Raw genomic sequence first — 70490 nt, 5'->3', positions numbered from 1 at the left:
TCATTTTGCAGCCTCACTTTTCAATAAACAGTTGAAGAAATGTGATATAACCCAATCCATATCTCAACTGTCAGTGCAAACTGTATTTGGATGCGCTTCACTGAACACAGACAATGTGTAGGGGTATTCAGAAACATTAGTGATTCATACCACTGCAAGAACTTTAAGAGAAATACAGCAACCTTTTATTCTCGCCAGGTTACACAGGGCAGCATTTCAACAAAGGCAGTTGAAAATATGTCTAAGCTTCTTCCTGGACTCAGGGTCAACCACATGATCCAGAAGCAGGGTCAAGGTGCTGTTTGATGTCCTTTTCAAGATTGAGTTAGATAAAATAGAATAGGAAGGATACAGAGAGTGTAGGACGTTTTCACAGTAAAGCAGGTGTGAACCTTGATCAAGCGATCCTCATTTATTTAGAATATAAGGCAAAAGACAAATAGTGAATGAGTATGCTTTTCATACACAATGGAAATGTTTTTATATTGACCATATTTATTTATATTACCACTTATATCCTAGCAGTATTTAGGTCACCAGTTGACAGCAGAAATGGCCTGCACGCGTGCATACAGACATATTGATTCTCTGGAGCATTTAATGATATTATGTGTTGCAGATGAGAAAACCATTTGCAATTTTAGATTGACTTACTGTTAAAATGCAGAAACATTCGTCTTTCAGATGGGTGTGTTCATGTTCATGTTACAAACCTAATTCATGTTACGGGAATGTTACCGATCTATATTGTGTTGTGTTATAATGAATGATTTATTTTTGGTTCCTATTACTGTTGCTTTAGTATAAGCTGCATTTTACTGCCAGATTAAGTTAAAGTGCTTTGAACTTAATCTGGCAATAAAATTTTTTAGACTACCTGTTATAAAAACAAGAAAACACCAGTTTTTTTTTAGAAAGCATTCATGAGAATTGTTTAAAACCGAAAACTATTCTTAGTTATCAGACAAATAAGAAAACAAATTTACTTTTTTATGCACAAATTTGAGCTGGCCCACTGAATTTCTGTGAGAAGTCAGAAATTAATCGAGCATAACATTCAACCACTAAAACATTTTTTTATGTTGAGGAATGCCAGTAAAAATGCAAGTAAATAACTGTAATTTGGCACAGCTTGAACATACAGTTGCAGTAACTATTATAGAAACATTAAAAATTTAATTTATTAATTAATTAAAAAGTTATATGGCCAACTTATGGCTGAGTATAACAAAAATGTAATCCCAAATAAAATGTCCACCACTGCAACAAATCACTCAGCACAATGCGACACATCACTGCTGTCTAATGTATAGGTTTTGTGTTTGCTTTCCGTCAGATAGAGATGCAGTTCTATGGGTTAATCTCCTGTCTGGTTGGTGGATGGAACTTAATAAAAACTAGATATCCCTCTCTGAAGGTAAGGGCATTCATCATCACAGGCCTCCAATACTTGCTGAGACATCTTTTTTTTATGTAAGTCTGTCCTTGAAATAGTTGAACGAGGGTGTACACCAAACTAGGACTCAAAAATCTAATCAGAAATCTCATTTCTATCGGTGGGTAAAAAGAGTTTATGGTTAACTTCGTGGCGTGAATCCCCAACTGCATGCCTGCATGCTTTGGCTGCCATAAAGAAATATTGCGTAGAGTAATTTAAATAAGCACGTAGTACAAAAATGCTAATGTTAAAGAGTTAAGCTGACTCTTGGAACAAGGATGGAACTTAATAAGGAATGTGGAAGGAAGGAGTTGATCTTTTTCAAAGTGGAAAAGGTAAACAATTTTTCTAAAGAGACGTCTTGGGATACTGTACTTCAAATATAAAGAGTCCCAGGTATAGATTCATAGATTGAATTTTTTATTTCTTTTTTTTTTTTTTGGCTGATTTGCAAACTATGCAGTATTTTATTGCATGTACTGACTTTATGCAGTACTGTGAGCAAATATTTCCCCCTTCCTGATTTGGTTTTCTTTCTGTCGGATGAAATTCCTCCAAAGCAAAATTAGAGTTATTGCCACTTATCACACACACTTTACTCCTACCAACGGTGTCACAACCAGTTGTGACATTTAGGGGGCAATTTTTTTTCCCTTAATAAATGACTCAGGAAACTCAGGAAAGGGGGCAAATACTTTTTCACAGAACTGTAGAGAGACATCAATCATCATCTGGTTGGTAAAGTCGTCAAGAGAGCTCAAAGTTATTTTTACATAAATATTCAACAAGTCAGTTAAAAATCCAGTCAGACAAGATTAGAAATGAATCATTAATCAGTATTTGTTTAATCCCTGTCTGGTTTGAATAGGACAGTTGTGTTTTTCTACTGAACCTTGAAAGATAACTGTTGTGGTTAGGCGTAGCTTTGGGTCACGTGGTGTCGGTAATAGTAATAGTGGTTGCTATATCACCTGTTCACGTCCCGAGGGAATTTTTGTGAATTAGTGGGTGATGGGGGTGTTACACACTAAGATAACACAGACTAGACAGCGGACGCGTCAACATTATTCCCCTATTCAACTGCTCGGCGACTCAAAGGCTTGACAGTCGCCAATAATAATTTAAAAATCAGTCTGCATTTTATCATCTCCTCATAAGGGCCCAATATTGTCTAGACTAAACACGAAATACTTCTAAATATGTCTTTCTTTTAAACTGCAAAAATAAGTGAAGGGGGGAAATTATATGTTTTCTCTACTTCAGCTGATTCATTTCACCTTGGTAGAAATTTGTCTTGTCCATCTCTGTCCAACTGTGTTTTTATACTGACCTCTTAACCAACAGCGGGTGTAGTCATTTTCTGTTGACCTGCACTTGTAGGTGTGCCGGCAGAGGAAAAACATCACATGTAAGAACTAATATGAGTGTTAGCATTTTTGTTGAAAATGTGAAGAAAAATTACATTGATCTCCTTCTATTTGATCTCCTAGATGATCATTTCTGTAGCCCTTCCTTTCTTCTATTCACACACCTGTAACTCGTGGATGTTTTGTGCCATGCACCGTCATACCCGAAGACTCAGAATATCTATTTTTGCACCTCTTGTTTACAGCATGCTGTGCATCAAAATCTAATTTTCTAAAATTACCTTTTCTCCTGTGCCTTCAGTTAAACAAATTAAGTTGCTGTCCTCAGTGAATGATTTTTTTTCACTTGCATATATATTCACTTGTCAGATACACCTGATCTACTGAACTACTCATTAAGCATCTTATCAGCCAATCACACTGCAGCAATTCAATGTATTTAGGCATGTAGACATTGTCAAGATGACCTGCTGAAGTTCAAACCGAGCATCAGAATGTGGAAGAAAGCAATTTAAGTGACTTTGAACATGGATGTCTGTACCATACAAACTGGTCTGAATATTTCAGAAACTGCTGATTTACTGGGGTTTTCCCAGACGGTTGACTCTGGGCCAAAGCTCAGATGAGTGTGGACAGACTGCTTGGGGCTGATAGGAAGTCATCAGTAACTCAAACAACCACTCGTTATAACCAAAGTATGCAAATGAGCATCAAATGAATGCACAACTCATTCAACCTTGAAGCAGATAAGCTACAACAGCAGAAGAAGAGAAAGAACTGACCCAGCAGCATCAAGTTTGAGGAGATCAATAGTTTCTTCCTCCTCTCTCCACCTTTCTTTCACCCCATCCTTCTTCTTGGGACGTTTTTTTTTTAAAACTCTAATCTAAATACATGTACTGAAATACACAAATAAAATTGCCATAACTTGACCTCATGTTGCCTGCTTCTTTTCTTGTGTGTCTGTGGATGTAAAACAGTAACACACTTTCTGCTCTGTGTCTTTAATTGTAAATAAATGCTATTGTTTTCATTTTAAAATGCAGTGCAAAAAACTTCTGCTCTAAATCTAGAATCATAAATAAATCAGTACACAACTGTTTCACACCTTAAGGTTCACACTCCCTTGCTACCTACCAGAGTCCTCGAAGAGACAAAAGATTCTTCCTGTGGAGCTGTCTGCTTCCCCCAACTTCCTTACTAGACCCCCACCATTTGTCTTACTGTATGAGTGTGAGACATGTTAAAATCCAGTGGCACCAAGGTATCATACAATAAAATAATGTGATTAACCATGACAATGAGTGAACTACCCTTGTCAGATCTTAGCACAATAGCTCACAGGATGAGCATAAAAGGATGTACAGCTGACAAGTCTGCACCGACTGTGTGATGAAAGGGAGAAAATTTCAAAAGCAATGAAATTTGAAAGTGTAATGTAAAAAACGACTTGATGAGAATTTAGATAAGATGCAGTGTTTTCAGGTTTCATGCATTTAATAAGCTGTCTAATCAATTCTACTCATTTTTCCAGAAAATGTAATTTATTTATTTTTTATTTAATGAACACAACAGAAACTCAGAGAGTTCCTTGATCATCAAAGTAGCAAAAGCCCGCTGAGCTAGTTCCTGCAAATGTTGTTGTAGGAAGTTTGCAATGCCAAACAAAAAACTTTAAAGGTCTTCACCCTGGAAATAAGACAAATAAGACAGGACGCAACAGGCAACCAGTGTCCGATAAATACCCTGTTCACAGTGAAGCTTTTAAGTAAAGCTAATCTAAGAATGTGTTAGTAGTATGAATTCTGTGTGTGTCAGTCTACAAAAATAACAAAAGTACTGAGTGGTGTTCCCTGAGGAGACTAAGCTTACTATAGTGAAACTAAAAATGGTGTTAGATGAAACAAATAAGAACCAAAAAATTTCATTTCAGTTCATTTAAAGCTAATTTAATAAGAGAAACGTGTGAGCAGATCAGAGTAATGCCAGAGAAAAAGTCATCAAGTGATTAGATGACATTGTCTTGAAACCACAAAGATCTGTAAAAAAAGAAAATTGCATCCATCCATCAACAAAATCCATCTAGAATTTCAGGGATATTTCAATGTGGACAAAAGTATTGCATTAAAGTATACTAGTTTCCTGGCAGCTGATTGTGTTTTAGTTTTAAAAAAAATTCTTTACATTACAATTCCCTATTTCTTTTTCAGCACCAAAAAAGTCAGATAAGATTTCCAGGTTTTACTGAGAATGATCCAGTAGAAGAGTGAAGGATGGTATTTATCTTTGAAGTGGATCATTTAAACTGAGGGGGGTTGGGGACAATCAGAGAAAGCTGTGCAGGGGATGCAGGCAAGCAGGCAGACGACAGAAGAGTTGTACCAAGGTTGATCTAACCACAAGAGATTCAAAATAGCTAAGTTTTTTTTTTTTAATGAAAAAACTTTAACCACACTTAAATTACGAACCGAATTTCAAATAAAATGTTGTGAAGCTGTGTAAAATACGAATTAAATGAATGGAATAAATTGCAAATCTCATAAAGCCAAATTACAATGAAACATAGAAAACATATCAAATCTTATCCAATCAGAGATTTGAAAGTTTATTTAAGTAAAGCAAAAAGTTAAAAAAAATTTTAAAAAACACACTAGCATCCCCACAACAACAGTGGATGTGGACTTTTGCTGCAATTCCCAGCTCCTCAGCAGGAAACAGAGGCAGCCAAGAAAGCATTAAAAAAAGACACAAGTGGCTGAGCTGGACAGTGAGTTATGACAATGTTGGCTCAAGGAAGGTGGGAAAGGCTTGTTACGGTCAATCACAGAAGTACAGCCCCAGAATTTAGATTTTCTTGGCATGTGGTCTTAGCATGTTTAGAAAATCTGTCAACAATGGCGCGTATGATTGGTTAGTGTCACAGGGGGGCAAACCGCTGACAGAACAATGAGCACTATGTGACCACGGTAGATCAAGGTTGGGAAAAGGCGTAACAGGCATGCAGGATTAATATAACAACTTTTGCACAAAATGAACAAGGAATGTTTGCTTTCACTTACCTGCCTCTATTCCATTTCATCGCTTTTACCTTCCCACATTGTTTAATTCATCACTCTGGTCGACTAGTTTTCTTGCCTATCATCTGAGAGTCAATCGGTCTCTGTTCTCTGTGCTGTTCTGTCACTTTGGATTTTAGTGTCTCATTCCTGTGAACCGCCTCCCAATCTGGTTGCTTAGAGTTTTCTACCCGTTTCATCACCACCCCATGTTTTACTTCCTACTGCTGTCGGGATTCTCTATTCTGCTTCATCAGTGTCTAGTTGCCAAATAATTTATTGTAATAAATTTAGTTCAGTTCTTTTAAACAATCTCTTCTTACTGTGTTTATGTTTTTCTGTGGCATTATTGGATGGTGGAGATTATAAAAGGCAGAGTTACACTATGCTGTGAAGTTTGTGAAGCTCTGCCCTTACTTTAAACACCCAGGGACAGTAGATGGGCAAGAAAGGAACTCTGTAAAAGCAAAAGCACAGATTGCAAACAGACAGCTCTGTCAGTGGTCTTTGAAAGTCTTTGATTCCTAGAGACCAGTCATCTTGATAACCCTTATGTATTTTCTGCATTTTCGAACTTTGTGTTCAAGGTTGTAAAAAAGATTGTTATTAAAGATAAACGTGTACTTCTAGGAAATGCGTGTAAAGCATGAGGTATTTTTCACCATACACAACAAAACAAGACAAATGTAATATTTGTATGCATTGAACACTTGAACCAAGACCCTGATCTCAAGGCTGTTTCTTTACAAATTAAAGAAGGAGCTCAGGTAAGGCATTTTTATATCTGCCAGTCATAGCCACCTATGTGATTGTTATGTAAAACAAATACATGCTTGTAGCTGTAATATTTGTAGCACTGGGTTAGCATAAACCCCAGAAAGCTTACTAACATCTAAAAAATTTACAATCCACTGCTCATCCTTTTGAACAAGCCCTGTTTCTTACTCACACGTAGTAAAACACAGGTTTTTGTGTTGTGCTGAATGTAGAGGAGCACCTGCACTGTATTTTTAGTTTAGTCTTTCTAAGCTCAGCTTGCCACATGTACCCAACGCTTTCCTTTTAGCCTTCACCATTACTCCACCGTGCATGGATGTGTTTTTTTTAATCAGACTATTTATTGGTGCTTGCATCTCTGCTTTTCTATGAATAAAACAAAATCATTACCATCTGGGGATTTAAATTATGCCGGGCTTATATTTTGTCAGCTTTATCTTGTAAACAGCACGACTACATGGATGACTAGTGTGGAAGCAGTTTTTTTCCCCTAACACCACCAGCAATAACACCATTTTTGATTAGCGTCATTATTGTTCGCTTGCTAGTTGTCCAGTATTTTTTAATAAAAATAAATGACATTGTCATCAGTGCATATAATTAGCATGTTGGCATGCTGGAAAAAATAATAACAATCTAAGATGATGATGATGATCATTAGTACCACCGGATTCAAGTACTATTTTACGTCATATACCATAGGCCTCTAAATGTACCATCCAAATTTATTTTCACCAACTGGCCTAACCCCACGAATGTATAAGGTATTTCTAATATTTCATGTTGTGCAGACCACTATAACACAGCTCAGCAAGTGAAAAAAAGAATAAAAACTCATATTCTTCCTTACACTGAGACTTGAAAATTGCCAAGTAGTGCAGATTTCTTGTTAAAATGATGAGCAGGCTCATCAAAACTCAGCAGTGATGGCTGATGAATGCAGCTCTGAAATTACAGGAGCAGTTATGGGGCAGTTTAATTGGATAAAAGCAAAAAGAGTAGATGCGCTTTTTACACAGCGTGGGGTGGAGTCAGCGGGTGACAACAAAATACATTTGGTTTGAAATCCAGACTTAACGCACAATCTGCTGTACCCATATGGAAAAGAAATAGTAAAAACTTATATGTGATTACTCATGAAAGTGGCCACTTTCATGAGTAAATCATATAAGGCTTACATGATTTACTCATGAAAGTGGCCACTTTCTCATTACTTTCATACATTGTTTTCGTAAGTATCCAAAACATACAAGTTTCATTATATAATTTTTCAAGGGATCTTATATCTGTTTTCACTCTTATATGCTTTACATACAAGTTTCACACAAGACAGATACAAACTTTATAAGATTTATATATATCTTTTCCATATGGGTAACTTAATGGGTTTAATTGAAAATCACAAACAATCTTGTACATTGTCATTCAAATCTCTTTTTATATGACTTTACAGTGAAAAGTCAGGCTGTAACAATCATTTTAGTATTGAAGCAAATTGTGGATCTCAAATCATGCTGCAGATTTTTTTTCCTTTTGACTAAAGACAAAATAAAGTCCTCCTGGCAGCAGTTACACTATTTCCAAAAACACTGAATCACATGTAAAGTCATTCAAATCCATATTGAACTGAAAATAGCCCAATAGCATATAAAATGTTAAACCCAAGAAATTATTATTATTTAAATATATACTCATGATATAGATATATTAGGAAAGTTGCGATGGGTGCATGCTTACTACTGTATTACATGGCCTCTTATTTCAAGAATACTCCCATTTGGTAACTGGGGAGAGAAATTGCTGTAATTTTGAAGTAAAAATGTTTTTCCATTCTTGCTTGATATATGACTCATTCACAGTTTGGAGATGCCTTGTTCCTCTTTCACTTTATAAGGCGACTATTATGGTTGACGTGTCTGTTAGTTATGGCAGTTTTGTACCAGACTTCTTCTTCTTTCAGCTGTTCCCACAGCAGATAATCTGCCTCCATCTCACCCTTGGATCCTCTTCTGTCGCACCAGCCCTCAGCATGTCCTCCTTCACAACATCCATGAATTTTCTCTGTGGCCTTCCTTTTTCTCTCCAGCCTGTCAGTTTCATATTCAACATCCTTTGAACACTAAACCCCTTTATCCTCCTTTGCACATGTCCAAATCATCTAAATTTTGTCTCTGTCCTTTCTGGTCACAAAAAAACTAAAAATGAACTTTAGTTTTGCTACCCCCAGCTTTGCCTCCTGTCTTTCTATTAGTGCCACCATACATCAGGTCTCATTATTATCTTGTAAACCTTCCCTTTCACTCTTGCTGTTATATGTCTGTCACAAATCGCCCCTGACAGTCATCTCCATCCACTCCACCCTGCCTTCACTCTCTTCTTTACTACTCTTGTACACTTGGATGGTTAACCACAGGTATTTAAACTCATCCACCTCCTTGCTACCTGGTTGCATCTTCACCTTCACAAACACATTTTGTTTTGCTTCTCCTGGCTTCATTCCCTTTCTCAACAGAGCATGCAGTACCTCCAACTCGCCTGGCTCTCTTTCACCTCCTCCCTAAACTCAGTACTGCTCACAATGCTTTCTGCAAGCATCATAGTCCATAGACACTCATGCCCTTGATGTTCGCAGACAGTATTGTGGTCTGTGAGCTAGATTGCTGTTTTATGTCCAAAAGGTTGTCTTGCTGAAATAAGCCTGACCTTCCATGAAAAGATGTTAGCTAGATAGCAGCACATATTGCTCCCACATCTGTATTTATTTTTGGCTATTAATGGGACATTCTGGGATGTACAAGTGTCATCCGCACTGATGCACCCTAACTTACTGGCTCAGGAAGTGTCTAATGACAGTCCTGCTCCCTCTTTAGCCTGGAGGAAGCATGAATTTTAAATTTTGATCCATTAGAATGTCTTATCACTTCCCCTCAGTCAATCTTGAGTAGAGATTACAATTGTGAATGCAGTGGTAAACTGTGTTTACAGACAACACTCCTCAGAAGTGTGCTTTAGGAGATACTGTTGTTTCCACTCAGCTATGTTTGTCTCCTATGCACTGCTGTCTGAAGAGCTCACTGATAACAGCTATTCAACAATGTTTTTGTCTCTTTTCCTTGCTTCCAGAGATTTTTTGTAACTGTCCATTATTTTTAATGGCTTGTAACGTAAGTAATATATGCTGGTCTTCTTTGCAGTCTTATGGCTGCTATTTTCTCAGGCAGTCTTTGTGAGTGGTGAGACGTATTTACTTTTAAAAGACTCCAGAAGCAACAAATGGTTTGCTCCATCCCCAAACGCCTTTACTATGTTGTGAAGAAAAACACATGCATGTGATGCAAGACCGTGTTAAAGTTTTTTGAAATCTTTTTCTGACATCAAATTTCCAAAGCAATACAGTTTTTCTCAATGAATGTGTTGGCTTTGAACTATTTTCAAGCAAATATGGGGTTTCACTGAATTGCAAATGACTGTACTAGTTTGCTTCATGGAGTTGCCAAAATGGTTTGAAAAATGTCCAGTTAATTTTCTTAATTAGCACCCTGCATGGAGTGTTAACTAAAAAGAGAAAGTTATAGACGGGTTAATTGTTTTAAACTGCGTGTATTTATAGTTTAACAGGACTAAACGATCTAATCTGAGGATAGAGGCATTTAGAGAGCCTATGGTACAACTTCGTCCATTGGCCTGTCACTTTGTCCTCTGACCAGGGCGGGCGCACACACTCACCCGTACGCGCACACGGAGCACTACATAACTGCAGCAGCAGCAACAGCATCGGGGTCTGGTGGATGAACGAGGCGAGGCAGCAACACCCAGATGCGCACCTGTAGGTTAAAAAAGCAGCTTTCCGCTGAGAGCTCCCGCTGATTGATTTCTTTATTTTACTTTCCCCGTGCAGCCAAGTTCGTCTCAAGGTTGAGGACACAGTTCAGGATGGCCGCAGCTTCGACAAATTCGGGGCAGGGCTCCACTAAAATAACTCCTGAAGTGCTGCAGGAGATGCTCCAGTACTACAACCTGAGCCGTCGGGACTTTATCAACGCCTACAACATCCAGCCGCTCGTCTACATCCCCGAGTTACCGTACAGCGCCAAAACCACCTTCGTGATCATGTATGTGGTTATTTTCGTCTTGGCTCTCGCTGGAAATAGTTTGGTCATCTACATAATTGTGAAGAAACGGACGATACAGACGGCGACAGATATTTTTATTTGCTCTCTGGCGGTCAGCGACCTGCTCATCACTTTCTTCTGCATACCGTTTACTTTGCTGCAGAACATCTCCTCTGAATGGTTCGGCGGTGAGTTATGAACTTATATTAAGCCACCAACTTTTTAACAGTACGTCAGGCACGAGGATCGTTTTCTCGATAAGAATAAGATTTAAATATTAAATCGCGAGACTGCTGCTGTGAGGGGATACAATGTGCCATTAGGTTACACCTCGGATTATCCATGACTTTAACTAAGCGCACAAGCTGAATAATAATGACACATGCTGCACCTCAGAAAGATGTCCCTTTCTATAAGCCACAGTACAGCTTCAAAAATGCAATGAATGAAATCTAGTACAGCAGCACATTAAAAAAAGAAATGTGCACATTTCAGGCACCAGAGAGAGTCAGAACAGGGTGGGAAAAACATCCTCGGAGGAATGAACTTTTAAAGAGATTCTTGGAACCCCACCATGAGCTAATGCCTTTAAATGGCAGATAAAGACCTCCTGTCTCTTAAAGGCTAAAAAAAAAAAAAAACCCAGATGGTTATGAGTCAGAAACCTGAAGGGAGTCACAGCGGGAGGCAAGTGAAGCACCGCTGGCTCCAGACTGCCAGTTGATCATATTTAGTCCCCCAAACCATGCACTGAAGTATTTGTGGATAAGTGGCTGTCGATGTGAACATTTAAATAATTAAATTAACACACTTATAATGTTTTATTCTAAAATTACAGACTGTTTTCTTGTTATGTCCACTTCTGTTACAGCATAGATAATGAAAGCTCATGCTCATATCAACATTTATTTAATGCAATGGATACTGAATATAATGAATACTGGATAATGGATATAACTAGAACAATTTGTTGTTGTTGCTTTTTATTTTTAAAAGGGGTGATTCTATTTGCAGAGTCTTTAAAGTGCTGTCTCCTCACAGTGTGATAGGGTGTTATTTCAATGTCTTATAGTATCTTAAGGCTTGTACATAACTGTATTAACTCTCAGTGATATGAAGCATTAAATCTACAACCTCTAAAAACACTATATGAATCATTACCTCTTGGGCTTGATGTTAAAAATCAGCATGTGGTTACTAAGTGGGAGCTGATATATTAAACAGTTTTTAACACTGACCTGCAGAAATATTGTTAAAAGCTGACAAACAACCTATCATAGCAAGAACATAGCCAGGTCTGAGCTTGTCATTTTAATAAATAGTCATCATAATTTGTAAAATGTTTCTTCTGCATGCTGCATTATATTCATTATTATATTTTTATTTTTTTTACTTGCAGGGGTTCTGGTTTGCAAGACTGTTCCATTCATACAGACTACAGCCATAGTGACAGGCATCCTAACAATGACCTGCATTGCTATTGAGAGATACCAGGGTATTGTATTCCCACTGAAAATGAGGAGGCAGTATTCGTCCAGAAGAGCATACAAGATGCTAGGTATTGATTGTTTACCAGAGTGGCATGTTGTACTTATGCATCCTCTGTTATGTGAGAAATATCGCAGCAATGCTGATTCACAGATAGAAATACATGGGGTTTTACATGTGCGTGTTGCCTACACTGCAAAGCTCAGAATTCTGCATGCCAAATTGACAAGACACTTATCAGAGATTCAAATAAAGCAAGTGTTACTCTCGAGCAAACATGCGTGTGAAATCTTTTTAGTTACACTCTTCTCAGATTCAGCCAGATGCTGAAAAATTGATCAAACAGCACTTTGTAGCGCAAATGGATAATGATCCAAAGTACACTGCAAAAGCAACCCAGGAGCTTATGAAGGCAGAAAATGGGATATTCTTCAATTGGCAGGGGGCTCACCTTATCTCAACTCAACAGGACATTGTGTTTAGTTACTTTAGACAAAACTAAAGGCAGAAAGAAGCACAAACAGGCAGCAACTGAAGATGGCTGCAGCAAAGTCCCAGCAGAGCATCTTAAGGAAGGAAATGCAGGATTTGGTGATGTCCATGGGTTCTAGATCTCTGGCAGTCATTGACTGTAAAGAGTTTTCATCCAAGTATTAAAAAAATAATCCTTAGGCTATATATCTAAAAATGGGTACCCTGTGGGACAGGGTATAAAAATATCGGTAATTCAGCAACAGTTAATACAAATCCTTCCTTAAACCTATTGAGTTAAACCTGAAAGTATGTACACCAATCACATCCTGACTGTTTAATTTAAATAGTTTCTAGGGGAAATAAATTCCCACAAGTATTCAGTGGTGAAGGTTAAGTATTGCCTGCCATTATTTTGTTCTTAAGTGGTTATTCTAAATTGGTCACAGGTCTGTAAGTGGGGTTAAGTAACAACCCACCCACCCCCCACCCCACCCCACCCACCCACCCTCTTTAAGAAATACTCCTTTTAAATTTAAACCATGTCTAAAAAAGTCAATACATTATGCCATACAATGTCTGGTGTTATGGGTTGGGCTTTGCATTATTGGAATAAAGAAGAAAGAAAAATGCAGGTATCTCACAGAGATTGCACACGATTGACAGATTATGAATTACGTAAGAGAGGTATTTAATTATAGGGCTACTGCGACTGCTGTTTGTCACTAAAAAGTTGCTCTCCTTGAAATGCCTTAGCAGACAGTATTAAAGTTATAGGTTTTCTATTTGATGGTATTAAATACTTGTTTGTTTCTTGCAGGACTTGTATGGATTGCCTCAGTGATAGTGGGCTCACCAATGCTGTTTGTGCAACAGTTAAAGGTAAGTGCCCTTCAAAAAACACATAAGATTGCCTTTTTTAGCTTGAAGAAGGTTCACATTCCTGGTAATCCCTCTGAACACAACAGATGAAAAGACATGTTGGCTTTATCTTAACTTTCCACCTGAATCAGGCTCTAAATTCACTCACAGCAGAGCCACAAATGTTGTGAATAGATGCTTTTTAATTGAGATTTAATTAAAATTTTAAACTACCCTAATTTTAATCTTGTGTTTGGGGTTTGGTTTTATTAAAGCTGTAAAAGTAATAATTTTTAGTTGGTGGGATGGCATAACATGATTATACCATATGCTATGTCCTCTCAGGGAAGCCTACTACTATCAGATGGCCTCCTTGGCACACCAAACCTGTCAGAAAAAAAATGCATCAGTGTGAATCAAATGTAGTAAAGCATTGGATAAAAACCACCCTGTCAGTCAGACCTACTTCAGCTGTCTTGACCGTTCTTCCATGACTAAAAGCTTTTCTTTTTCCATATCTCAGGTGAAGTACGACTTCTTGTACGATCACTACCATGTGTGTTGTCAGGAGAGCTGGAGCTCGGTGACTCACAGGCAGGCGTACACCACCTTCATCATGGTGGCCCTTTTCCTGCTCCCTTTGGCAGCCATGCTATTCCTCTACACATGCATTGGCATAGAGTTGTGGATCCGCAAGAGGGTGGGTGATGCCTCAGTCCTCAGCACCATGAACCACAGGGAGATCAGTAAGATATCAAGGTGGGTTAGACAAGTCTGATGGAGATATTTAACCGCCATATTTATTTGTAGATGACATTTCGTTTCAGTTTGGCCTTGTTTGCATTCCAATTAACAGAACTGAACTGTCAATAGTTGAGGGTGGAAGGTCAAGAATGGGGGCACTGTTGTTGCATTATTGCCCTTGCTGCATGGTCTAGTCATCTTTACAAAAAGAAATGAACCTGCTCTTCAAAAAAAAATAATAATAATTTAAACTATAAACTTTTATTTTATTTTTTATTTTTTTGGTTAATTCAACAGTTAAGCAAAGAAAGAAGAAGAAAAAGAACACCTGTATTTAAAAAATAAGGAGATTAGGTGACATCTACTTGCATGCCATGTTAGTTGTTCATTTTACGCTATTAATATCAGTGCAAGACTGACAGCAATCCAAAGAAATTACAGTTAGATTCAAGGGAAGGACAGAACATTATCTTTACTGACTGAAACTAACATTAACAGGTGGTTTGCAAGAAGATGCAACACCTGCTCTCCGCTGTACTCCACTCTACTCTCCTGGACATAAACTATTAGTCATTTGAGCAATGTTGTTGCTCTTGTGGAGAGAACATGTGAAAGGCAGAGACTGAAATGGGTATATGTTTATACATTTAGGGCCAGGAGAATCGTTAGGGCACTGCACTTAAGATACTTTTGCCACCAGGTAGCATAGTTTGGACCTGCAATATGTGATACTGGCTGAGTTCATTAAAGATTTATTGTATTGTGAAAAAGAAAGCTTTTATAGGACTCTAAGTAAAACTTTAAAGCTTCCATCAGAATTAAGAGATCAAGCAGCAGCCAAGTACTGCTAATCAAATACACTTGATTAACTGACTATCAGCTATGTTCGAGCACCTTATAAAAGTTGAGGTTTTGGCAGTTTGGTGTTCTAAAGTATTTAGGTGTGTCAACACAGTGCCGATTTCTTTACAGCAAATGAAACCCGAGGTCAGACTGTGCAATGCTCAGGGAAACTAGAAAAGATCAAGGAGCTACATCTCAGTTAGCATGTTAAATGTTAATGTTCATGACAGTAGAATTAGAAAGAGATTGGATAAATATGGCTTGGTAGAAGCGTTGCCAGGAGAAAAACTCATCTTTCTAAAAATAAGTTAGGTTAGTGTTTCCAAGATTTCATCTAAAGAAAGCACAAATTTCTAAATAATGTCCTTTGCACAGAGGAGAAAGCACAGATGTTTGGCTGTAATGCACAACACCACATTTGGCAAAAAGCAAACAGAGCGTATCAGAACAAACACATCATACCAACTTTCAAAAACAGTGATGGAGGGTTGATTTGGACTTTTTTTTACAGCTACAGGATCAGAAAACCTTACAGACATCAAGTCAACCATGAAATCCTCTGTATACCAAAGTATTCTGGAGTCAAATTTGAGGCCATTTATCCGACAGCTAAAGCTTGGCCAAAACTGGGTCATACAACAGTACGATGATCCCGAGCACAGAAGCAAATCTCCAACAGTTTTGCTGAGAATAGAAATTACTCAAGGTGTCACAAATGCACAAAGTTCAGACCTCTACCTTACTGGAATGCTGTGGTGGGACCTTAAGGGAGCTGTGCAGGAACAAATATCCAAAATCCTCAATGAACTCAAACAACGTTGTAAAGAAGAATAGGCTAGAATTTCTCCACAAAGATGTGAGAGTTCAGAAAACAGCTTCTTCGAGGTACTGCTGCTAAAGGTGATTACGTCTTTTGAAGAAATTCACACAAATACAGACTCACTTCCACAGTGACTCACTGTTGCATCTCTCTGGTACATTCCAATGCAAGAAGAGTGCCATGATTAATGTTCCTGGTCACACCTGCTTTTTCCCTGCAATAAGACGTGTTACATTTGTGTAGTTTACATTTTTTTATATAACGATTTTGATTTTTTGATTTTTTTTTTAACCTTCTACAGGAAAAAGAAAAGGGCTGTGAAAATGATGATCACCATTGTTCTGCTATTCACAATTTGCTGGGCACCCTTCCACACAGTCCACATGCTGTTTGAATACTGTAAGCATTGCCTGGTGCATTAAGGGGTCTGTGGTTTCAGGAGTAAATAAAAAAAGATCTTGCTTAAGTGCACATTTCCATTTATTAAAAGCCTCAATCCTCTTTATGTGTAATTATCCTGTCCTCCAGATGACCTGGAGAACAAATACGACGGAGTCACACTCAACATGATCATCGCCACTGTTCAGGCCATCGGGTTCTTCAACAGCTTCAACAATCCCATCGTCTACGCCTTCATGAACGAGAACTTCAAGAAGAGTTGCTTTTCCACCCTCTCCCACTGCGTTCGAAAGCCTACCCAGCAGAGTGGTGCTGTGGCGGCGCCTAGACTGAGTGTGCAGTTCATCAAACCCCAAAGCAGAGAAGCCTTCCTGGAGCCAGACGAAGGCAATAGCCTGGAGCCGCACTCAGCAGAGAAGGGCCCTTCGACGTCATCACACGGAGAGAGGTCCCTGGAAATAATGGGAGAGAAAATCTCCACCATTCAAACGGAGCTCCCTGCAAACAGCTCCTCTCAAGTAAAATGAGAAGGAACTGTCCCGGATCTGAGGTGTTTTAACTGCTTACCTTGGATTGCCACGCTTGCTGTCAATTATTTTCACTTGGGGCCAGCAGCTGCAAGGCCATCAAATGTGATTTCAGGTTTCACTGATGTGGCTGAAAGATGCAAAAGTCCAACAGCTTGATAATTTATCTCTGCAGAGCAAGGAGTTAGGGAATGTATTCCCATGCTGGTCAGGAGCGCAGAAGAAAGATTGTTAATGAATATCACAAAGAGACACTTTAACTATAAACTGAGTATAGGGTGATCAGACCCTACTGAGAAATCATTTCCGCTTTTCTCTAAAATCTGGAGGACATTCAGCAGTTCTTCGTGAAAGCATAATGATGCACGAGTGTTCAATGTCACCCCAAATGATCTGAAATTGTATTACGGCACAGCAGGAACTGTTTGGAAATGAAAATGTAGAGGACGTTGCAGAGCTATGCTTTTAGAAGAGATGCCTAATCTTTCACCGACAGCTAAATTCGCATTAAGTTTGCATTTGCATTCAAGTCAGCAAAAACACCTCGTTTCAGGTTAATTCAGTTGAAAACCTTTAAGATCAGAGATTAACCTCTTTCCATGAGTCACCATCCTTTAGATACAAATTTTTATTATATCACAGAATGTGTGTAAGCCTATTTTGGACTATTTAATCATAAGCTGAGCAGGTGAAATCATAAGAAAGTAAATATAGCCACTGTACAGTTTAATAAGATTAAATCTCACAATACATGAAGGGATGAATACTAATTTTCAAACCTCTTCGCACTGTCGGCTGTCTTAATACACTGCTTTGCAAGGTTGCTGCTGCATACAAAAATAATCTTCGTCTGAGCTCACAACAACGGGTGCGTCAATCAGAACACACAAACATGGCAAACCCAACACATGCACAACACATTATGTCAGCATTTGAAGTTGTACATCCTTATGTCTTAATAACTGGAAGAAATCTGCACAACGTGTTAAATCAGAATCAGAATCAGAATACTTTATTGATCCCTGGGGGAAATTATTTTTTGTTACAGTGCTCCATTTTAAACCAACATTAAGACAAGACAGACAATACGCTAACTAAGAATAGTACAATATATACATATATATACATACATACATACATAAGTCACTTATAAATAAATATTTGGAAAAGAAACATGTGTAGTTGTAGCAGCAAACAGTGTGTTAAGTGGATGCGTTGTACAGGGAGATGGCCACAGGCAGGAATGATTTCCTGTGTCGTTCAGTGGTGTTTTTCGGTAATCTCAGTCTCTCACTGAACGAGCTCCTGTGACTGACCAACATGTCATGGAGTGGGTGGGAGGTGTTATCCAACATTGTCTTTATCTTGGACAGCATCCGCCTCTCCGACACCACCTTGAGGGAGTCCAGCTCCATCCCCACAACATTGCTGGCCCTCAACAGATCTGCCCCTCTTTGTAGAAACCAGAATCATACAGGAACTAAGTCACAGAAACACAGCAGGAAAGGGTTCAATGGGCTTTGCTTTGATGCTTTTACAGAATGAATCACAGTTTACACAACTGTTCTAACTGTGGAACAGTCAGACTGGGCTGTATCCCTAGTTCAGTCTCTCACTGGCCATTGTTTACACCATGATCCATTATAATTGCCCTAATCTAAAAGGTTCTCTCTTCTGTTGTCCACCACGTCTCCCTCTGTGAGCCATTTTAAATCTTCTATCTTATCCAGCCACTACTAAACAGAATTCTGCTTTCAGGAATATAGATGAAAATATGAACAATAGCACTTGAATAAGCTTGCAAAGCGTATTTTAACAAAACATACAGTCATATTTAATTTCCTAAATGGCTGTCCATCTGACAACATCAATGAAAATTGGAATGGAAGTGGGTGGTCATAAATTTAAGGCTTTCTTAATGACTCAAAGTGCTTTGGACTACAAGCCAAATCGACTCCATTTATAAGTGATGCAGACAGAGTAAAACATTTAGAGGGTAAAACATACTCCACATTTATTCACAATGTAATGTGTGAAGGCTGTAGTCGCTGATGTTTTTTGTGCAAAAAGCAATGCAAACGCGAACACAAAGAAAGTGATCAGTGGTTGTTCTGTTGACCGTCTGAAGAGTTTTAGAAATGCATACTGAATGCTGAACAATGAATGTAAACAAAATGAGGTGTTATCATGACAGAAAGTCTGTCTGCCTTTTATTTTATCACCGACTGTGGAAGAATGAGATGTTCAAAAGAGTGAAACAGCCTAAACCTGCTGGATATACTCGAGCGAGTAAGCGAGGTACAAGTTGTGACTGTGGACTTCTTATAAAAACACAAACAGAAGAGTTTGTAAAGTCGGTCTGTGTAATATTTTTGCGACTCTGATGTCTTTAGTGTTAAAGTTTAAGTACCTGTTCATTTTGGTGTTAAACTTTCTGTCTTGGAGCTCATCAATTGTGCTTAAGGGAAAATACATATATATACATACATATATATATATATATATATATACATACATATATATATATATATATATATATATATATACATATATATACATATATATATATATATATATATATACATATATATATATATATACATATATATATATATATATATACATATACATATATATATATATATATACATATATATATATATATACATATATATATATATACATATATATATATATATATATATATATATATATATATTTCTAGGTTATCTATATTTGGCCTAGATTTGCTTTGCACGTTTTTAAGTATTTCATTCCAAAGCCTTAAATAATCCCTGTCAGCGCGGAAGATAATGGTATTGTATATAGACAGGGTCTGCAACGAGACCAGGCTTAGTCTTTAGTGCAGCCCCGGGTAGGGGAGGAGCTTAGCTTCTCTTAAACCATGGCTGTTACCGGTACTTACCGGTGTACTGTTGTGAAACTGTGGAAGTTTTAAAAATATTATCAATATGCTACTTTTAGCATGCATTTTGAGTTTTCATGAATCATGCTAAAATTTGCAATAGAGTGCACTACTGTAAATAAGCAGCATCTCTCCGCCTCAGTGGTACTGAACAATCAGACAGCCTTCTTATCTCATTGCTGACAACATGTTGGATATAAAACTGCCCGTTTCTACTATCTAACACACACAACCTTTGCATGACAGGATGCGCACAATCCACGATCCTAAACACAAGTTTCATGCTACATATGAGCGTGCTCACCAGAATCAAATCAGGGTTTCAGAAAAGTTTTAATAGGAGCTCAAATTGTGTTTATTCCTTGCAGCCACTTGCAAACGTGTCAGCTGTAGTTAAATCTGTGAAACTGGAGACGCTTATTAAACTCTGAGGAAAGACTCCTACAGCAGCATACAGCAACACATGATTTCAGCTCCTTTTAATCTTTTATCAAACTCAGATTACATGAATTATTGGTGAATCCCATTGATAGCCGCCTAAAGGTGCATAGCATGTGCCTTTTGTGTTCTCTGAGCATGAAGTTCAGGCTTTGCATCAGTTTTAGTATTTTTCTGATTTTTGACTGATTGTGATTGCCCGGATTATCAAATGTAATTGGATGATGCTTCGTGTGTGCTTAAAGCTATGTTTAGTTTAAACAGCTGGGCCCTAATGATGCTTTAATTTTGATGTGTTCTGCAGCCTTTTTGAATCATTTCAGCTGTTGAAACAGCACTGTCTTTGTGTCATGGGACCTCTTGATTTACAAATTTACACAGCACTGAGCAATGCTCTGATTAATAAAAGAGTAAATCAGGAGAAAGCCCCTGCTGTTTTTCTTTGGAGATCAGAAATATGCTGTTCATTTTCAGTAGTATTTCCACTTTATATCTTATTATCCTGTAGTTTATGGCTTTGAAGTAAAAGGCTATAAATGTCTGTCAAATCTTAGCTCTTGGAGAGAAAGCTCACATAAGCAGTAGTATTTTATGCTCTTGATGTAGTAAAATATTCCTCTCTATGGTTACTAAAGCGCTCTGTGGTAAGTAGTCTGTGCTGGTAACAATAGCTTGACTTTACTTTTTACAACTGTGCAGGATTTAAAGATTTCATTGACAATCAACCCATCGTTCATTTAAAAGACCGTGACTGGACTGAAGGATGTTACCAGACGAAGCTTAAAGGAGTGAACGGGAATTCACTGCGACATGTTATCACTTAAGCATGAGCAGGCTATATTTGTGTACGAGAAGACCGGATCGATTACTGCTTATTTCATGAATTATTTCTTGTGCATTAAAGAGCTCTTTCTGTAAATTCCAGGTCTCTGGATATTTTTTTAGAGTCAGAATTCCTTTTGACAGCAAAACTCACTTTTGATACAGTACTGCAAAAAAGTCTTGTGCCACTTCATCTTTTCCAGTTTTTGCTTCCAAAGAGTCTGAGCAATTTCAAATGTTAAAATTTAAAGTGGTCTTGAGCAATCCGGTCTTTAAGTCTGACGTCACTAGCCGTGTCTGGGCCTAAACTCCGCTGCAGGTCCATATATCAAACAATCACTGTGGCATTACTGAGAGTTGAAAAACTGTCTAAAGTCTTTCATCTTTAATAAAATGATCAGCGTTCTGCTCTACCAGGTGTAACAATTGAGTTTAACATCCAGCCATCCGTGAAAACGGAATTTATGACATTTAACGGAGTTAGAAGTTAGCAGGAAGTTAGCTCTCTAGCTTCCATCTAAATACAATATAGCATGTCCTGACTGTGGGGTTTTGGAAACAAATTAAAACGTACAGCTCTGCTATCACTTCCAACATAAATGAAGACAGAAAACTAAACAGCAGTGACGTTTGTAGGGTTACTGAAGTTTGGCTAGCTGGTATATAATGATGTGCTACGTGACCGCTAGTGACACAGCTATGTTAGCTATAAACAAGCTAACTTTTTTTCCACTCGATAAAAGTTAACGTGAGGGTTCTCGGTAGTCAGGAACAAATGTAATCGCATGGCAGGAGGCTGTAAACGGACCAGACTTCAGTCAGGAGAACAACTGAGATAATCCATCCACAATACGAGGTTAGTCATTCATATACTGCTGCATGGGCTGGGCTGTAGTTACATCGTAAGGTTTTAAAAACTGAGCTTAAATAAATGATTAGTGGTAATAAAAGCCGAGGGAGGTCAACAGTGATCACTGACTGTTTTAGGAGCTTTTTGAGATTAAATAGAAGAAAATACAAAACATTAAACATGTTAACAACACAAAAGCCATATTAAACGCAGACTACTTTAGGCCCGGAAGTAGGATTCGTCACGTCATCACTTAAAGACCGGATAGTTCGAAAGGTTTTTTAAACGTTTTAGGACACTGGCTCCCTTTTGACTCTTTTATAGTCCAGTCCATGAAGCTGAACATTTCTGGAGGAATGCTTATTGTTTGTTGAACCAGTTAACACTTACCTATGAATCATTCAAGCATACATAAGGCTCTATAGTCAAGGCTTGAACCATGGTTATAATTAAACACAGCAGACAACTTAGCAAAAAAAAAACATTTTAAATTGCATCTTTAGGCACTTGAAAAGCTTATACATAGATTTAGAAGCAAAATAAGTAATTTTCATAGCAGTGTATTAAGTTTTATGCTTAAGTCCCACCCTTTTCAGTGCTAAATTTAGACAGTTTGAATAATACTGGAGAGAACAGGCTGGGTATCAAAGTGTAACTACTTTGTTTTCACCTGTTGCTTGAAGAAAGGAAACACCTTCTACTTGTGATCTCAAAAGAAAGAAAAGCAATGTTAAAAAATGTGTTGTGTTACTGTGAATATCTAAGCAAAAGAATATGAACAGTGAGACAGTTTAAACCTTATTGTGATGTTTCAGTTTTTTCCTCCCCTTCTACTCAAAAGAACAGAATTTCTCTTCCAGAGTAGTTATGTGCTTAAGGACACACGCACAGGGGCAAACATTTCTGAAAGAGGTTATTAATGGGACTCATCAGAATTCAGCTCAACCTGATATCTTGCTGTAGCACCTGTAATGCTAAGCAAACTAACAGATGCCTTGCAGCAATATGAAATACGCAAGTGCTTAGTTATATTTGAAGAGTCAAAAAGAATATGCCACCTAAAATCAGTCTTTTAAATATCAAATATTTACCCCATATAGACAATAAATTCTGTTATTATTAGTTCTCAATTATTCTATTCATGGAAGCCATTAAGGATTCCAGTGTTAACCCAAAGTCACAGCAGGGGAGGGGAGAGGGCGTAATTGGTCATCGGAGATAAAACGATAAGATTTCGCCTGCAAGCTCCAGGGGTCTTCTGAAGTTCACAGATGAGTTTCCAATGAATCAGAGAACGTGACTGGCATACACTGTTATGGGCAAGAAAAAGGTTAAACACAAACCTTTGGTTGTTGCATTCAGATTAAAAGAACTTTCACTGGCGAAGGCTGCCACAACCAATGACAAGTTAAAAGGATAAAACAAGCCAGCTGGGCCCCAAAAAGCATTTTGACCATATTACTGTATTTTCCATTATAGCACTCCAAAAGCCTTTTATTTCCTGATAGCACAGAGACAGGAATGATTCTTTTAACTACTGAGCACACAAGTACTTACCGGTGTACTGGACTGAACTTTGATCTGATCATCTCTATATTTGATGTCAAACCTCTTTCTACCAACAACATGAGTAAAATTCAAGGCTTTTCCTTGAAAAACAAATTTAACTACATGGGGAAAAGCACAAAGATAACTCATTAGCCATTACACATTAGTTTCAGCGAATGCAACTGCACTCAAATTCTTAATTTAGAAATATAAGGAGGCCATTTAAAAGCGCTTTTTAACCATGAGCTTTTAGGCTATACAGTCATATGAGTGCTTATTTGCAGCTACTTCAAGTAACAGACATTCAAATGAAAGAAACTGGGGATCAGCCAAGCTACAGCTGCCATCAGAGCAGCTTGAGTGAATTAATCAGTTAAAGGTAAACTAATAAGAAGGTGCCAATTTAGCTCACTTGTTCAGCAGGTGACCGTATGCGTTAGGTTATCTGGTGAGTCTCAGTGGGCTATAGCTTTAAGTGTGAATGGTGCAAAGTGGAACTTCTTTTTACCTCTCCTCATATATAATCCTTCCACTGGATGGCTGGACTCTGCACTAGACACAATGAAAAAAAAAACACTAATAAGGACTCTAAAAAGACACAGTTGTAAATTGAGGCTACTCAAATAAAATAAAAAAATAGCACACTAAATTGGATGGTATGACCCTAAAACACTGCTGTAGAAATCACTGTAAATACCAAAGAACATGGCTTTGAGTAATTTATTTATTACATTATTTACATTATTATAAGAACAGGTTTCTTACAAGATGTAAAAAGATCAACTTCTGAACTGAAACTGAACTTCTCTTGAACTGAATGTTGAAGAAAAAATAAACCCAATAAAAATGTCAAACAACCAAATATGAGCTTTGCGATGTGGGAGAAGCTGCAACGCTAAGATGCAAGCAGTTCATATATTATGCAAAACTAAGTACCAGCACAGAAGAAATCCATTCTGTTTCATAATTAAGAGGTAATCTTTCTCATGTTAGCGAGACACCTGTTTATAACAATGTTTTTCACAGTGTGATCAGTGCAGGAACACAAGATTATGACCTTAAAGTGTTTACATTTTTGCTTTTTTTGCTGTTACCCAAAATTTAACTTAAATAAGTAATTCTACCTGGAGCGCTGCTAGCCTTTTAAAATGAAATTCAGTCTTCTCACAGTTTATCAACCAACAAAAATACACAATCCCATTTTCTGTTAAATCCCCAAACAGAAAATGATGTGACACATTGGCAGGCACTTCTGTACTAGTTGAAGATAATATTTGTCAGCTATGAAAAAAAAACCTTTAAATATCCCTGCTGTTTTGTCCTTTGATGCTATGTGATCAAAGATAAATGGAAGTCTGGATTGTCAAAGAGGAGAGGCCTTTTGACTGGAGAGGGATCTCTGTCAGCCTTGTGAAGCAGTTTAAATAGTCCTGTTCCAATATTCATTGGAATCCCCATGATGATACACTCAGACACACCTGAAACAGGAACACAGGGGGATGTTAACAGGCCAGTCAAGTCACGAAGATCAATTTCATTATGCAGATGAAACAGCAGCTTACCACAAACTGAGTCCTTCTGTCCAAAATAGGCAGCATCAAAGAGATGATCGGCTGTCTTCTCAAAAGAAGCCAGCATGAGGACACTCTCCTTCATTTTTGCTAAACCAAACCTGGTGATTCCCAGGATCTCACCCTTAAAGGATAGAAGATGGTTACATTAGTTCCCCTACAAGGAGATGAAAGGATATTAATTCATGTAATGTATGTAGATCAGCGGTTCTTACCTTATAGGACATGAGATCTGCAAGAAGCATGACGTGACGTCGGTCAATGCTCATTCCGTGGTTCACCATGGTGTACTGAATCTCGTTTATGATTGTGGATCTAGCAGCCTCAATGCCCAAGGTCTTCTCGACCTATCAAGTGCACAGAAAAGCTTGTTTAAAAAACAAACACATTTTAAAAAGCCCTGATGCAGACTCCCCACAGCCAATTGAAAGTGTTCTCAGTTCCTTCAGCTGGCATAATTTATGCGATTGTTTTCCTTCTTTTTTTTTTCTTTTTTTTTTTTTTACAGTTGACATTTTAAAACGTGTCCGTTACTTCATGCACTTTGAGCCAACAGGTTCATCCAAGAAATTCATTTATTTATTTTAAACGCACAAGAGTGGATGCATTAGAAAACTTAGTGCTCCATTTGAGTGATGAAATATCAAAAACTGCCAGCCTACAAGGACAGCTGAATACTCAGTGTAGCAGCAGCAACAACTTCCAGCTCTCTTAGAGTCCTTTTGTCTCACAGCCTGTGTGTCATGGACCAGGCTTTGTGTTGTTAGATAAAAGCATTAATGCAAAGTAGTGAGAGCTGATCTAGGCTGAAACACTTTTAAACTAGCTTTGCTTATCTTAATTAATTTATTAATTAATTTATTTAACTTGTATCATATAACAAGAAAACTTGATGAGCCTCTAACACATATTTCTACTAATTTCTAACCAAACGATAACACTTAGGGACAATATTAGACACAAATATGATGACAATTTAATTAAAAGTGAATGAAAAACTGTGCAAATGTTTTTGCCCATCAATGACAGCAAAAATGTTAATGCTTCAGTTGTGCAGTTTTTTTCTTTTTAAATCTTCAGCTTGGATTTTCAGAGTGATCCTACTCTCATCATGGGAATGAATAGCCTGTTAATTTTGGGCTTCTAATAATTTTTTTCACTTGCTATTTTTCCAGGGTAAATAAGTGTTCAAGACACATCTTTAATAACTTTAAAAACAAAAGGAATTGGGCACACAAACACCCATTTCTGAGCATTTAACCATTCCAACAACAAGAAAATCAAAGAGTGCTGTAACAGCTGACAGGTGGCAGCTAACCCTGGTGGCATAATGGTTGGGTCTGTAATTTCTAAACTGTGCTTAAACGTAGGGTCTGTGCAGAAAACCAACCAATTTCAATCAACTCTACCAATTCTCCCAAGAGTGGGCAGATATTCACCCAAAATTGTGGTCAAGATGCAATTTGCTAAAGCCATCGGCTCAGATAGTAGAGCAGATCAGCTACTGATTGGAAGGTTGGCGCTTCGATCCTTGGCTTTCCCAGTCTGCATGACAAATACCCTTGGGCAAGATACTAACCCCAAGTTGCCCCCTGATGTGTTCATCGGAGTGTGAATGTTCATTAGTTTGCACTTTAGAAGTGCTTGTATGAGCTGGTGTGAATGAGGCATGTTGTATAGAGCGCTTTGAGTACTCCAGGAGAGTAGAAAAGCGCTATATAAGAATCGGTCCATTTTACAAGCCTGTGTATATATTTGAGCCTGTATGTATACTTTTGAGCCTCCTGTGTGCATAAAAGAAAATTCACCATAAAACCTCTGCACCCCATTCTTCTTTTTTTATATCAATAAAAATGTATGATGTACAAACATTTGACACTGGGGGGAAAAAAAAGACTCATACCTCATAAGTATTGTTTGAAGTGGTCCTACTTCCGTTCACGCCATGTGTCGCCATAACCGCTCTCAGGTTGTCCCCCTCCACCAGGAGTTTGTACTTACTCTTGCTGCTCTGTTCGTCAATATGAATGACAGCTCGGGCAACCTCCGGTATCCCTTGAACCACCACCTTTCAAATGAGTAAGTGCAAACAGTTAAGACAAGAAAATACACAGGACTCCATGTTATCCCTGCTTTGAGAGCACTTTAAGCATTAAACAGTTCAGAACATGTACTGAAAAGTATATTCTGTCATACATTCACAGTGACATATTAAATCTTTACCAAAATAATAACGGCCAAAAAATTCAATTATATATATATTTTTTAAACCGAGGAGTTTATTGAGCCTTCAGGTAAAAACAAACAAAGAAACAAAACAACACAATAACAACATCAACAATAAAGTTAAATGCATATATTGTTTTTATGGGTCAATTTATTTCTCAAAAACATAATGGGGGGTCACAGTTAGAGTTAATAAATAATCACACTGATGATGTAGGGGCCTCAAAAACCCAAGACATGATATGAAATACGATACACTTTATGTTAAAGGTTTAATATGGTTATCACTTTCACAGCAGCCTTTCCCACCTGCTGCTCAGACCATCTGTTTACAAGGGTAAGATAATGATAAGAAAGTCAGCTCAAAGGGAAGGAGGAAGGCAGAGAAAATAAAGTTGATTTTTGCTCTTAAATAAAGGATGAACTAAAGGTTTCCACCAAGGCCAAGAACACAATAAATATACTTTAATGGAGTAACGCTGCATGACTTAGTGCTTAAACCAGAGTGAAAGAATAAAAGTAAAGCAGTGAAAATGAGCACAACAGGTCCACTGTAAAACACTCTTAAATATTTTATTGAACAGAGCAATTAAACTAAAAGTTCAGCTGCTCCACATCCATACAGTATTCTCAGACATCGGCAGAAATCACAGTGCAGCATCTGTGCTTTCTAAACATGAATTTTCCATAGGTAAGAAGCCCTGACCGGCCTTGACCTTGAATTCAATTTGCACACAGAAAGCATGTGTGCACAAAAGAAAACAACCATTGCACACGTGACATTCTCACCTTGGGAAGTTCTGCTTTTAGTGACTGCAGCACATAGTACATGGAGCTTTTGCTGTTCTCTCGAGGAGACACGCACACCACCGCCTCCCCGTGTACAGCGATGTCTGCCGGTTTGACTCGCAGTTTAGACATGCAGATGGAGTAACGCACCGTTTCTGCATTTACCTGAGAAGAGACGAGAAATCAAAGGCACAGCTTGTTTTCTTTTCCACGCCGCACAAAACGCACTTCTCTTTAACCTGCAGGCACTCATGAGTCAGAGCACTGTGCTGTAGCTGCTACTATTAAAGAAATGCAGTGTTATCATATTTTAGTAGGTAGAGAAAACAAAGAATTCAGTGTTCCAATGGTTTAAGCTATGCAGACTTATCTGTAACTGCACATAAAGCAAAAAGTGAGAGTATAAAAACATATGTTTTGATTTTCCCTTATTCTAAAGCAGTTCAACCAAAACCCCAACATGTACTGAAAATATGCAGGATGAATTACATCCTGAAATCAACCTTGAAGGTATAAAAATGAACATTATTTCTTCTTCAAATATAATTGAGAAGCTAAAAATAGTAGAAATGAGGACACAACGAAGTCTAAGCAGCGCTGGACAGTCCGTTTTAACATTATCCCCGAGTTCCCAGGCCTCATACGTACTTTTACAAGCACAACGGTATCCCAGCTTACGTAAAATGACAATTAAAACTATAGATTAACATCCCAGGTGCACTAATTCAGAACTAATTTAGATGTGTGAAAGGAGGGGGAAGTGCCTGAGATGTTCACACAAAGTGGGAGTAAAAGTAATAAAGCTGTGGTACCTCCAGTCGCAGCAGTCTTATTCTCTCCAGTGACAGCTTCACCAAGATGAAACAGTCATCTGGAAGGAAAACCTCTTCTATGTACTCAGAAATCTGTAAAGGACAAAATGAGAACCTACCTTATTACAGCTCTGTACAGCTTGTTCTTTTCTTTTTTTTTTTAAAACAACACCTCTACTTGAACCATTGACATCCCTTAGTAATGATTTCAAAGCTTTGATTTGTAAATAAAAGGGAGGGAAATCTGATTGGTTCAGGTTACCTCTCCTAGAAGAGTCTTCTCAATTCTCCCCTTCACCAGCCTGGCAAAGTCAGCATCATCTTCCACATCCAAATGAGCCGTGATTATAGGAGTGCTGAGTGGATTTTCAATAGGTAATTCAAAACAAATTAGGGATGTATTCACTACTGTGACACAAAACACCATGGGCAAGCATAGCTTACTCTGCTAACTGCTCTAATTCTGTGTGTAAGCCATGGATTGAAGCAAGTGATCAAATATATTCTCACAATAAAAGTGGAATGGGCAGCTTTAGAGCTGCAAAATCCAGCACTGGCGTCTGACAGTAAATGTCAAACAGAAGAATTGCTTCCATTCAGGAAGGCGGAGGTCTTGAAATCGTTCTTACTCCATCTTGCAGCAGTAATTTTCAGCGATGTTACAAAGACATCAAGACAAAGCCCATGGCCAACTTTGAATTGTGAGGTATATTTGTCTTTTTGTCCTTGGCGCAAATGACAGAGGGAATATAATGAGACATCTCCATAATTGAATATCATACCTGATGTTCTTGGAGGCGTTGATGATTTCTTTGATGCGAGGCACTCCTAGAGTGATATTCATTGATGCAACACCGGCAAAGTGAAAGGTTTTTAGTGTCATTTGAGTACCCGGCTCTCCAATGCTCTGGGCACAAAGGGCCCCAACTGCTGATCCTGGCTCCATCTGAGCTCTATCGAGAAACGAAAAGAAAAGAAAAAAATAATAATAATAATAATAATAATAATAATAATAATAATAATAATAATATATATATATATATATTTTACAAGACAGAGTCTCTAAGCTGAATCAGCTTTCATCAAACTGACAAGTAAAATTGGAGTTGCATTTAAACTAATGTCATTTTAGCAGCTCTCAGAAAAGATGAATGATCATTTGGGAAACAAAGTCAACCACTTAAAAAAATAAAACGAAATCTTAACCCCAGGCTGACTCTAAAAACAGAAATCACAAAAAACATGGTTAACACAGCATGCTATTTCAAGCTCCAGCAGAGTTTAGCGCAGTGCTGTCAAAGGAACAATGATGGCCAGTCACTCTGCACGGTTTCTGATGGCATATAGCCTTCTGACTTTTTCTCTAGTACAACCATTATAGTTTGGTTTTGAGTGAATATTTCTGGCACCTCCACATCCTTACCAAACTTTCAATAAACCTTTCAGTACACTTCTAAGTGTTTGTTGCATTGCCTTTTCATTTTCTTAAAATAGATGAGTTGTTCATTCCTCCCCAGCTTCAACTACTTTAAAGCTTTTTGAAGCACAATCAGAATTGATTACAAATTTCCTCTCAATTGTTCTCTATATTTTGGGCTGCGTATGTAGTAACAGGGACTTTTTTATGATTAAAAACCAAAGAGCAACCATTTTTGGCTCTGTGGTTACCTAATGGAAGGATGGATGGACAGATGGAGCCGAGAAACAAAAATAACAAGCCTCAAACTTGGATATGAGTCTTGTACCTCATGTATTTGTCTCTGCAGGTTTCAAGAAACTTCTCCAGCTGGGTAGGAGTTACACGATCCAGCTGATAAAGAACCTTTGGCTGTAAATACAAGACAGAAAGAATACCAATTATTTTTCAAATGCTGTGAGGCTGAAGTTTGTTAAGCCTTGCGTGACACCTACCTCACTAGTCCCATTGTCATTGATGCCGTACTTGTCTCTAGTCTTCTTGATCCTTTCTGAAATGCTCTTAATGAATTTCTTTATTTCCTAAAGTAGAGAGGAGAGAATAAATTCCACCTCCAAACTCAAACATATCCTCAACAACAAATGCTGCTGTCATGCAGCTGTTAGAAATCACAAACTGTTAAGGAGTGGAGAACTCAAGCACCCAGTACAACACACTGACAAGTCTTCTTTTAAACATCAGCAACACTTTAAAATGAGCAATCAGATGTTGGAAAATCAGTACAGAACAACATCAGGCGCTGTTTTATTATACAACAGCATCAGCAGGATTATTCCATTAATGATTTCCAATTGTCACTGACACGCCATTCAAAATTCACCGCATGCTTGATAACTGTACCTCCAGGTACTTCTCTGCGCCTGTGTCAGTTAATTCCTTCATAAAAGGGAAAAGAGTCATGTTTGTTACCATCAGAAAACCCATTAACTGCATGCAGCTGGCTTTGGGTTTGGATGACAGCATGTCTCTCTGTATTTGATTAAAAATTATTATTAATATTTTTTCATCGTTTTGATGGTCACTGTAGTGGCTATATTAATTTCTTAAAGTTCTCTCTTTCTCTTATATTTAATATAACCACACTAGGACGGACAAGCGCCTGTTTTTATGGGTTGTGGTTAGCAACAACGACGGTAACACCATCGCATAAACCTTTCACTATAAAGCTCAAGATCCTGTTGAGATTTTTCAAAATAAACTGAATCACCTGAAAGAGCAGATTGTTTACGGATGAGAATTAAAAAAGAGCCGCCAGGTGCTAAAAAAATAAACCTTAGACTCAAACGTTAGAACAGGCTTTTCCCCGCAGCACGCCATGTAATAAATACTGAAAAATAAAACGGCGGTCGTTACAACTTATGTCTAATAATGTAGTTTCATGCATCTGTTAAAACACTCGACTCCAGCAACATGACGCGCAGCTGGAAACACTTCCAGCAAGTCGAGCTGCCCGAGATTCACAGAATTTACAGAAAATGTTACATTTTTGTGATTTATATCGTTATCGGACGATAGAATTCTTATATCGGGATATGAGATTTTGGTCATATCGCACAGCCCTACTCACAAAGGCACTAAATGAATTATTCGGCTAGTCCACAACAAAGTAATTATGCATTCTCGTTTGGTATCATTTGGTAAAAACTACTTTTCAGCTTTTTCTGGAGAATATTATTAAGGCTCCCTCTCACTTCCAACAGTGAATGATTTAATAATTGATCAACATATTGATTCATTTTGTCTTATAGGGTTACATCTGGCTGCAGAACGAGGAACAGAGCAGTTTAAATGATTTGGCACGCCTGACTTATTCCAACCGTCCGACTCCTCTAAGTACAGACTACAAAGGACATGTATTATCAGTCTTCCGTTTCAACCAAAGATCTGATGTGTGCTACATTTTACTAAAAAAAAAAAAAAAAGAACAAAGAACAAAGACCAAACAAAACAAAAATAAATAAATAAAAACATACTCTTAGCCTCTCATACCCTAAATAAAAAACAGTTTGTTGTTGCTTATTTTGAATTTTTATCTCAGTGTATTTGATATTGTGGCCTCTAAGCGTTGTGCTATATCATATCAATCCACCATAATACCAGCATAAATTCTTATGTTTATTCATTTAAAACTGTCATATCACGATATTAGTGCTATAGCAAGGCCATTTGCCTAGTGCACAACCTCAGGCATGTCTGCAAATAACAGTTATGTGTCAGCCTCTGATAATAACTTGGTACCTAAAAAGGGAGCTTCTTCAAGAAACTCCAACTAAGCATAATACTTAACCTGTTCTCGCTAAAGGTGGAAACAATTTTGTTCCATCACCTGACGAAAAACACAGACTACAAGCCAGTGATATGTTACCCAAATAACTAAATCAGGTGGTGCAAAAGCCAAGGATGGATGGAGGTTACTGCTGCAGTTACATGGCAGAAAAGTGGTAAGTAGTCATGATTTACAATTCCCAAGAAAAACACTACCTAGCTACTTTCGTGCTTATTTTAACATCTAATATAACCACTAAGCTTACTGTGAATCAGTTTCAATTGAAACTCTATTCATAATAAGCTACGCTATAATAAGCATAATAAGCTATGCCATAATTTCCTAATTAAAAAAAAAAATCTATAAAACATTGTTAACCAAATACTGTGATGGGTTTACCTCCAAGAAGCTGTCTCTACAGCATAAGAAGTCAGCTCTTTTCATGATAGCGTCTGCAGTGAGGACCAGCTCGTTTTGACTCAGTGCAGGCTCATCTGGACACGTGTAGACCGCCTGGGAGGAACAGAGAAGATCAGAAGCACTCACAGTTCAGCTGTAAATAGCTCATGATGGTTGATATTAATAGCAGCTGAAAATGCTTCAAAGTGAACATGAAGAAAATGTACTATATACTTTCTGTCCCAGTTTAAGGGTCAGTGCTTTGAGCATATAATATGTAAAAGACAGCCACTCTAATTATTTTTTTCATATTTATCCTTTAAAAATTTGTCTACAGACTGCACAGCCCTTGGCAATGAGCGGATCAAATCAGAACACCTTTCCAGTAACAGATTCATATTAAATGTATTAAACTCATTAAATTATCGTAATTATTTGAAACATTACTGGCAAAAAGCTGTATTTGTTCTCTGCTGGTTATCCTAGTTAAAAAGACCTCGTTTAAGAGATATGGAACCTCTAATGCTGCAAGCTTGTGATTTCTATTTGGATCTTAGAGAGTGATTTCAGAAAAACAACAACGCTTTTAACCTCAATGACAAGCAGCAGATTGTGTACACATGAGACATGACCTGACGGTGAATAGAGCAATTAATCGTTAATCCTACAGGTCAGTTCAAAGATTCTCTGTGGAAGGCAGTTTAGCGGGCAGAGTAAACTGATTTGAGTCATTTTAAACACTTACAAGGTCAGAAATTCTGAAAAATATGTTAGTAAGAAATTAGTTGGCTGCAATTTCAACTATTCAGCTGTTTGTTTTTTGCCTCTCCAGCTCAAAAGCAGACTGTTTACAGTAGCAGGAAAAGAAAACAGCAACATTTTAATATTCAAATAGTTTCAGTACTGCTGAACAAAACCAGTACTCCAAACCATAAAATGTGCCTTTTTTAATTAAACTATGTTTGTTTTTTTAATCACAGCTTTTTTGTGTGTATATTTGACAAAGTACACATTAAAGATGGACGTAGCCAATGTACATCCACTGCCTTGTGGAATCATTTTAAAGTCTAAGAGTTTACACTATGGCCGACATTACGTTGGGCTCTTGTACCCTGGAGTTGCCATGTTTAGTGGGTGGAGTCTCAGCTAATCCGCTGAATTCAAGTGGTCAGTTGAGCCTTTAGTTTGTGTAACACCCAATTGCCCACAAGGTGGTAACAAATTACCTGCACAGTCAAGGTTTGGAGAGCAGAGATCAGACTAGTGCCATTTGACCACAGCCCATCTGTTACCTTTACATAGTTTGCGCTTTATCTCAGTGCAAGATGTTTTTTCATTACTTGAAGGACTTTGATGAACATTTTCGGTCATAGTATTTGGGTTTGCATTTCACTTTTGTCTGTAGAGTAGCCTATAACATCAAAGTACCTGGCTTTTTAAACAGATAACTCGTAATTAGTAAGATGTTTTTCTGTCGTAACCTGTGGGTGAATTACTGCCACCTTCTGGAATTAGTAACACATCATACCAGTCACCGGGTCCAAGAAGGAGTTGCAGAAACATTAGATTTTTCAGAAACTTCATGTCTGCTTTAATATTAAAATATCATGGTCATTGCTACAATAAAGCAATGATATTAACACTGACAGCTGTAGGAAGGAACAAGCAACTGTTTTTAAAAGTTTAAACAGTTGAAGAGTCAAAGTAATCTTTATCAAGTTGAATACAATGAATAGAAAAGGCTGATTCTAAATGGATGATGTCCTTTACGCAACCCTAGAAAATGTACTTTTAAGCTAAAATAATGACTGTGGGGGGGCTGAAAGTTGTCAAATGTACAATGTCTACATTATTGACTACAATAAAACAATAAGGTCCCAAAAAGTTGATTCTGTTCATCTGGACGTAGCGTTTTTGGTAGGAGAAACATTTTGTTACTCATCTAAAGAACATGGGATGAAATGTAAAGATGAACAGAATCAACTTTTTGGGATTTCCTTAACTGGGCATGAGCATGCGTCAAGGCAAAACAATTAAAGGTTACATTACATAAATCGTATCACTGCTTATATAAACGCATGAAATCATCAACACATATCAAATTGAGATTCTAAAGGCTGGTACATGCTTACTCCGTTTTTACCCCATTAATTCCTGCACTTTATTTTTTAGCTTTACCATCAGCTAGGAAGATAAATGAGAAGGACTCTTGTTTATCCAGAGTAAGTGGCTTCTCACGGCTTTTTCATCTTAAAATTACTCCTTGAAATAAACCAACTGAAATAAGGAGATCTTTTAAAAGGCAAACTATAACTATAAACAATTTATGAAAGTTCAACTATATGAAAATGGCCGACAAATATTCAATTAAAACGTGACTGCAACAGAAACAAAGAATTAGGGCTGCTCGATTATGGCAAAAATGATAATCACGATTATTTTCACTGAAATTGAGATCACGATTATTTGACGATATTTATTTAACCCTTTAAGACCTACTATAGAACCAAGTCCACCAGAGCTTATATTATTTTTTTTACATGCTGTAGTGCCATTTGTGGGAGCATTTCAAGTTGCTATACATCAATACAACTGTTATAGCCCATATTTTAATAATATGTATGCATTAAGTCCATAGTAATTACATAAATTGCAAAAAAGTGCAATAAACTACAAAAATAATTGAAAATCGCTTTTGTTTTGTTTACATATATTTCTACTTGGAGAAATTTAAGAGGCTTATCCCTCAAAACTTTAAAAACAATAAAGTTGCAAAAAATAGTTTACAACAACAGGAAATTTATTTTGAGTGTCTTCATAGTTTTATTTTGGAGATACAGCAATTTTTATATACTGCAGGAAAAAACAAAAAACAATCCTATGATGCAAATTTGCAAAGAAAACAGCAGGTGCATCATTTCACTGTGGGAAGTGTTACGACCAGCTGATGGATCGGCAAAGCGTGTTTCTGGAATATTATGTTTTTGTTCATGCAAGCGCTTTTTATGCAGTTTTTGCAAAGCTATATGTGGAACGAAACCGTGACCGAGGACAAGCTGATGGCATCAGATGTAAGTACAACTCCTCCGGTTTCATATGCAAAACAAATTATTGCGCTAGCTTACACGGTTCAGGTTCTACAGGGATTTAACAATAGTTACGCAAAACGGAGCGTGCTGCTCTGACCGGCTTTAAAGGGTTAACAATGACTTTAAAAAAATAATATAAAATGGTGTGCAACACCACTGAAGTTTTTTTTTTTTTACCTCTCTTTTCAACCAACGGCAGTCACTCTCCAAATAACTTCTGCTTAGCTTTCCGAGCTTCCCTCGGGTCCTCTTAATCAGCGGTCTCCAACCTTTTTTGCGCCACGGGCCGGTTTATGCCCGACAATATTTTCACAGACGGCCTTTAAGGTGTCGCGGATAAATGAGGGAGGGGCTAATAATCGGCTCAGTCATTTTTAATGATTGTTGAAAGCCCAGATCGTAATCGTGATTAAAATTCGATTAATTGAGCAGCCCTACAAAGAATAAGGGTTATTTTAAGGCTGAAGAAATTAACTTTTACTCTGGTTCGCACATATTTAGTGCACAGAAATTGACTGCTTGTCAAGCTGTCGATTTCTGATTAACTCACCCGAATGTTGTCCAGGACTCTCTTAAACTCCAGTGGCTCATCCTTCCCCTCCATTGCAGCGGGGTCCAGGCCATCACCACCATAAATGAACTGGATGATGTCGCCTGTTGAACTGCGTACTGTGAGGTCATACTGTGAGCACAAATCCTCCAGAGACTTCACCAGACGTCTCTATTAAAATACAGAGAAACGACACAAAATAATAATGACACTGACACATGCGATGGAACTGCAAATTGCATCAGCACTGCACTATGAGTGTGTAACCACAGTCCGCGTAAATGAATAAGAAACCCTAATTAGCTATGATGAAAGTGCTCCAGATATGATTATATAATAATATTACATACTATGAAATCTTAATATTTAATGTGCAAAGTTAGACTGATTTAAAAAATAAATTAAATTATGGGAATGAGGCTTTTTTAACACGACGTACTGCAAGGAGAATGTGGGATGACATTTTTCCTTTTTTCACAATTTTATATGATCTCATGGATTAATAAATAAAACACTGAAACAGGCAATATTACTTTGTGCAATAGAAAATTTGCTGGGGGGGGGGGGGGAATCAATAAAAACTTAAAATATAACATGCAAAAAAAAATGCTAGCATCCTGGGGACAAAGTAAAGACCTGCAGCGACTCAGTGTCAGCAGTAGTCGTCAGAAGTGAACTGTGTGAAAAGGCTCAAAAGAAATGGGTCCAAAAAGCTTTACCTGCATGTACCCAGTCTCTGCAGTTTTCACCGCAGTGTCCACCAGACCCTCTCGACCAGCCATGGTGTGGAAGAAGAACTCTGTGGGTGTCAAACCGGAATAGAAGCTGTCGGCCACAAACCCTTTAGCAGCAGGCAGCTGTAGAGAAATCATCAGTGAGCTATTAATAGAGCTTTGAGTACTCTAAGAAACTGTTATCCAGTTGCACTGTTATTTTCTCAGAAAAAAAAAGAAGCAAAGAGACTAAACATAATGATGTTTAGTCATTGATGAAATTGATGAAAGCTACATTGGAATTGATGAAAGCTTTTGGAGTATTGGATGCAGGGGTAGCACAATGAAATAATACTACGAAATAATCAAAGTGCGTCAGAGCCTTGGATGCAACACATCAGGTCTACAGTCAAACACCAAAGTTTGTAGCGTATAATCTCCAGTTACAAGAACAAGCCTCAACAATTAACTGATTAATAAATCACAAAAAACAGATCCAGAACTACAACATGAATGGCACTTAAGGAATACATAGTAACACAATTACAACAAATAAATAAGGTCTTACTTTTGAGTGTTTTTCAAAGTGAGGCAGGGAGCGATTCTCAAACCCATTAGGTACCCGAGAGCCGCTTATGGCCTGCTGGCCCACACAGGCAATCATCTGAGATATATTAATGAAGGATCCTGCGTTACACAGCAGGGACAGATGAAAAAGTGAGACACACTAAACAATTTAGCACTTAACAGGTTGGCAAGCCCTGAAAAATCTATCAACTAGAAACACTGTAGTTTAACGGTCTCTTTATTAACAGCTTATCAAGCCTACTGAGTTTTGTCATGCAAACAAGAAATATAGCAATCTTACATCCACCTGTTCACATGGTGACGCAGGGCCTAGTTCATGAACAGTGTTATAAAATGTTAAATGTAACTAATGCTTCTAAAGTTAGTTCAAACATTAAAGATTAGGGCTGTAACTGTGCTGTGACAGGGCTGTAACACACTTTATTTGAAGACAGTGTGTCATTATTTCCATGGCTGTGTCTGCAATACCCAATATATTGGACTTTGTTTGAAATCATATAGTAAGAAAAGAAAAACCAAAACACTCAACTAGAGCCAGCGGTGGACAAAAGTGTCCTTGAGCCTTGTATTTATGCTCAATGCGAGCTTCACTTTGTGATTTCTTGTAGCTGATTTGTGAAGAGAGAACACTCGCAGATTCTGGCTGTGCATTGAGGCCAATTAAAACTGTCATTTAAAATGCAGTGTCTGTTAGCATATCACACGTTTAATAAAACTCCTGTGTCTGCCCACCTTTCAACGCCATCCTCGCTAGAATGTTGTAGCTAACGGACAACACTGCCAGCATATTCCTGGATTTTATGGTGTATAAGTATGTTAACATAAATTGTCTTCTGACAGTAACAATCAGGCTCTGAGTGCATATGAATGGAAGAAATTTTACTTCTTTATTGCCTTTGAGTTAAGATTATGTTTTCTTGTTCTGGCAGCAATGATTATGAATTTTCAATCATAATATACACATAACTGTATAACTTCTATAATAGCTTTTTGTCCTTTGAGTCCTTGAGTGTCGTTGTAAGTCTGTTAGTGCTAATAAGCCTGACAAAAATGTGACTGTTGTGGTATTATCTGATTATGTAACCAGGCTCTTTTGGTTCCTGTCTTACAGTTTTTCTGTCAAGTCCTTCACTATTTACCATTACAAAGAGCTAAAAAAAACATCCATCCATGTAAATATTGTATTGACAACAAGAAGAAGCCACTTTGTGTCTCAGAGCTCTTCAAAATATTTTTTTCCAGCTGCACGTAGACACGGCAACACCTTCATCGACCATTTATATGAAGATTTTACGATTTGTTTTGTTTGCTTTCCAGTTAGCTTACCTTTGGACCCGCAGAGAGCCATAATTAGAGGGCTGTTGCTCTTGTCCAGCTCCCTTAGACAGGCACTACCAGCTCGGTCTCTGATGACAGACAGCTCTTTCAAGATGAGAGCCTTTTAACAAACACACACAAAATGATCTTGAAAGATGGCACACCAACATCTATCCTTTTTTGGTCTTCTCTTATACACAAAATAAAAATTTAATATCACACTTCCTTTTCTTCAATACCTTAAATAAAATCTTGTGAAACTTTCTGAGCCTATAAATATGAACAGAACAAATCACAGCATTCAACATTACTTTTTAAGCTTCCACAGACAAACTGGATGATTTCGTGCTGTACTCTCCAAAAACTAGCCCAGCCCAAACACATTGCTCTTTCTCAGCCTATGAAAACCCCGATGATTGGACGGATCATCGTTGGAAATGGCCCCTCTGCGATATGACGACTATCGGTCAGTGAAGATCTTATTTAAGGTCAGTTGTTGCCAATGTGCAGCCTACCGTCAAGTCGATTTCAGAGCTTGAACAATTTTGGAAGTATTTGTGCCTTTTATTGAACAAAAGGTGCAGACAAACAGGAAATATTGGAAAGACAAGAGATACAGAAATTAGATCGTAAAAAGTCAATTTGTTGAGAAACTGAAGAAAAGTTTTGGGTTTTACTGGCAGCGCTTATAATTAATAACATGCGAGAAAATAATGAAATCACCACATCTGGATGATGTTCATTCAGCTTTCTTCTCAGGTTTTTAGCTAATAAATAACAGATATGACAAAAAATGACATTGGTTTAATAACCTCAAAAAACTTATAATTTAGATATATCAATTAATGGTGTGTTAATTTCCAATCAAGCAGAGGAAGAAAAAAGGAATAGGGATTCATAAAAAAACAAAAGACATCAGATCAGGTACTTTGTTGCTCCTCCCTGGGCTTTTATAATGACCTTAACCGTTTGAGTTAAGGCCTTAAACTGATTCCAACTTTCTCGAACACAAGCAGTCAGTTCAAGGTTTGCAGGATGGAGCCTTGTCATGGACTCATTTTCTTTTTTTTTTTGGTAGTTTCCACATCAGCTGGATTGAGAGCCAGACTGCTTGTTCGCCATGTCACTCTGTTAATTTGCCAGTGCGGAAGAAAAACTTTAATACTCTTTGTTCCTTGGCAACATGAATTGCACTGAAAATAGCATCTTTGTCACCAAACCTACTTTCTATCTATTATCCATCAGTGGAATGAGAGAAGACTAATTTTTCTGTGTGCATCTGGGCCTTTACTACTGAGGTAATGATTGCCATCCTCTTTGGTCTATTACCTGCAATGTAAACCCATAACATAAATGAATCGAACAATTTGCTTCTTTTCTTTGCACACCCACAGACCACTTTGTTAGTTACATCTGTCCATCTTCTCATTAATGTAAATGTCTAATTAGCCAATCATATGGCAGGAACGTGATGCATTTAGGCATGTAGAAATGGTCAAGATGATCTGCTGAAGCTGCATCAGAATGGAGAAGAAAAGCAATTTAAAACATCCAGTGAGCTCCAGTTCTCTAGCTGAAAATGACTCTATCAGGACAGAGGATGGCCAGGCTGCTTCAAGCTAATAGGAAGGCAAAATAAACTTTACATTACAACCAATGAAGGCAGAACAGCATCTCTGAATGCACAAACCTTGAACCAGATTGACTATAGCTGCAGGGGACAACACCAGGTGCCACTCATGTCAGCTAAGAACATGAAACTGAGCCTACCGTTCACACAAATACTGACCAAACCACAGCTGTAACACTTGATTAATTCTTCTGTTCTTCTACAACAGGTCTACTTCCAACAGCACATGCTCGCTTTTGGAAGATGGAGTTAAAGACTTATTATTATGCTAACAGAAGTCTTCATTCTCAGACTGCAGGCTTACTGGTGGCTCCTAGAGTTTCTAAAAGCAGAGTGGCAGGCAGACCCTTCTGCTGTGGATAAATCTCTAGGTTCAGGAGACACACACCCTCTCTACTTTTAAGATTAGGACTCAAAACTTTTCTTTTTTGATAAAGCTTATACTTAAAGCTGGATCAGGTGAACCTGAACCATCTGTCGATTACACTGCTATCAGCCCAAACTGCTGCTGCCGAGCATTTCTTCTTCACTGAACTCTTTTCACTCCCCAGGTGTTTACACACCACTGCAGCATGTGACAAAATGTTTGTTTTGTCCCATCTCCCTTAGCTCTTATGTTTCTTTACCTCCTAACTCTTTACCTTGCCATATAAAGTGCCTTGAGCCAGCTGTTGTTGTAATTCGACACTATGTAAATAAACCTGGATTGAATAGAACTGAATGACTCACAACTGGTGTGGTGTTCAAGAAGTAGTGGGAAGGTATCAATTAAATGAAAAAGCTTTCGTCTCGTGCGGTGATGAAATGTTTCAGCAATGATGCAGATTGTCCATGCCTACCTCCAGGGTTTCTTCTGCTGTGCAGCCTGGCTGCTGCTGCAACTTGCCCGTGTCCAAAGCTTCGATGTATTCGTCACACTTCTTGTAGCCATCATCCAACAGGTCCTGCTTAGCCTTCAGCAGACCCTGGCCTGGTGTAACATCCCCGATTCCAATAGAGAAACCCCTGTTTGCTGAAAGTTGAGGTTAAAAAAATAATTCTGCATTACTTCAGGCTAACCCTTCTGTGTAATCGTTTATTGTTCTTAAAGGGTTTTGAATTTTCTAATATAAACCAAGACACTAGAAGATATCTTGGCATATATCAGACCTAAGAAATAAGTAATAAATTCCTTGTAGACCACCTACAGAGATACACAGGAGCAAGTCTTGCCAAGCGAGACATGGCGTTGGCAGCCTCCAGCTGTCCCCAGTCCCTCAGCAGGATGTAGAAAATGTTATTCTTCGAGCCAGATCCCAAGGTGCTCTTATCCATGCTACCACACATCAGCTCACTGTTGTGAATCACCACAACTGGGGATATGACAAGAATAGGACAAACAGCGATGCTATTAAATCCAGAATAGAAACACCAGGTGAATAAAACATCGCACCCTGTTCGCCTCGAGACACCTGACACCTATCTGACAGGACATTCTCAAACCTCAAAGGAATTTCAGGAACTTGTTTTTGCTACATTTTCTGGAATCACACTAAAATTTGATGAACTCTCCTAGCGACGGGCAGTTACTCAATCTTATTTTTTGCTCATATGTTACTGCTCATACAGGCTTCATTAAACGTTTCTAGGTAGTTGCTGACAAACAAATGTAATCCATTAAATGTATTTAATTTCAATCACAATCTAACTTTAAAGCCTCCTCCTGAAACTTCATCGCTATAAAGACGTGTTTGTAATGTGAGATGTAGTCAAACAAAAGCTTTACACTTGGTTTCATTAGGTGGACGTCTTTACTTAAGAAACTCACACGAATCATTGTGACAAAGGTCCTCTCCCTTGCCGCAGTACTGTTTGCCCTTGGTGCGTAGGTTGGCATTGACTGGACATTCCTTACTTGGCTTCAGGATTAGGCTGAAGATTTGCTTTCCTGTCCACAGAGCCATGGGCTGACAGACACAGAATAGATTATTAGTGCTGGGTCACAAATATAGACTTATGTAACCAGCTCAGCAGTGTGGAGTACCTTTATTATGGCCGGGTGAGGGAGAGAGATCCTAACTCTTTCATCTTTACCCACAAGGATTGACGCTACTATTTGGCAGGCTTTTGATCTGTCAAAGAAGGTGTCCTTCAGCGTCAAGAGGTAAGCACCTAGGCAGTACAAACACATTGTTAATTCACGGGAAATTAAAAAACAGGTGCCTTTCAAATATTGCAAAGCTGCACACCCATCTGGTAGAGAATGGATTTTTTTTAAATACCTCCCGATTTTTTAACTATTTTCTTAATATTTCCATACATTATACATCTATGTATGATGCTTTTGAGAACCGGGACACTCGTATCATACAAAAACATCTACAGTTGGCTACCACACATCACTGCACTGACCTGTCAGGAAGTCCTGAATAGCAGCAATCAGGGGTTCGCCATTTCTTGGAGTGACAAGATTAGCTTTGGTCTGAAAGAAAAGATAATGAGTTGTCTAACTGCAGTTTCCTGTAGACAGCTTTTCATGTGTTCAAAAACCACATCTGTCTGTGTGCAGTTTGTTTAAACACCATGTAGTATAATGACACATACCCCCATGAGGATAAGAGCCTCAGCTTTAGCTTCTTCAGTTTGAGGTAGATGGAGATTCATTTCGTCCCCGTCAAAGTCAGCGTTGTATGGCGTGCACACACACTCGTTAAACCGAAATGTCCTGTGAGGTTTGACCCTGGCCTGTGTGTTAGTTTGAAAAGTGCCAAAAACTATGTCATTCAAAAGGATCCAACTAAAATATTTCTCATTAGTCAAGATTTTTTTTAAAGTAGAGAGAAAGCTAAAATGCGAACCATGTTCAGGAACCATGTTTTCAGTGTGTAACAGGTAATTATTAAATTTTAAAAAGTGCAAATAGATTATTTTGACTGCAACTGTATTCTACTTTAAACATTTCTAGATGTGCGTGCATTGACTTGACTTAGCACTGGGTTTAAAAGAACCTTTGCAAGTAAAAAGTAAGAAATAACGTCAAAAAAAACTATACGCAAAACTACGATCTTTGCGGATAAAACACGAGGAGTCCTAAAACCTAGTTAAGATGTTTTGTGTGTGTTTGCACACCAGCAAAAGAATCGTATGAAACATTTTCAATCTTGTTTTCTTTATCATTTTCATTAGAAAAACAATACGTTAATAATTCTCTGTGTGGCTGTGAAAATTATGGTTACAATACCAGTTTAACAAGTATTTAGGGCAAAAAAACCCATCTTACAATGTGAGCCATGATGCTGAGTTTGTGCAGAGAAGGCTGTCGATTGAAGAGGACGATGTCTCCATCTATTAGGTGCCTTTCCACCAAATCACCAATCCTCAGTTCCTGGGCAATCTTTTCACGGTTTCCATATTTTAAAAACCTGACAAACAAAAAACAGTAGATAAAAAAGATTAATTAATTTAAAAAAACTAAACAAAAAAGGGAAATAAAAGGAAATTCAACAACAATTCACAAGAAAACCTCTCAGCTGCAGTCATTAAATGAAAGTTTTCTACTCAGATTACATTTATGCCTCAGTTCTTCAAAGGATATGATAACAAAGTTTGGAAGATACAGATCTTGAATTCTGACAAGCAGCTTGTCAGCCGAAACTTTACATGCAGGATCTGCTCTTTCTAGTTAAACAGCCCACAGGCAGCGATACTGAAACACTTTGCTCCTTTTTCAGACATTCTCACATCATAGATGTCATAAATTAGATTATTACCGGTTTTCCATTTTGTCAGTGTATAAACATTTGGGAAGTGGTACTTTTAAACCATTTAAATTCCATGTGTGCCCACTAAAGATTATCATCACATAAAATAAATAGAATAATGAACTTGAGCTGTATAGACTAATAAAAAGAAAGGATATTTTAAATATTAAAGCAGAGAGAATACAACAGAGTATGGTGTAAAATAAATACAAAGTCCTAAGCCTCACCTTTTTATCTGAGTGTGTCTGTTCTGTATGAAGTTGGCTCCAGGGTGAACATCAGGACCATTACGGACCAGTTTCCTCATTAGCTCCAGATTGGCTTTGTTTACCTTGAGATAAGCCAAATTCAGATACAGTATTACACTCACAAGGATTAAAATCAAAAATGGGTATTTAGTGTTATTTCTGCTAATCATGGGAGAAGATTTACCCTCTCTGGGTATGTCAGGATTTTGGCCACATGCACAGGGACAGCCACCTCATCAATCCTCAGGTTTGGGTCTGGAGAAATGACAGTTCTGCCAGAGAAGTCCACTCTTTTGCCAGAGAGGTTTCCTCTGAATCGACCTGAGTCGCCATTAGAGTAGACAAAATCAGTCATTTAGATACTTAAACTCTTCATTTCTCAGTGTGATGTACAAGCAACATAAAAGCAAACATCTGCCAAGTGCCAAAAAAAGTAAAAATTTAATTAAATGTTGCTAAATTAGCCAAAATTTTATTACACACTATACCTTGCTTTCCCTTGAGCCTCTGCACAAAGCCCCTAGTCCACTTTTTAGGTGCCATATTGAGGGGGATACCAGAAAGTTCACTATTAATGTAAAGGGCACACTGCAGCTGGAGGAAGTCCCAGTCCTCCATGATCATCTGGGTTTTTGCTCCTGTCATACGATGCTGCAAGAGAAGAGTTTGTTAAGTGGGACATCTCCAATTAAACAATACATTTGATAACTCTATTACAGACAGACTTTTTATTTTTAAAGGATTGATGATTTGAAGATGAATCTTAATTGCCCCTGCTGTTAACCTGTACAGTTGAAAGATACCTTTTTAATGACATCGTTAAGGAAGATTATCTCTGTTAGCTTCATAGTGAGGTCGTCTTCATTGGTGCCAGACTTGAGGTCGCTGACAACAGACGGTCGGATGCAAAGAGGAGGCACAAGGAGACGGGTGATGATAAGGTCTGCGGGTTTCCCTGCTTCGGGGTTCATCAGCAGCAGAGGGATGTCCTCTTCAGAAATCCTCCTGAACAGGTTCAGCACCATCAGAGGATTCAGGTTTTCCTGAAAAGGGAATTAGAAATGAGTTCAAAGAATACATCGATTTTTCTAAAACATAAATAAATACATAGAAAGAAATTTTAAAAATCCCTTACATCTAAAATAATTGCTTTTAATATTTTTCTAAATTATCCATAAACCATACAGTGACTGTAAGCCACAGCCATGTCGATATATTAGGTCTACTTTTTGGTCCTTTTTTAAAATAAGACCCATGTGTTGCCATATGACGAAATTAGTAGTAAAAAAACTTCACCTGTGCTCTGGTCAGTAGTGGCTCAACCAGTTTGTTGTGTTCAATGGCAATATCAAAGGACTGCAAGAAATCTGACACAAAAGCATCCACCACTTTCTTGGTCGTCTTATACTTCTCATGGATGATCTTAAGTAGGCCACACTTTTTGACTGGTCCTAAAGAGTAAACACACACACACACACACACATTGATTTAGCAATCAAGTCAGGGTGGCTTTTAAAAAGAACCAGTTATGAAATGGAAAGGTCTCTTCTCACCATTGAAAGCAGAACAATTTAGACAGACTGTCCTTTTGCGGCATTTATCAGAGATTTTCTTCTTCAGCCCACGTTTCTGGAGGTAGGCCAGGTTAGGCCGTTTCAAGTAATCCATGAACTGCAGCTTCTCTTCTTTCGTCAGCATTATCCTTGAACATGTCTTACAAATCATCTGGATACACAACCCATCAGAAAGAGGGGACTGAATTATCGTTTCTCACAAGTCTAAAATTATGAAATGCCTTGCATATCATTTCACCTTTAACATTTGGCAATACAACAAATGATAACTCAAGAAATAAAGAATCTCTTTATTTCTCGCCTATTTATGGCACTCTAGTGACACCTAAAGGAGAAATACTATTTTAAAATGTGCCTTGCCATTCCTTAAACATGTACTCTTGGAACAATGAAAGGTTTGTAAGATATTTTAGTCACTACAACAAGAAAACACTGGATTTACCTGTAAGATTCCTATTGTGGCTTTGAAATAACCAACATGAAAACAGGGCAGCTCAAGATCCAGGTAGCCATAATGTCCTAAACAATCAGCCAGATTCTTCCCACATGTCAGGCACGGTCTGTCTTTCTCACTGGTGCCCTGCAGAAAGCACGAGATCGGAGAAATAAGGCTGAAATATGAGGATTAACTCAATGGGTAATTCAAGACTGTTTTTGATGCACCAATGCAAATCTACCAAACACCCATATAAGAGCTCAGTGGTGTAAAAATCAAGCATGTGGACTTCCCCACTGTGACAACCCCCTGTGAATAAAGGAGCAGCCAAAAGAAGCTTTAGTGTACAAATGTTAAAATATTTGAAGTTAAATGTTTAAATATGTCATAATAAAGAGTGAAAGCTCTTAAAACAATACCATTATGTTCTTATTTATTCATAAAGTAACTTTCCTTTATTTAATTTTAGAAAAGTAGAGGCAAACTATATAAATACAAGTGTATACACACGTGTACACAAAGAAAATGTCTCTCTCATATGCATGCCTTTATACCACAGCTTCCATTAAGCCTTGAGCCTAAATCTCAAAATGTATATTTAAAAAAGTATATCTTCTAACTAGATCTTATGCCCTGTATTTCTGTATTTATGCATTTCTCAGGTGTTTTCTTGAGTCATTGCAAACAGAAGTAAAAAGTCTTCCATGTCATACCATACGGTGGTCCAACACTCCATAGGCCAGTGGAGTGTGTTTGGTGTCCTGGCTGTAGAGATTTTTACTGACCACCTGGATGTGGGCCTGCTGCCGCATCTGCTCGGCAGATTTCATGCCGAAGCAGATGTGGCTTCTGTAAACAATGACATAAAATAAAGCAAAAACAAATTAAAGAGTTTAATACCTCAGTTGGTAACAAGAGAAAACATAAGCAGGACTCCTTGAGCTCTGGTCCAGCTTTGGTCAGAAGTTTATAACCAATGTCATAGTCATAGTAATCTTGAACTTTAAATGATTTCTTTGAACTGTTCTCATAATGATTATACAGGACGCATATTTAATGGATTTAAATGTAGGCCTCCTCCTTTATTACTCCATCCATTTTGTACATTGTCAAAAAGTGGATGAAACTAGTAGCAAAAAGTTCTAGAACATGATGCTGCCATTATTATGCTTGACAGCTGGTACCATGTTCGTAGGTTTGAAAGCCTCACCTGTCCTTATCCAAACACACCTCTTGTCATTCGAATCAAACTTTTCTCCTTAAAGTATTTGGCTCGTTCGTGTCCTGATCACAGCTGTATTGTTGTTGGAACCACTTTTTCTAGCATATCACAGGCAAAGCTTACAAGAAAACCTATAAAATCCCATCTTGAACTTACTGAACTATTGGGTGACGCATGCTTACAGGGTGACACTAGCGTTTACGTGACACTTAGTTGCCAATATGCAGATTCAATGAAGCTTATTTACTCATTAATCACACTTTTTAAATGCGTCCATAGAGGCTTTCAACTCTATTCCACAATTACGTTATGTAAGTACGACTAAATTATCCGGCAATTCAGAACTATTCTTATATTAACTACCTAAACAACTTGTGTGGATAACCGGCGAGCTAACCAGGCTAACAGGAGTCCTCTCTCGGTCATACTCACATTTTTTTGGCCACATCTGTCTCTCTGAACTGCTCCTTCACCATTTTGGCTGCTTCTACTACATTAATAATATTACACGAAAGTAAATTGTTATGTTGTCCTCATTGCAGGATGCTAAGCTACAGAAATAGCCAGCATATTGTCATGTTGTGAATATGCTAGCAGTCAGCAGCATGCAATGTGTTGATAGCATGCATGGGAGCCACCGTGCAGTGCTGCCTTCAGGGTCTATTTGAAATTTAACAACACGTACTCTGATTGTTTCAGCCCTTACAGATTTAAAAAACAAAACTATAGGAAACTTACAAAAAGATGCTTTCACCGAATAATACTGGATATATTTAATTATTTGAATATATAGACATAAAAATCCACTTTTTCTTTCTAAGCTTCTTAGAATATAGACATAAAAATACGCATAGTATCTCCTTCTTAAAGAAATGTGGCGATCATATGCTGAGTTAATTTTAATTAACAAAGGCTAATTTTATAATATTCATATTGTGGGTTTTTGTTATTAAAATTTACACTCGATTGTCTTCTCAGCCTAGTCCTACAAAGCTTGTTTTTAATTGCCTATTTATTAAAAATAATAATAATAATAATAATAATAATAATAATAATCTGAGTATATAAAAGCCATTGAAGGCATCGTAAGCATACACCCAACAACAGGCGGAAAGAGAAGTCACGGAAGTACGGATACAGCTAGTATAACCTGTATGCTGACACCTAGCGGCTAACAGGAGTACTACTTCCAGGGGGATTTGTGGTGAATTTAGCTCATCTTCAAAAAAGTAATTAAATTAAATTAAAAAACACTATTTCTTTAAAAAATAAACCTCTTCTTAAATTAGAACTATGACTTTTTGAATGGTTGCTTATATGATGAAAGGGAAATAAAAATAAATGAAGAGAAGTATATTAATGGACTCCAGATGACTGTTCAGAAAATTAATGTACTCTTAAATCTTTTTAAATATAACAACATAGGGATTCTCATATAAATCCATCAATTCAACACACACACACACACACACACACACACACATATTTATATATATGGATGGATTTCCATGACAATTTTTCTCAAATATTTCCTCAGTGAAAATGCATCGATCTATGCTCTTATTTCATATAATGTATGTTTAACAATTCAGCCTCTAGATGGCACCAAATGCTTTTCCAGCCGCTGGAAACAGTGTGAGGGAGGCAGCTCGGGCTAAACAAACCTGCTGTTGTACCTGTGTGCTTTGATGCGTTGGCATTGAGGCACTGATGGCGACTGATGACTTCCTGATGAAAATTTCCTCCCACAACATGCTTGTGTTGATTAATTGTTCTGTCAGCTTATAACCACTGACAGCGAAAATTGCCCAACTGAATCTGATTTGCAATTTTCTAATTCTGCTGACATGTGAATCTAAGAAGGCCTCTAATTGAAACTCTAACACAGTGTTTAACAAGGTCTGCCCTTTTTCAATCTGCCTTTTGTGACAACAGCTTCCTGAAAAGGTTGGTCTCTAAAAGGATAGTCCACTACTTAAAACATATACATATACGTACACAGCATGAGAAATGATCCAGATAAACACTTGAGGGACTTCTGCTAACAACGCCTTCAGCTTAAGGGGTAACACAGTAATCGCTCTTTAAAGTGCCCCTTGAGCATCTATGTGTACAAAACTGTGTATGAAATAGAGTACGGTTGGTTAATCGTCCAATCATGAGCAGAAGCACAACCTCACAAACGCAGCACTCCCCATGGAGGAGTTGAATATCTCAGATCCGAGGTCTGCTCAGGGAAACCATCTCTCAGGAGGGAGGATCCAGGGATTTGTTTACTGTCACTGTGCTAAATTGTGATAGATTTAGTTTCAGAGAAAGGCTTTTAGATGAATTATGCAACTTTTTCCCTTGTATATGCTGAAGCTCTAGGGTATGAATGCACTTTACCAATTTCCACAAAATCTGCAGGATTGATGTATACTAAAGTTGAGAGAGTCCCTAGATTATTATGTATTTTATTAAGACTGAAAATGGTGAAAAGTCTAACACAATGAATTGACGTTATTAGTATTCAGTACTCACAACAACAGTCGTCTCGAGGCATTTTGTACTGTAAAGTAAACCTCATACAATATTAAAGAGAGTGCTCCAATGAATAGGCAGCTGTCTTTGAGCAAGCACTCGGGGATGGTGGAAAGGAAGAACTCCCTTCTAACAGGACGAGACCAACAAAAAGGTGGGGGCAGCCATCTAACGCAAGCAGTTAGGAGGTGAGGGTAAAGAGGAGCGAAAAAAGGAAACGATACAGAGACCAAGGACAAAAATCCTAATATGGTGAATACACTATATTATTCAATTACATCAAAGCTAAACAGACATGGTTAATCTTTACATTTAAGAAGCTGATACAAAGCAATTTAATGTATTTTTATTTGATGATCTAAATCGTACTATTATGCAAAATTACCTAAATTATTTATATGTGTAAATAGAAAGCACTCATAAGCCCCCCAATAATACTAATTCTTGAGCGCCACACGTGCCATTTACATTATTCTAAACGTATTTGTAGCTCAATGTAGCCACCAACATTGTGTAATTAACATGAGTAATTACTGTGCTTAATTTACAGAGCCACCCAAGGTTCATAATCAGGCTACAAAACATTGACCCAAGACAATTGATTGATCCCTTCCTCCTTTAAAACCATGCCCCTGCTAATGACTAAGTAATGAGGAGATAGTGTATGGCTAGGGTGGCTAATACAGCTTTCACTCTCCATATCCAGACTGGCTGGTGCCCCTCCCTCCACCCTATCCCCCGTACTCCATCTCCTCCTCCTCACCATGTTTTCTGCAACGGTGTCATCTCTTCGCTCAGAGGCCCCTCTTCCTCTTTCCGCGTGTGTGTCTGCACGCGTGTTGCGTGTACTGCTCGGTAATCAGCCACACAGACTCGCCTTTGGTGGCTGGAGACTGATTCAATATTCCACTGGGTAATTTATGCAGAACTAATTCTCTACAGGAATGGAAGGGCTTGGAGGAAGGCTGAAAGAGAGAGGGAAAGAAATGCAGGGAGGAAGAAATCTGTGGTGAAATAATTATCCTCGGTGTCACTGTAGCAACATTCTGTGAAGTTGATGTCAATAAAATATTGAGCTACCCAATCCATTTCAATTTCACCTCAAAAAGATGCTGCAGAGGGCCACGCGGCCGCGGGAATAAGGAGAGCGCATGCACATCGACACACACACGCGAGCATATTTCTGTTAAACTCACAGCAATGTGGCGACTGGCGACGTGTGCTGCTTACAGACCGGCTGGGAAGCACATCATTGCCTGTAGTCATTTAACTTGTCAAAACAGCAGGGCTCCGTGTCTACTCATATTTGGATTTAGTAGCTTTGAATTACTGAAAATAAAGTGAAAGAGGATGATGTGAAAAATGAAATGAGGGGAGAGAGCTTCCCAGGAGGGCCATTGGGAGAAGAGTATAGATTATGGTCATTTGTGACTGACGGGTTTGTAATAAGAGCCAGGTGTCAGAGTGCATTTCTGTATACGTCTGTGTATGTACCAAGGGTGGGGATGGGGACAGGCTTCATTGTATTCTTCTCACAACTCTCATTGATCAGCACAGCGCACACAGAGCTGCATATCATTACATTTGAAAGACAGTAATGCTTGATCTACAAGCTCTGGTTGACCCTACGTCAGTATGAATCAACACATACTGTAGTTTGTGACACTTAGTATAGGCTATTACAGTGTACAGAACTCTATGTGAGAATCAGCTGATAATGTAATGGCAGGGTGGTCCAGGAATACCATAAAAAAGACATTTTGAACAGCCATTCTAAGTTCAAAGACATACAATCATCTTTCCTCAGGTAAGTAGTGAACTCTGTGAAAACTGAAACCAAGGTCTATGTGCCACATGTGCAGTTCCCCTACTGGCCACTTGAGGCTACATCTAAAACTGAGTAAATCCCCATAGACTCCAATGCTAAAATGCCCAATTTTGCAGCACTAAAAATCATGTTTACAGCCTGACAGAAAAATTGGGCTTAGCCTCTATGGACGGTTACCACCTTTAAACCAACTCTACAGGGTGTGATTTTATTAAGTCATCGATGTGGGTAATGCAGTTAGGGCGTTACGGCTTAGATTGACAGACAGTGTGAATGATGGATGTTGCTGCCTTTATGTCATCCACTGGTTTCTGGAATCCTTTTATTTGAATCCACTGTCATCATCTTGGCTTCAAAAAACTAGATGTGATTAGGAGGCGCAGGTGTGACTGTGAAATCACTTGCTCGTTTGATGATTGACGGCCAGTGAAGTACAAGTCAGTAGCCAAAAAGCATGCCAGAGATGCTCGTCCTTTTTTAAATACAGTATGATCAAAATTTCAGCTAAAATTCAGTATTAAGGCTCTGCTGTATTGACTTAATTTTTCTGACCAGGAAGCTACAGCCATGTTATACAGTCTATGGTACGTATAAAACAATGTAAAGGCTGCTGGAGCCGATGTGTGTCTGGTAGTCTTCACTTCTGCTAATCTGGAGCTGCTGGTGACTTGGTTAACATGGTTAACAGTCTGCATGCTGCGAGGCAACAGTGGTAACGATCGCTCCATGCCAAGGCTTTTCTGCGTGGAGTTTGCATGTTCTCCCCATGTCTGTGTGGGTTCTGTGTGGGAACTTTAGCTTCCTCCCACAGTCCAAAGACATGCATCAGGTTAGAATAACTGGTGATTCTGAATTGCCCATGCATGTAAATGTGAGTGTCTACCCCAGCTCTCATCTTATGGTAGCTGCAGGCCCCATCCCCATTGCAACACTGCAATAAGGGTAGGCAGAAGAGAATGGATGGATGGATGGATGGATTTGTATCTGCCTGCTGAAAACAGTATCTTATAGCCAGCTAGCATGATTGTGACTCCTTATGACTGATGTAAAGAGTTGTTGCCTAGCACTACATGTAATAATATAACAATAGTTTAGAACTACCTAGACTACAAGTGGCTCAAGCCAAGAGTCTTGTCTTATTCCCAGTGCTGATTTGGGAATGAGACCACGTTGTGCCAACGCTAAAATGACTAACACTGAAATGTATTCCCTTCCAGCCAGAGCAATGGAATATAAGCTTCTATATTTGTCCTATTTCTGTAAATGGCACGATAGCAAACAGGTAAACATGACTAATAATGTGACATTCTGATTCAGTTGTCATCACATATTAGTCAAGCCATCAGCTGCATAACAGTTTAAAAATGTTAGGACTATTCAACCCTGAGTGCATAGTGGATTGCTGAAACATCAAAGAATATGACGCAAGTAAACAATGATTAAAATTAAACGCAAAATACTTTAATGATTGTACAATTTGTTTTCAATTTCATGATATTACCAGCTACTTTTTTCTTGGCATTCTTTGTGTGCACACACACAGAGGTCACAAAGACCCCCCAAAATGAGACCATCACTCACTATAATGACTTTACACATGACACTGCAATTACTGATGTTCCCATCGATACATGCGCCAAGTCTGAAGTAGATCAGATGAGCCATTGTTGATATAGGTGAGAAGAGACATAGCCACACATGCAGTGGTTTCATAAGATACAATAGCGTGGTGTCACAGCCATGCTAGCATGAGCAATGGTGCATGCTTTCACAATCAGTGATGTTAACGTAGCAGTTATGTTGCTAAGTTCATGTCACTTTACCAAAATTATTGCAAGGTCGCAAAGCAGCGCCCTCACTCTTCAAGCTTGAACTTACAGAGTTACTTAGTAATACAGTGTGTGTGTTCATTTCAGTTGCAAATGTGCATCACTGGGTATTAATAAAAGGTAAAAATGTAGCAGAATTTGCTCTAACTGCCACACGCTGAAGAATAATGTTACTTTCTCTCGTCCTCTCGGTGGACATGTCTGCACTGCTCCCAGACATCTCATTATTTTGCATCTTCGTCACTCTTATTAAAGCCATATATCTTAACTTGAGGCCAGTGCCCATCGATGTAGCGGAATACATACATGCCAAAACATCTGCATGTGTGAAACTGCGCTCTGTCCTGCACTCAGGAGGGCCATGTGCAAAATGAATAATTTATCCAAATGAATTATAATAGCTGCATCTCCCTGCCAAGGCTTTTGTCTGAGTGAGATTCCTGCTCACATTTCAGTTCATACAGTTGGTCTTGCATAAACTAGATACTTCTCTAGACAGATTTGCATAGAAACACCCTACACTGTGGCGAAAAGGGAGCAATTAGGATTCATGGCGGCACCTCCCCTCTGGATGCTCTGCTGCCATGTGAGACAGCAGCAGCTGATTGAAATGGAGGAGCGTGGCCTTGTTCATGCGCCTCTGTCTTCCTTCTATCTTTCTGTCCTCCTTGAGGGAAGTAGGGCCGACTCCAGCCTCCAGCACAGATCTGGTCTTCCTCCTCTCTCCCTCCATCAAACCTTTCATTGTCCAAAGCACAGATTAGCAGTTGCTCAGGGCTGGCTGTAAGTTAAAAAAAAAAAAAAGAAGAAGAGGAAAAAAAGCCTGAGGCTGGGAACCTCGCAAGGAGTGGGTTAACAACATCATCAAACATGGTGTGATTAGTAGTTAACGAATGCAGAGGGTCACATTGTGCAGTTGTTTGAAACAGGTGATGGAGTCCTTGCTGTTGGTGTCTGGCTCCTCGGAGCATGTGGGAGGTGTTTGACATAAACAAGGCTTCCAGCTCGCAGAACCAGGAACAGATGGTACTGGAAAATGAGGCACCTCTCTGAAGCATTGAAACCTCCTCCAACGACCCTCCACACACTTCTCCCTTACTCTCTTACTCGTGAATGCACAGTCTATTTTTTCCTCTGTAAATGATCTGTGCTCGCCGAGATTCCTTAAAAGCTGTCGCTGCTTTGTATATAAGTGTATTTTTTTCCTAATGATAATGAAGCTCGTGCAAAAAGCTGCTGGGAGATGGGAATGTCTGGCATCTTATCTTCATAACACCAGGTGCTTTGGGTCATCTGCCGGTATGAGTTTTTGTTCACCTGGATGGAGCCAGCAGATGGCAGGGTTGGGTTCGGGCATCTCCAGGGAAGGACGGCAGAAAGGCGAGGAAAAAAGACACTTTTCTTCACTGGCACTCGCTAGATGTGTTGCTTTGATCCACCACGTAGAAGTGGCCACATATTGTAAGAGCGGGAGTATGGAAGCATTTCAGTGTATAACTGTCTGATTTGTTTAGGTCACAGTTGTGGTGAAGGTTGTTGAAGTCACAGAAAAAAAATGAAGCTATTCATATACTTGTTCAAGTATATCTGGGGCATATAGAGTCGTTTCAGCAGCAGCACAACACACGAGATGGGGGCTTTGCAGGGGATTCTTAGGGTTACTCTCAATTTGTCATTAATGAAAAAGAGACACACACATAATGGACTATAGATAATGGATATATACAAAGTCCTCTAACACACTGTAATAAATATATTATGGAGAATTTAAATTTAAAAATCTGATCATTTTATTCATTATTCTGTGAGTGAAGTCAGTGCAGTCTAGGTTGCTAAGTTCATGTAAAATAGTTTATTTTTTGTACTCCTCATAGCCATAATACTAATAGTAATATGTGCACATGGATACTTTAACGTGTCTTCAGTCAGTATATCTGTTTGTTATTTACTTGCAACAATTATTATCTAAGATAACCTTGCTGACCACTTCATTAGGTACACCTTCCTAGTACCAGGTTTGACCGCCTTTTGCCTTTAAAACTGCCTTAACTGTTCATGGCATAGATTCATGGCAAGAATAATAATCAGCAATAACAACTATAGTCAGGGAGGCTGTGGTATTTAAACAAAACAAAAATCCCCCATGTTAATACAACCCCTCACCAGCTTGAAATGTTGATACAAGTCAGGATGGATCCATGGTTTCATGTTGTTTATATAAATTCTGACACTATGTGATTTATCGCAGATTAAGACTCATCAGACAATGCAATATTTTTCCAGTCATCTACTGCCTGCTTTTGGAAGTGTGGCCTCAGTTTCCTGTTCAGGACCGTTACCCTGTGTGGTCTTCTGCTGCTGAGGCCCATTTGCTTCAAGGTCCAGCATGTTGTGCTGTCAGAAATGCCTTTCTGTATACCTTGGTTGTAAAAAAAAAAAAAAAAGTCACTTCTTCTTATTAGCTCCAAGCAGACTGGCTATTCTCCTCTGACCTCTGGCATGAAAGTGGTTCCCAGTTGTGTGGGAAAATCCCAATAAATCAGCAGTTTTTGAGATACTCAGACCAGCCCATCTGGCATCAAAAACCATGCCATATTCAAAGATGCTGCATAGATTACCTTTCTTCCCCATTCTGATGCTCAGTTTGAATTTCAGCAGGTTATCTTTACTTTTTTACATGCCTAAATGCGTGCGATTAGCTGATTAGGTGTTTATTATGCTGTATCTATATGCAAGAACAAACATGTCAAGAACCTGATGTATTCATTTGGTTCTTTATTTCACTGTCTCAATCATATATGAGCTTAATTGACAGATATGAATCTTTTGCAAAACAAAGACAATAAAAACTGGTTGATTAGCAACAAGGAACCCATATAAAGCGTCTAATATCAATAAAGCAGTTTGTTATGTACAGTATTCATTATGCATTTCAATATTTAGCTCAGACTGCAATGTTTGATCTGCACACCTTGAAGTCCTCAAGAAAATGGAACGCTGTGAAAATGATATTTGGTAATGGTGTCTTGCTGTATAATTCAATAAGGGACTGCATGACACTCACTGTAATGGTTTCACGTTTATATTATGCAAATAAGGTACAGTAGCAGTTTAAGGAGTCAAAGATACAAAGTGGTTCACAGTTTCTTGTATAATTGCTTGAATAGCTGTGTGCAATAAATTAAGTGGCTCCACAGTGTAGCAGTCTACGCATTCACCTAACAAGTTAAAGATCCCTGGGTCGATCCCGGGAGGAAAAACAAATGCGCTTGTGGTTGCATCAAGAAGGGCATCCAGCGTAAAAAAAATAAATAAAAAAATCTCCCAAATCAAACATGTGGTGCTACCTGCTGTGGCAACCCCTTGTGAATACGGGAGCAGCTGAAAGTAGCTTTGTGTGCAATAAATGAGCAACTACTGGAAGCTCATTTGAGTGAACTAGTAGCTATGGTACACCAAAAACGAGCTGTGCTTGTGAGAGTAAAACATTTTGGTTATAAAAATGTATTTTCCTCAATCTTGGGGGGATAAAGGTTTCAAAAATGTATGAAAATTGTTATTTTTGCTGTGTAAAAATATGAAGTGACTGCAGCTTTCTTTATGGCCTGCCCTGTGGTTGGCTTCATTCAGCAGAATATGGTTTGTGTTTCATTCCAGTCGTGTTTGCTCCCACCCCCCACCCCCCAGAGCTCCTGTCTCCTGCAGCAATCTGTCTGAAAAATGCATACATAACATCCTGTGAAAATAGCTTTCTGCAGGGACTCCACGAAAAAGCTGCGCTGCATCAAATGTTACTGTCATTCTCCGCTGGGTCGAGTCGATGGCAAAACATTTGCATACTTCACAATCTGAGAGATCAGAGTTGTGTGAAAGTGTATGCGTGAATCCGCATGTGTTTATTAATGCGCACAGCTCTAACCTACAGTATAATCTCGTTTTTTTTTTATTGCACGGGGCATTTGAAAATGTCCACTAATAACAACCAATTTCCACAACCCTCCCCCCCCCAAAAAAAAAATCCTCATAATAACTGTTATTACCATTTATGGTTTTATTATCCATATTACGTAGCTGCTAGGTTTTAAAAAATCCATCTCTTTGTATCACTGTCATTGCAGATAATGACGAGGCAGATACCTCTAATACCTTTGTAAACAACTCAAAACTACCACCGTGCCGGAATACTACAATATAAAAGATTCTGTAATTTACAACGTTTAACAACATCTGCAGTGGCATGCACGTCCAAATCTATTGATCGTATCAAGCCTGCACATTTTTTGGCTTGATTAATTAGAAGCTTGATAACACATACCCTTGTCGAGATTAATTAAATCATTTTCCGTAATCCCAACATTGAAAAAACAACAATAACACCACTTAAATCTGTATGCCACTGGCCAAAAACACAATTAAGGCAGGGAGGAGGGCTGTTTCTTTACAAACTCTTCTCCCTTGTGGACCAGTAGTGTGGGAGATTTGATTCTCTGGCTGTGATTACCCAGCCCTCAGCTATGAGATAGATAACTATGAATCAATTGTGTTCAAGGGGATTCTCACTGGAGCGCTGCAGTAGTTAAAGACGAGAGGGAGTCTACTAAAAAAGCAGCCGGCCTTGGTTAAACAGACAATCAGGTAGTTTCATTGACTGCGTGCAGCATTTTAAATATTCATGCGTGAGGCCGGGGTACTCAAGCAAATGCTCTTTTGCTTCAGTATCTGCCGTGATTAAATGAGCAGTCGCTACGACCGGATGGGAAATGTTTAGTCTTGTTCTGTGTCATCCAATCAGGACTTAATAGGTGTCCAAGATAATACCAATCACGCCAGGCGGCTCCTCATTACAGGTTTGCGTAATGGCTTTGAGAGAACTCCCAACCATGTTGCTGCTATGTTATAAACCGGAGAGCAGCATATAACATCATGTCATGAGCGACTGAAAAGGTGTGTCTGTTGCTGTGGGGTAACCATGCAGCGCAAAGTCACACCACGGATGCGCTTTTGGGTTCAAAACTAGCATTTCTTTTTCTTTTTTGGGGGGGGTGACACTATATTTCTGACTACCTCTTGACTCATCTTTACTCTTGCTTTCTGCCCAGCCGTGCCTGGCCTTGATTTTTTTTCTTCTGTCTTGGAATGGATATATTTGGCCGGAGGAGACCTGGATCCCATCCTCTCTGCCACCACCACTCCACCTCCCTGAGTGAAGTTCTTTTCTTTGACACATTCAATACCACCAACACTATTGACCTGACATATTGATGCGAAGGGGCTTGGCTGCTAAGAGGCATCTGGCCGCAGCATATTGAGCATGCAGTTGGCTGAAAAGAGAGGACTCACACTGCAGTCCAGGAGAGAAAGATTACCACACACACACACGCGCGCGCGCACACAAAATTTAAAACAAAAACAGCAAAACAGATTAATTTCAAAATGAAAGCAATTCAAAAATGTAACACTTGTGACTACTAACAACAGGTGGCACTAGTTCACCAGTCATCAAGTTCATATCAGCCCTTCAAGCTGACACACTGAGCAGCATCAGTGTGTTATGATGACACATGAATGAAAACATGGACTGCTACACTAGAAGCAGTGAGAAATTGCATATTTTTCCCCCTTGCTGACGTACAGAGGCTGACACTGAAATGAGCCATACCACCTCCCAACACACACACACACACACGGACACACACATATGCACCCAATCCCATCTCCCGTGGAGCTTTCTCCCTCCCCCATCCCCTTGAGGAATAAGAGGGGATTATCTCAAAGCAATTCAATTGTATGAGTGGAGGTAATGAACTCTTTCTTTTATCTATTCATTTCTGTATTTAAGTATTGTTTGCACCTCTTATCTGTAGATATTAATTAGAAATGTGAGGGGAAGATGTTTTTAATGACAAAATAATTGGCAGCAATTTCAGATCAAGAAGCTTTTTTTTTCCTGAAAAGAATATATATTGATACAACTCTACTGTTCTTCCATTTCCATTAAAAGTGTGCCTTGAAAGTAGAGACACAATCTCAGTGAACTACTCTCGATGTGCATACACTTTACCCAGATATTTCCCACTTTGACAACAAGAGAGCTACTCCTTGTTTAGAGTCATCCTTTTTTGTATTTAGGTCAGTGGTCTCCAGTCCATTTCATGTTCTGTTGCCTCTACAGTGCTGAAATTGCCCAGCAGGCAGGTGCCATTAGAGCAGTTTGTTTGCAAGGTAAGCAGCTATGAGAGGTGACAGCAGTTGAATTACTAATGCACTTTGGCTGTCATTTCTCTCTGAAAGCCCCTGCAGGGAGGGACTGATTAAATTGATATTCAACCTTCTGCATGTTGTGTGCCCAGGCTTCATTAGCATTGGGTTTAGATGACACAGAGAGAGGGCTGGCATTAGTGATGTAGGAAGCAGTTAGACACTGTTCTGTAACTAATTTTCCAATTACAATGGGTGCCTACAATGTAGCATATTAATGATTCAAAGCACATTATTAACAGAGCATGTATGTTTAAAAATCAAGGGAGAACATGTTAGATTGCAATTCACTCTGTGGTGGTTCACAGGAAGCGCCTACACACGAGCCCCGTGCTGCCTGTGATAAATAGACAGATCCATTATTATTCCGCATAGATGAAGGGAAAACCAAAACTAAGGCCTTGTTGACCAGAAAAGTACCAAAGAAACTGCCTAAATAGTGAATAACACAAGGTAAGCTATCAGTGGTGTTAAACAAGAAAACAGTTACACAGTTTAGAGACGTGTGTACTGCTCTCTTGACAAAAACCAGAGAATCTGTGTTAATGTCACAAAAAATCCACTTCAGGCGAAACCTTCTTGTTTTAATGGCAATATGATTGAAGGGAACCAGTCGTCCCTTCTGGTCCTTCTAGTCACAAGTTTGTCACTTGTTCCAAAGAGCCCCTTCCTGGCATTTCTGGCAGTAATTGTTTAGACTTCCAGTGTAGACTAGTTGTTAATTATTCATCAAGACTGATTTTCTTGGTGGTTGCACAGCACACTACTGCACTGTTGCCTTGTGGTAAGAGGGTTCTGCATTCAAACCTGCTGCTAACCTCATCACCCTATGCCTGTGTGGGTTTTCTCCTGGTGCTCCCACATCCAGCCACAGTCCACTGTGGGAGACATTTTTGGAAGGTTAATCAGGGATTCTGAACTGGCAGAAAAGGTGAACGTGAGGATGGATATTTTTCTGTCTCTTTCTGATGGCCCTTCAACAGAGTGTTAACCTGTCTGAGGTGTCAGCTGGAGTAGCCATTATAGTATCCCGTGATCCTCTGACGGATGGACAGCTGATGAATGGATGGAAAACACTGTATTCTTCGATCTTAAGAGGATATTTTCCAGATAAGGGTAAAATCAACTCAACTGTGCCCTTGATGTTTACAAGTTTGTGAACTGAAGTTCAGTTACCTATAGTTAAACTTATAAGCTTAGTGCTGTGTCACGTAATTTGGCATAATGTCCATGAGAGGAAACTTCATGTGTGCCATTTGCAGATTATTTGTGAAGTTCTTACAGTAGCCTTTCCCATACTCACAAAAAGCTAGATATTAAAAAAATAATAATAATAATAAATTAAAATTTAATTTTGTCAAATCTGTCATCACAAATTAAATGGTTTAACATCAAACACTGGCATCGTGTTAAGGTGCCAAAGGTGAAACAGCATTGCTACAAATCCACTAAAGGTTTGCCACTAACATCTAAAAATGTATCTAAAAACATCACCTTGCACAAAATGTGCATTAAATTGCAGAAGATTATTAACAAATAAACAATAAAAGGTGAATCAAATCGACCATTACGGCAAGGCTGGGATGGTCCATTTGTTAAAGTAAATCCATTGGGCATCTTTCTTCGCCTTTAGACAATAATTCTGATGGCAAAAGAGCCAAACAGGACAGGCAAGAAACTGTGTTGCTATCTCAAATTAATAACTCAGTAATTTGGAATAAAGGATAAATAATAAAAAAATTTCCTATCACACATGTTTTTTCATTGCTCAGTCCTTAAAATATTGTGGATGCATTGACTGATGGGTTTACTGAACCTGACTGTATTGTTACTCTTTGGTCAATGTACACCTTGTCCTCTAACTTGAACCTTGCCACGTACAGCAATACGCTGCAGTGCAGTGGGAAACCTATTGCTCGCTGACCTCTCTTTAACCTGAGTAGTTGTTTTACTGGCCGCACACTGAGACAAGCTGTCTATCAAGTGTGCACTCAGAGAGGACAAATGCAGCCTGACCCACTCAGCTTTCAGGGGTGGACGGAGCACAGGTAAGACTGATGTTGTTTACAGAAGATTTACTGTACTGTTTATCCAGTTTTCTGGCAGCACAGATACAGATTAAAGGATTTATGAAGAAATAGAAGCAAAAAAAAAAGTACATGTCGAGAGTGTTCATTTGCATCTTATGATATGTCTGGCTTACACTCTGTTTACTCTGTTGATGTATGTTTTGCTGTGTAGCATACAGAGGTGGGACCAAGTCATTGTTTTGCAAGTCTCAAGTAAGTCTCAAGTCTTTATCCTCAAGTCTCAAGTCAAGTCTCAAGTAATGTCAGGCAAGTCAGAGTCGAGTCTCAAGTCACTGGTGTAAAAGTCCAAGTAAAGTCACAAGTCTGAAATTTTGAATTTCAAGTCCTTTCGAGTCTTAAAAAAAAAAAAACGAAAAAAAGCATGTTGCAGTTATATGCTAAATGTAAATATTAGACCATGTAATTTTAAAATCTGTGTTTTTCTCAACACATGACAAAATAGTGAACTTAGAAAATATACACAAATTGTGAAATTGCACCTCTTTAAAATGCAGCTCAATTAAACCTAGCTCCAAGAATAATTTTCACCGACAGTTCTGAGATAAGCTGCATGTTATTCTTGGATGCGCTTGTAGGACCGGCTTTAAAATCGCATGACAAAAATATCATACATAAATAAATGATATTTTTTTTTAAATATCATTTTTAAAAAAAACTGCATCACCAACGTAGCCTGGAAAACATTTGCTAGTTAGATGAAGTCAGCTATCTCATCGTAGCATATTTATATGCATATTTATAATTATACGCTTCTTGGAGTGAGTGCATACACTCATGAAGTTTAGTAACTTCCGGTCACTGCAACAAGCCCAGGTACAGTTTACCGACGGATGGGTGCAGGACCTTGAAATGCACCGTGTAGAAAGTAAAGACCATCGTATGTATCATAAGTTTACCAGTCTCACAAATCGTCGTCATAAATACACATTCGTTAACCGTTTATTAATAGGACCTTTGAGCTCAACGGTAATTAATTAGCAGTGGAAATAATTTCTGGTAGCATCACAGAAATGTAGCAGTGACAATAATACTGTATGCTGTAATCGCACTGGGCAATTAGTGATACAAAACAACAGTTTTATCCTGTGAATAAAAGTATATGTTTTTGTCAATGTACCATAATAACAGAAGCGAAACGCAATATTGTGTCAGGACAATTCACTATTTATGCACAATAAACACAATAAACAAAGGAGCATAGCGCGACAATTTCTGTTCAGCGCCAGACTTGCTTGTAACCTATATCACTAATTATGTTATGAAAATGACGCATTAACTACAACAGCAGACTGACCTGTGTGGAAATGCTTGGAGCAGACTAACCTGTGAGCTGGAGTGTTCTGGGACGTTATAATTGGTCTTTGAATGGCTGCAATCCAGTCGCCTCTTTATTACTTCGGAAACATGGCTCGAACAATTTCTCTTCAACGACGTAATCCGATAACAACCGATCTCTTTACCCGTCGGCTTCCCGTGGCTGTCATGCGACCGGCTATTGCAGTTAATAATACAACAGCTTCTTGACATTTTTGTGTTTCTTTTTTATCGCTGTATAACTGATTTTAATTGAAAGCCTGCGTGCGCTAGTACCGCTTGCCACGAGTTCCCAGAATCCTTTGCGGTTCTACCCGTGAATGACGTTACATTTTCAATCTCTATATAATATGCGTGTTAAATTTTATATTTGGGGTAAAATATCAAGTCTTTTCAAGTAAACCGGTTCAAGTCCAATTCAAGTCCCAAGTCATTGGTGTAAAAGTCCAAGTCAAGTCACAAGTCTTAGAACATTTTTTCAAGTCAAGTCGAAAGTCATAAAATTAATGACTCGAGTCTGACTCGAGTCCAAGTCATGTGACTCGAGTCCACACCTCTGGTAGCATATAAACAAATCTTTAAAAAAAATCTTAAGTGCTTCCTCCAGCATTAGCGTGTTAACATCAGAGAACGGTGGTGAAAGCTGCAGTTAGCACTGAGCAAATATTTAAAGTCAGTGCTAAAGACATCATCACCACTGCAAATAAATGAATTGAATTCTGCTTATAGCCCAGCCCCCCTTTACCTAAATGGATATTTGATCCCTGGGGAACATCTAGTGCTTTGCAATCTGTGCTGACTTCCTGGTGGCGCTTCCTCATCGCTGTGAGAAGCAAACACTGACTTTGAAGTCTGTGAAGCTGATGATAAATATGCTAATATGTCTGGAGGTGACTCGACGTAGCAGATAGAGCTATGAGGGGAAAGTGCCACCCCTCGTTTAATATATGGAGAGCGGCAAAGACAGGCGGAGGATGGAGGATGATGCTACTGATAAGGTGTAACAAGGATAAACAGTTGAAGTGAAACAGGACTTAAATCGTTGTTTTGTCTGATGAAACTATGAATCTAAGAATTTAAGACTGTTGAGCCCATGCCCTGCTGAACATGAAGCAAAGATTAATAAATAAATACATTAAAAAAATTATGTATCTGTTTGAGCTAAATTTGACCCCATGATATGGACTTCCTCAGGTTACTTTAAAGGTGTAATGTCCAATGGGGCAGCCAGGACAACATAGGGGGCCAAGAAGGCAGGAAGGTGGGAGGGACCTCGCCAAAATGTCTGTTAAACAGTACCTTAGCACCCGTTTTTGGCACCCTTAACTTTTCTTATACAGTATGCAGTTTCCCTATTAAATGTATCTTTGCTGCAAATATTTACTTATCCATTTTACACCCCATTGACTAATATAGGTATCTATTCTGAAAGCTTTTTATGGTGGAGTGGTATGCCTAGAAATATGTTACTTGTACTTCCTGAACTTGCTCCCTCTCATTTTAACAAAATGCCTGCAAACCTGATGACGTCAAATATGCAAGTATTTATTGGCGTGTCTTATAGAGTAAATTATGTTTAGCCAAAAGAGGAAAGACAGAAGAGAGCAGAAGAAGAATAGGGCCTGGACTTGGGCTTGAGCAGTGTTGTTAATGACGTTGCTGAGCACACTGCCTGAAAGGTGAAGTTCTGATGGGTGGGTAGCTGCTGGTGTTTTTGTAAAACATCCATTTGATGTCTAGAAGCTACTCCTCCAGAAGCAGCTGTTGAATGAGGAGATCTACAAATAAGTGTTTGTTCGGCACCGTGACCACGCAGTCAGTCTGTGAGGACTCTTCAATCCCCGGGATTATCACAGAGTTGTTACACCTGTTTTTCTGATAGTAGGAAATACCAAAATTGCAAAGCGCTAAATTATAATTGTAGGGATGCGATATTAAGCATCAGTGATGTCACAAAAGTGTCATGAAGAAGTTATTTACAAAAAGGTTATTTAAAAGCACATGTGAACTAGAGTGAAAAAGGCATATATTTCAAAACAAAAACTTTCACTTCAACCCGAGGCTTAAAAAAGTACATGTGCTGGTTAATGGAATTCTGCAATTCACACATTTTATGCCTCTGGGGTGTTTTTTTTTTCTATTCTGTGTGCTCTTACCACTGTTTACATCTCTGAGAGAGACCTTCTACTTGGCAAATACATGCAAACTGTCTCCTTATGTCTGTAGTGCAGAGCACGCCAAGCTGCTGTCTTTCAGCCTGAACACAGATTTGATACCCTCAAGGTGACAGCACCAGATCTGTTGCAAGTGTCAAAAGCAGCATCAGGGTTGTCAGAAAGCATCTCTGCACATGACTCAGATCTCTGAGCAGCTCAGACATATTTAGGATACAGGAAAACAGGTAAACACTCCAAATTCTGGGCACATTTCTCAATAAACTGTTTGGTGATGATAAAATAAGTAGCTGTTTTTAGTGTAAAATCTGCCTGCCTTCATGCGTTCTGCAGAGGGATCTCATCCCCTATCAGCTTGGGTATCTCAAGGTGGCGTTTGATAGTAATCCCTCAAGAACAGCTACTACTTTAAGTGTGTGTGGACAAGCTGTAGGTGTCACTGTCGACGTGGCTTTGAGCTTTACCAGCCATGGCTGTTGGGAGTCCAGAGCACCACCCAGCCCCCTTTGTAGGAGACATCGTAAGTCAGATGTTCAGAATGCATGGGGCATTGTCTGCCTGGATGTTCGATGGGCTGGCAGCAAAAGGTGACATCTGGTGACTAATGTGCTCAGATGTGAATGCTGCTCCCTCAGTTCTCTGGGCAGCAGCTGCTCTGCAAAGGCATAAATGAGACAGGGGGAGCGAGAGAGAGACAGCCAGGGAGAGATAGGAGAAGAGGGGGTGGTCTCTGGGCCAAGGTGGGGGGTAGGGCTCTGGGTTTAAGGAGCATGGTTTTTTTTTTTTCATGTGAGATGGTGTGCATGTTCACCACGCCAGCCGTCTGACTCTGAAGGGTGTGTTTTGGGGGGGTTGGGTATGTCATGGGAAAATCAATGACTTTCTGTCTGATTTTCGAGGAGGTGAAACACGGCAACCTCCCCCTCGCTCCCCACTGCCTCACCACGTCCGCCGCTCCACAAAGAGACCACACAGATCAAAAAGTGCTTGTTTTGATTTGCTTTGTGTTTCCTGCAACCAAGTGGCTCTTAGTCACTGTGTCAGTGGCTAGTTGAGTCACAGCTTCTCCACAAATACCGACTGAGTACATGTTTGAGGCTTAGCTTGTTAAAAAGAGGTAAAGGATGTGATGTGGTTGTTGAAAAGGTGACACCGCTCAAATGGCTTTAAAAAGGGCTTTTTTTCCCTCTTAACTTGCCTCTAGTGGTATCTAACCATGTGGATCGGATAGGTTTTGTTCGTTTCAGCTCCATCTGTCAGCTATCTTTTGCCAACTCACATAAACTGAGATAAAAGTGAATTTGATTTGCTTTATTTAACATTTTCATCATTGTGGTACTTCAGTTTTATCTTTTTGCCAAGAGGTAAGCCATTTTCACTGCAGTCAGAACTTTTGTAGACATCACTGGATGGAGATACTTTTTACAACTCAAAATAGCCTTTGAGCAGACATTTCCCTGTGATGAGGTTTTAGTTAACTAAATTAATACACTACTAGCAAGTGTTCAGCCTCCAGCATAAGCTATCGTTGTCTTACCTAAATCAAGCAGTGTGTTTCTGAAGCTGTTGCAACTATTTTACTGTTGTGCACTACACAGCTTTGAAAACAGTTATTCTTGTATGCAAGTACTTGCTAAGTATAAATCAAGCGGTAGTTATACTTGAAAAAGTGCAATTGTCAACCAGAAAGGATAATATTCATTCAGTTTCTGGCTTGTGTTGCACTTTTCACAGTTTCACTGCTGCTTGGACAGAAGTTGGAGACTGTGATGGGCAACTATGTCAGTCACAAGGCGACATTAACCAGTAATCAGTTGGGTAATACATATTTTTACCTAGTGAGTGGTGGTTTCCACTCACTAGTTAACCATCGTTTTGTGTCTTTAGGAATTGATTTTACAGGTGCTGCCATCAGCCTCAAGTAACCATGCATCAATCAACCAAGGAACATAAATTATTCCCCTCAGTTGCAGGATGATAAGGGACCAGCCTAGGCCTTTATCTCAGGGGTCTTATTCACTTAACACTATATTATTACTCATCCAAAATGTGTTTGCAAAACCTTAAAGGCTGGTAATTGTTTGATTAAGTTTGGCACAAAGACTGAAAACAGGTTGTAACATTTAGTTTGACTTTGCACAATTGAAAAAGAAAAGGTTTCTAAAACTGGATGTTCCAGCTTGTTAAAATCTACTCTTTTTGGTTTTACCATGGTTATGCTCTAGTTATGCTCCCTATTTCCAGTTTTTATGCTAATGAAGATAACTTTCGAGCTCTAGCATCCATAATAAAAAGTGGAAACCGTAAAATAATCCATTACCACAGGTTTTACTGCTACTGAAGAAATCCTACCACCAAAAACTACTGACAGTGAGTTTTGTAGATCATCCAGAGTGACTAATACTGTGTGTGATAGCACAATGCTGTATGATTTGGCCACTGAAAATTAAAATTGAATCAACAGTAAGTTTGTGGTCAAATAAAGGCAGCACATTTTCAGTCATTTGAATTAAAATGATATTAAAATAATAGCTCTTATGTGACAAAATGCTTTGAAGTGACATAGCACATTTAAAACAAGATGCTAATGAAACATCACCACTACCATCATGGTGTCCATCCAACATTTCCCATTAGCCACTTGGATATAAAGTGAAAATCTACTGTACGACTTCATCCTTCTGTCTTTGAAATATCTGCATATGATTGACAGCTGAATGATTCCCAGTCCTGTGTTTAAACATGCATGTTTGCCATGACCCTCACCATGTTAGCCCGTGTGTTTCTTCAGCGCAGAGGTCCATTGATCTCTGGGCTCCTTCACTTTTCTAAGCTTGAAATTGCCCCTCAGCTCTGGAATGCCAAAGAGCAGGTTTAAAACATCGAAGACGGAATAAGCTATGATAGAGAAGAAAAACAGAATCAAAAGAATTTAAAAAAAAATACAACAGAAGTTTGATTTTTGAGATACAGTTAGTTAATCGGTGCTAAATGTTTGATAGTGATGTGCACATTTACATCGTTTCTGTGTCATAATCTCGCCAAAATGATTTGTATCATTCTCAGGAAGGGATCACACGAAACTGGTTGTGGATCAACACCCTTTAACATGTGGTCATTTGTGGCATTCATATGGACATGCTGCTTCTTAGAAGACACTTGAGCCCCACTTAAAAGGCGTCACGGGCTGCTTTTGATTAGAGAGGCGGTGGGCTGCTTTGGATTTGATGAACAAGAAGTGCATATGTATTCCACAAAGAATGTTAATAAAACACATTCCTCCCAGTTTCTCATGGAAACCAGCTTGGATTTAGGGATAAGAAGGTGGAGAGAAATGGGGTCCTGCATACCACTCCTCGAAAACAAAAAAAATCAAAAAACAAGATGCAGGAGGGAGTGAGTCCTCTGAGAAAAAGGAAAGGAAAATGCTGTGCAACGAGAGCACACTGAGAGGTTGGATGAAAGCATCAAATATTGCAGACAAATGAAAAGATGATAACTTTCTTGCAATTAATACATTTTTAAAAAGTAGAAGAAAGAGGATTGTGTTAGACACTTTGCTGTCAGCTCTCGTCTCTGAGGTGTTTTTCTGTTATTGATGATTAGCTGTCCTTCCGTCTCAGCCACTTTGTAGAGATGGGTCAGCTCTTAATTTGATTCCGCATAATGTGTTTAGCCATGAATGTCCAGTCCAGACTTTTGTGCCTGCTGCGGCGATATTTATCCTAATCATAACAACTGGAAGTGAAGGCAGGCTCCGTCAAATTATCCATCAAAAGCCGATACAAATTCACGTTGGATAAAAGGTGCTTTTGAGAAGAGCCAAAACATACAGGTTACGAGTCACTGCGCATAAAACAATTAAAAGTAATGTGAAGCTGCATTAGAATGGCTATCTTGCTGCTCAGAACATTTTATAATCATATAATAATTTGATGACAGTAACTAGTCTTATATTTTTTGCACATCACACATCATATGCGAGACCTCCTTCATGCATGGGGGCTGCAGCAATCTTGTTAATTAGAAAAAAAATGGATAATTCCAACTTACATAAGAGAGACTCTTTTAGCTCATTAAATATTAGTCATGCAATTAAACTTCTGCCTATGAGCCAAATTTCTATTTCACTCTCACACATACATACACATCATGTTTCTATATGTGCAGACATTCAATATGCTGGTACATCAGTATTTCAGATAAATAGAACTGTATATGCAAAACTACTTATTATGACAATTTAATAGAATATTGTTTTTGTGTTTGCATGAGCAGGTTTATGTAGTGCAAAAATTACAGCTATTTTTTATTCATGCCATACGACACAGTATATATAC

The 70490-nt window shown here is 38.6% G+C and overlaps 2 protein-coding genes across 3 annotated transcripts; one reads left to right on the top strand and one right to left on the bottom strand.

The window, feature by feature from the left end:
* Positions 1–10406: 10406 nt before the first annotated feature.
* Positions 10407–19379, top strand: qrfprb (pyroglutamylated RFamide peptide receptor b). The gene is made up of 6 exons (XM_085466460.1): positions 10407–10938; positions 12150–12308; positions 13530–13591; positions 14094–14329; positions 16279–16376; positions 16506–19379. The coding sequence occupies exons 1-6, from the start codon at positions 10572–10574 to the stop codon at positions 16901–16903; spliced, it is 1320 nt and encodes a 439-aa protein (XP_085322586.1). The 5' UTR covers positions 10407–10571; the 3' UTR covers positions 16904–19379.
* A 4814-nt stretch (positions 19380–24193) lies between these two features.
* Positions 24194–48783, bottom strand: polr3a (polymerase (RNA) III (DNA directed) polypeptide A). Of its 2 annotated transcripts, XM_085466458.1 has the most exons (32): positions 48567–48783; positions 47626–47761; positions 46919–47056; positions 46456–46627; positions 46199–46353; positions 45706–45945; positions 45391–45553; positions 45087–45223; positions 44882–44985; positions 44174–44315; positions 43498–43638; positions 43306–43375; positions 42938–43065; positions 42722–42860; positions 42102–42266; positions 41754–41926; positions 39294–39405; positions 37948–38066; positions 37386–37523; positions 36667–36837; positions 33028–33141; positions 31203–31238; positions 30797–30883; positions 30631–30713; positions 29668–29838; positions 29148–29241; positions 28886–28978; positions 28074–28238; positions 26962–27126; positions 25274–25405; positions 25050–25182; positions 24194–24965 (listed from the first exon to the last, which is right to left on the bottom strand). In XM_085466458.1, exons 1-32 carry the CDS (start codon positions 48608–48610, stop codon positions 24817–24819), a joined length of 4209 nt encoding a protein of 1402 aa, XP_085322584.1. In that variant the 5' UTR covers positions 48611–48783; the 3' UTR covers positions 24194–24816. The 2 variants fall into 2 exon arrangements, with proteins under 2 accessions (XP_085322584.1, XP_085322585.1); XM_085466459.1 differs by lacking the exon at positions 31203–31238.
* Positions 48784–70490: the final 21707 nt, after the last annotated feature.

The sequence above is a fragment of the Copadichromis virginalis genome, linkage group LG8 (assembly GCF_057382275.1).
Source record: "Copadichromis virginalis isolate Kocher_CV1m ecotype Utaka linkage group LG8, C_Virginalis_male_GT1.1, whole genome shotgun sequence".
Taxonomy (NCBI): domain Eukaryota; kingdom Metazoa; phylum Chordata; class Actinopteri; order Cichliformes; family Cichlidae; genus Copadichromis; species Copadichromis virginalis.
Note: the sequence above shows the minus strand (reverse complement) of the source record. Positions and strands in the feature narration are given on the sequence as shown.

Coding starts and splice junctions, on each gene's coding strand:
- polr3a (XM_085466458.1), bottom strand. CDS start 48,610: ATGGTGAAGGAGCAGTTCAGAGAGACAGATGTGGCCAAAAAAAT. Junction 45,946..46,198: donor CACTACTGACCAGAGCACAG/GTGAAGTTTTTT, acceptor TTCCCTTTTCAG/GAAAACCTGAATCCTCTGAT. Junction 25,406..26,961: donor CTTCAAACAATACTTATGAG/GTATGAGTCTTT, acceptor TGCACTTGATAG/GTCGAGAAGACCTTGGGCAT.
- qrfprb (XM_085466460.1), top strand. CDS start 10,572: ATGGCCGCAGCTTCGACAAATTCGGGGCAGGGCTCCACTAAAATAACT. Junction 14,330..16,278: donor GAGATCAGTAAGATATCAAG/GTGGGTTAGACA, acceptor AACCTTCTACAG/GAAAAAGAAAAGGGCTGTGA. Junction 16,377..16,505: donor CCACATGCTGTTTGAATACT/GTAAGCATTGCC, acceptor CCTGTCCTCCAG/ATGACCTGGAGAACAAATAC.